Source organism: Mustelus asterias, unplaced genomic scaffold (assembly GCF_964213995.1).
Source record: "Mustelus asterias unplaced genomic scaffold, sMusAst1.hap1.1 HAP1_SCAFFOLD_583, whole genome shotgun sequence".
NCBI lineage: Eukaryota > Metazoa > Chordata > Chondrichthyes > Carcharhiniformes > Triakidae > Mustelus > Mustelus asterias.
The window spans coordinates 149,130-221,218 of NW_027590533.1; the positions used below are offsets into that span (position 1 = coordinate 149,130).

At 46.7% G+C, this 72,089-nt stretch overlaps 1 pseudogene; it reads right to left on the reverse strand.

Moving 5' to 3' along the window:
• Positions 1-17,751: 17,751 nt before the first annotated feature.
• On the reverse strand, positions 17,752-56,828 carry LOC144487076 (uncharacterized; annotated as a pseudogene).
• Positions 56,829-72,089: the final 15,261 nt, after the last annotated feature.

Sequence of the window (72,089 nt, forward strand, 5' to 3'; positions counted from 1 at the left end):
ACGGAGAACATGATCAGCTATGATCACAATGGATGGCACAATGGATCGCAATGGATCACAGGCTTTGAATTGAGGCCTAGTCACATCGGCCTTGAATTGAGGGCTTGTCACATACAACTGGAATTGAGGCCTAGTCACACAGGCCTTCAATTGAGCCTTCGTCGCACAGGCCATCAATTGAGGCCCAGTAACACACAACTTCAATTGAAGCCTCGTCATACAGGCCTTAAACTTGTCTGCAGGTTTTTTCATTGAGATCAAGTCACGCAGAACTTGAATTGAGTCCAAGTCACACTGAACTTCAATTGAGGCTTGGTCACACTGAACTTGAATTGAGAACTAGTCACACAGGCTTTGAATTGTGGCCCAGTCACACTGGCCTTGAATTGAGACCTCGTAACATAGGCCTTGTATTGAGAACTAGTCACACAGGCCTTAAATTGAGGTCCAGTCACACAGGCCTTGAATTGAGGCCTAGCCACACAGGCTTTGAATTGAGGCCTACCTCAGATGCAAAGAACAAGTCCCTCTCCCACCGCACCCCCCTCCCCCACCCCCAGTGAAACTGAACAACCCTTTCCATCCACAAAGCCCACCACCCTGTCTAAAAACACAAGTAGGACTCTAGGAGGGAGAACAAGCCTTTCCCCAGGCACAGGGACTTGAATTTCAGCTCCCTCTTCCTCCCGAGTGCTTCACAGTGAGAGAGGCAGACTGGGAATGTTACAAACAGAAACTCATTAAAAGTAGATTGAAGCGCTACCCTGTGCTCTTACACAGCACCGTGACATTACTGAGAGTAAAACACAGGCACTGTCCAATTGGCCCATTAAACCGTGTCCCATGTCAGAACTTGATCGAAATGTCCTCTCTGCAGCTCTGCCTTACCCTGTTCCTATCAATATCCCACCCTCCTTTCCCTCAATCTTTTATGTTTAAAATGTGGACACTGTTGTAGTGTGAGGAATATGGGGCGGGGATAAGGAGGCACAGAGCATGAATGCACAGCAAGATCCCCCCCCCCCCCCACACACACACACACACACACACAGTCTGAACATGTGTGTTCAGACACATGTTCAGGTACAACGTGGTATTTAAGTGTGGATTTCGGTAAAGCGAGTGGGCAATGAGGGACACACCTCTCCCTCTCTCCCTCCTCCCCTCTTCCTTCAGTTGTAGACAGCGTGTGGTTGGCAACAACTATCCCTGCACTAATAGAAAATGTGGTGCATCTTAATCTATGAAATGAAAGGTTGGGGGAGAGGATGGGAGGGAATGACAGAGTGGGAGAGGCATGCAGAGCCTCTCATTATGGTAGCAGAACTGGCTGAAGAATATCTCTATTGCAATAGGGATGGAATGCAGCCAAAATGATGGTAGCAGAGCAGGGCGGAGGATTGCCGCTAATCAAACAAAGCATGGAAGGTGTCAGCACTGTGCTGGCAGAGCATGGGTCAGAGCGCGATGTGTTTTCAAAGAGTAGGGATGGGACCTGTCACTGTGGCAACATGTTGATGAGTATCTGTATTGGGGCACGTTTGGAATGATGTTAATCTCTTAGTAACACAATACAAATTGTGCTGCCATTGTGGTGAAACGTGCAGCCGTGGGATATCTCTTTAGTTGTAGCGATGTGGTGTGGCAGTTTTCAGCTAGAATTGGAGGATCTGCTTATGTTGGTATGCGTTAACAATATTTCAGAGTCTATGTTAGATTTTGTGTCTATTAGATTCAGGGCTCCCATTAGTTTCAGGGTCTTTGTCAGTATAAAGGTATCTTTCAGTTGCAGCAACATTAAATGCAGTATTTCCGAAGCGCCCCCATTGCAGACCCCTCCCCCTTCGATCACTGCAAATAACAAACACTTTTAGAACAGAACAATTGCATCTAATGGGAACTCTCTGCTTGGACATTGTCATGTGATTATACATTAAAGCAATGTAAATGCCACGCAGCTTACAGCTTCAGTGATGTCATTGGGGGGTGAAGATAAGCTGTGGCAGTCAGGTGATCAGGTTTGTTTCCTTTGGGCTTTCAGCTACATTTTTGGAAGCAGTTTATCAGCAAGCTAAGAAGCAGACTGCTTTTCTCCTTTTTTTTTCTTTGTTTGGTTCTGCCTTAAAGGATCTGTGTTTTGGGAAAATAGATTCGATTACAACCTCTTCTGACTTTCTTCACAAGGAAAACGTGGCAAATAGGAACAGGAGGAGACCATTCAGCCCATCGAGCCTGCACCGACAACAGTCCCACCCTATCTCTGTAACACCTCACACTTACCCTGCTAATCCCCCCGAAACTAGGGTCAATTTGTCATGGCCAATTCACCTAACCCTCTCATCTTTTGACTGTGGGAGGGAACCGGAGCACCCGGAGGAAAGCATGACCAGCCATGATCACAATTGATGGCACAATGGATCACGATTTATCACAGGCTTTGAATTAAGGCCGAGTCACATCGGCCTTGAAGTGAGGACTTGTCATATACAACTGGAATTGAGGCCTAGTCACTCAGGCCTTGAATTGAGGCTTAGTAACGCAGGCCTTGAATTGAGGCCGAGTAACACACAACTTCAATTGAAGCCTCGTCATACAGGCCTTAAACTGAGGTCTAATCCGCAGGTCTTGTATTGAGGTCTAGTCACACAGAACTTGAATTGAGGCCTAGTCACACAGAAATTGAATTAAGAAGAAGTCACACAGGCCTTGAATTGAGGCCTAGTCACACTGGCCTTGAATTGAGGCCTAGTCACACAGACTTTGAATTGAGGCCCAGTCAGAAAGGCTGCATTATACCTCAGGTACAAAGAACAAGTCCCTCTCCCACCGCCCCCCCAATCCCCACCCCACCTCACCCACCCGCAGTGAAACTGACCAATCCTTTCCATCCACAAATCCCACCACCCTGTCTAAAAACACAAGCAGAACTCTGCCTTTGCCCAGGCTCAGGAATGTGAATTTCAGCTCCCTCTCCCTCCCGAGTGCTTAACAGTGAGAGAGGCAGACTGAGAATGTTATAAAGACAAACTCAGTAAAAGTAGATTGAAGTGCTGCCCTGGGCTCTCACACAACACCGTGACATTACTGAGAGTAAAACACAGGCACTGTCCAATTAGCCAATCGCAACCTTTTTTATTCCAGGCCCTTGTAAGAACTCGATCGAACTGTCCTCTCGACAGCTCTGTCTTACCCTGTTCCGATCTATATCCCACCCTAATTTCCCTCAGTCTTTTATGTTTCAAATGTGGACACTGTTGTAGTGTGAGGAATATGGGGCGGGGATAAAGAGGCACAAAGCATGAACACACAGCAAGATCCCACACACACACAGTCTGAACGTGTCCAGATACAACTTGATTTTAAGTGTGGATTTCGGTAAAGCGAGTGGGCAATGAAGGACCACACCACTCCCTCTCTCTCCCTCCCTCCACCCCTCTTCCTTCCACCCCTCCCCAGTTAAAATAATGACAAGTCACTCCAGCTTTGGTGCTGTCTCTACATTTGATACGAACAGGGAACCTTCCACTTCTAGCACAGTCACTCCTCTCTGTTGCTGTCTCTCTGATTCCCTCTCTTTATTACCTCCACCATCTCTGTCCCTATCCACCCCCCTCCTCTCTCTCTCTCTCTCCTGCACTTGATGATCTATCTCTGTTCTCTCTCTCTCTGCCTGTTTATCTCCCCCTATCTCTGTACGTACCCATCGCCCTCCTCTCTCTCTCTCTCTCGCCTGCTCTGGATAATCTCTCTCTCTCGCCTGCTCTGGATACTCTCTCTCTCTCTCTCTGACGATGAATCTGGATTGAAATGCTCTCTGAAAGGTGTCTCTCTGACCATTTTAAATCATGTCACCCTGTGACCACTGTTTGTGTTGATCACTGATTCACATCGAGAAATGAGGCTGGGGGCAGTGGTGGGAGACGGGAGCAATCACAGTCAGTTGTCAGTACACTGAACTTGGGGAGCGGAACCACAGTCTCCCAGCAGGATAGGCTGCAGGGAAAATACACACAGCAAGATCCCACAAGCAAAGTGCTCTGTTACCCTCCCGTCCCCCCGCCCCTCACTGTTACCCTCCATTTTCAATTTCTCTCTCTGATAACACACAATCAAAGGAGAACGATGGGAGACAGAGAGAGACAGAGAGAGAGAGAGCAGGAAAACCCACAATCACATCCTGGATTAAATGAATTATTTTGTTTTTAACCATCGAGTTCTCGCACTTCAGCACTGACACTGTTCGGGAATGAAGCAAATACAAAAGGACATTCTGAGGGCCCTCTGAGATTAGGCCTTGAATTGAGGCCTAGTCACAGACGCTGCATGAAAACTCGGGGACAAAGAACAGTTTTCTCCCCCCTCCCCCAGTGAACCAGAACAATCCTCTCCAGCCCCGAATATGCCCCAAACACAACTGGAAGGAGTGAGAAGGAAAAGGGAGCCAGTGATCCCCAGACCCTACCCCTTCCACCCTTCCCCCACCCTGCACCTTCCACCCTCCCCCCACCCTGCCCCTTCCACCCTCCACCCACCCTGCCCCTTCCACCCTCCCCCACCCTGCCGCTTCCACCCTCCCCCCACCCTGCCCCTTCCACCCTCCCCCCACCCTGCCCCTTCCACCCTCCCCCCATCCTGCCCCTTCCAACCCCCCCCCCCCCCACCATTAAAACAACAAATCACATTGGGATTTTCTCTGATATTTATACAAGATTCAACACAGAAACAAATGGGTGGAGCAGCGGGGAAGGACTGCAGGAAAGTGAGTGAAAAATGGACCCACATCTTTCTCCCTCGCCCTGTCTCCTTCCTGTTCACTCCCCTTCCCTCTCTCCCATTCTATCTCCCTCTCCCTCTCCTAACCTCTCCCTCCTCCTCCAACTCATTCTCTCCCCTCACTCTCTCTCAAAACCCTTCAATCTCTCTCCCTTCACTCGCTCCACCTCACACTCTCCCCCCCCCACAATGGCTCTCCCTCACCTTCACACTCTCTCCCCCTCACACACTCTCCCCCTCTCCCACCCTCACTCTCTCTATCACCCCTCAATCTGTGCCCTTCACACTCTCTCACTCCCCTCACTCTCTCACTCCCTTCAATGTGCCCTTCACTCCCCCTCACTCTCTCACTCCCCCTCACTCACTGTCCACCTACTCTCCCCACTCTCCCTCACCCCCTCCCACTCTCCCTCCCCCTTCTCTCACTCTCCCTCCCCCTCCCTCACTCTCCCTCCCCCTCCCTCACTCTTCTTCCCCCTCCCTCACCCTCCCCCCCACTCTCCCTCACCCCCTCCCACTCTCCCTCCCCCTCTCTCACTCTCCCTCCCCCTCTGTCAATCTCCCTCCCTCACTCTCCCTCCCCCTCCCTCCCCCTCCCTCCCTCGCCCTCCCCCCTCCCTCACTCTCCCTCCCCCCTCCCTCACTCTCCCTCCCCTTCCTCACTCTCCCTCCCCCCTCCCTCACTCTCCCTCCCCCTCCCTCACTCTCCCTCGCCCCTCCCTCACTCTCCCTCCCCCCTCCCTCACTCTCCCTCCCCCTCCCTCACTCTCCCTCCCCCTCCCTCACTCTCCGTCCCCCCTCCCTCACTCTCCCTCCCCCTCCCTCACTCTCCCTCCCCCTCCCTCACTCTCCCTCCCCCCTCCCTCACTCTCCCTCCCCCCTCCCTCACTCTCCCTCCCTCACTCTCCCTCCCCCCTCCCTCACTCTCTCTTCATCTACTTCCGCTCCCCTCACTCTCTGTCCGTCACTCTTTCCCCGACACTCTCTCTCCCCCTCGCTCTCTCCTCGACTATCTTTCACCGTCACTATCTTCCCTCATTCGCACTCCCCATTCACCCTCACTCGTGTGGTGATATAAACAGGGCCTAGGATTAAGGCTGATAAAATTGGATAGACGAAATTAAAGAATTGGGCATATTAAAATCAAACACAGTCAAACCTCAGGCAGGCCAATTGTACAAATACACAAATGTGTCTGGGCCTTACCATCAACCCCCCATCAAAGGTCATTACAATCTATCGAGACTTAGCAGGAGATCATGGCACCTCATTGAAATGCATCGGTCTATTGTTAGAAGCCCAGATTGGGCCAGACTTTCTGTCACCAAGAGTTCCTGTAGAAACCTTATCTGATAACACGTTATACGTCAGCAAAAACATGGAGATGGACACCTGGGGGGCGGACCCTGGTGTCCTGTCAGGCAGACATCAAGAAACCCACTGGGTATTGGAACCCCCTCCTGGAACCTCATTGGCCGGAAGCCAGAGAAGTTTCTGGAAAGGCAAGCAGGCTGGGGATAAAGGGACACACTTGGAGACACAAAGGAGTGAAGACTCGATGAGGGAGACAGCTGTGACCATTCCGGAAGACTGACCAGAGAAGGAAGGAAGGAAGAAGCGGCCATCGAGACTCACCTTCATGACGACGAACCAGAGGGACTCAGAGAATCGGACCTGCAGTTCAACCAAACCATCTTTACGGGTAGTATACTTGAATCTGCTGGGTTATCCTCTTGTTTTATGTGGGTAACTTCAGGGTTAATAGTGTTATTATTAACAAACTTGTTGAACCTTTACTTGTGTTTGTCCTTTGTCCATCTGGCAAATAAGGACACCGGGGTAAAACCATAGAGGAAGCAAACTGGTCAAAAGTATCTAAGAATTAACAGGTACAACAATGGCACCCCAGATGGGACTTCGATAAGAAGTGATGCGTTGCTCCGAGGTCGAACCTTCAACCCGGTATTCTCCAACACTCCGTCTGAGCCTGAATTAAGAGGGCAGATGCCCCACGTGACGGCCAGTCTTAAGTGAGTCAAGGACTAATACAGATTCAACCAGCAAATTGGGCCATAAACCCGGTGTCTGTAACACAAGGTGGACAAACTGTGTAGTTAGAACTGGAACAGTCTGGGGAATTTGGGTAAATTCTATGGGAGGGAATTTAGTGAAAACCGGACCCCTACCCCGAGCCCTTACCTATACTCAAGTGACGAATCCCAAAAGGAAATAATCATGGCCAGTCATGCTGCATGGGAGGACCTCTGGGATTGGGGTTCAAATGTCCAAATCCACCCATGGGTCCGCATTCTGTCACAACTGGCCGTAATAGGAATCCTACTTATGATAGTGTACCAAACCATCCTCACATTTAAGTGTGCCCGATGGAAGACCGCGCACATACAACAATTGGAAGCGGAGGTAAACACACGAGAGGAAAGGAACCAAATCAATATGATACACATGAGCCAATTGCAGGCTCAATGTGATAAAGCCTACCTAAAGGCACAGCGCGCTGTCCGTGAGAGAGAGGCTGCGCTCCAACAGGTAGAGGAAGTTAAACGTAAATGCAGCGACCTACAGGCTGCAATAAAAGTTTTGCACCAAGCAGGAAAAGTAAATACAGCCCGCACAACAGACCACTCCAAATGCCTGCATGAGATGGAAGATTTCAAAGCACAACTAGCCATAAAAAGGGGTCTAATGTGTGCATACACCATGGAAACAGGGGATAGTGACCCAGGGGTATAGTGGGGGGATTTTGAAGAGAATGCCTGCCATCATGCAACAGCTAGCGTCACTGGAGACCCCCACCTTCCTTCCCGGTAGTGGAACCAATGGCACCACCTAATCCAGCCCCCATCTGGGGAAACTCAGTCTCAGCTCCGAGTCCTTTTACCACCCCAACAAGCCACAATAACCCACACTCTGTACCCGAGTGCACCGCTGTAACTACATAGTCGGCTGGAACCCTCTCACGATACCTCCAGAACACACACCCATACAACTACTGCTGAACGGCCGAAGTAAAGATGGGACGGTTAGTCAAAACCGTATTGCACGGTGGACACTCATGTTACAGGGTCGAGACATTGCGGTCAAACACACCCGGGTTCCCACATTCCTGGCAGACAACCTAACCTATGGTGGGGAGCCCCATGAATGCCAGGTTCCGGCAATAAAAGACCGCAAGGGGCCATTATTGCCAAACAAAAGGGGGGAGGAGCCAGGGGAATCAGCCAAACCCAGGGTCAGTACAGTTTTAAAAAATTTGTAGATGGGTCATCCATGGTGGAAGAGGGAAACAGGAGGACAGGATCTGGGAAATACGTGGAAGATCAAGAAGACAAGCCCCTGAGGGAGATAGCCTTAAAACGTCCAGCACACATGAGTGCACAAGCTGCAGAGCTGGCAGCGATAGCATACGTAGTCAGCCATCCTGAGCTGTTCCCCACACCCGCACACATACACTCCGATAGTATGTATGTCTGCAACAGTTTAACAGAATTCATGCCTCTATTGGAAGCAAGGGGATTCATATCAGCAGATGGGAAACCTCTACCATCAGCCCCACTGTTAAGATTTATTTTCCAGGCTGCCCAAGACCGGGAGTATGGTATAATTAAAGTAAAGGCCCACCACCGCACCTCCCCACTTGGGAACATAAGGGCGGATGAATTAGCAAAACAGGGTGCTGGAGAGGGGGAACTTTGGCAACCAATAGTTACAGAGCGAATTGAAGCTGCGACTGTTAGCCGGACCAAGGTTGAAGACCTAAAACAAGCCCAGAGCAGTGACCAGGACCTGAAACAAATTCAGGAAGGGGCAAACCCCGCCTCCTTTGAAAAATGGCGAGACGCAATATTGGTACAGGATGGGCTTGTCCTTAAGGACGGCCTTTATGTGGTCCCAACCAGGGACCGTAACCAAATCATTTTCCAAACCCACCATGTCCAGGGCCATCAAGGGGCAGGAACCACAAGTGAGCGAATCAAAGGATTGTGTTGGTGGCCAAACCTAGAACAGGATGTGCGGTATTACGGTGATAATTGTATCATCTGTGCACAGAACAATCCTGATAAATATGCCCACAAAGAGGAACTGAGGCATACTCGCCCTGTAGAAGGTCCCTGCACAAATCTCCAGATTGACTATATTGGTCCCCTACTGCCCGGAGTGGGAGGTTACAAATACATCCTGGTCATCGTAGACACTTTTAGTAAATGGGTGGAAGCTTTTCCAACCCGCACTAACACAACCAAGGTCACGACTGACATCCCAGTGCAGCACATATTCACTAGGTGGGGTCTTCCCCGCAGCATCGACTCGGACCAGGGCACGCACTTCAGTGCCCAGGTAATGCAACGCGTAATGGGATTGTTGGGGATAAAGCAACAATTCCACATTGCTTTCCACCCCCAATCTAGCGGTGTAGTAGAGAGGATGAACCGTACCCTCAAAGATATGATCCGTAAGACCATTCAGCAGAACAACCACTCCTGGAACAAAGTCCTTCCCTTCATATTAATAATAGTGCGCAATTCCGTATCTAGTTCCACCGGATTCTCCCCCCATGTCCTGATGACTGGGCGACCTATGTCCATCTTGCAAATAAGGACACCGGGGTAAAACCTTAGAGTAAGCAAACTGGTCAAATGTATCTGAGATTTAACAGGTACAATCCTTTTCTTCACCGATTCCCGCCTCACTCTCTCTCATCTCATGCTCTTTCGCCGGCACACTCTCCCATCTCTTGCTCTCTCCCCTCACTCTTTCTCCATTCACTCTCATCCCCCTCAGTCTCCCTTCACTCTCTGTCTCCCTCATTCTCTCTTCATCCACTCTCACCCTCCCACCCTCTCCCCTCACTCACCCTTCACCCTCCCTAACCTCACTCTCTCCCCTCACACTATCACCCGTTCAATCTCACCCCCTCATTCAATCCCCCCTCACTCTCTCCCCTTCACTATTCCACTCACTCTATCCCCCCCCCCACTATTTCCCCTTCACTCTCCCCCTCACTCTCTCTCCCCTCAACCTCTCTTCCTCCCACTCTCCCTCCCAAAGCTCTCCCCCTCACTCTTCCACTCACCCTCTCTCTTCCTCAGTACCTCCCCCTCATGCCCTCGCACACTCCCCCCTCACTGTCTCCTTCCCACTTAATTCCCCCTCGCCCTCTTTACCCCTTACTCCCTCCCCTTCATTCTCAACCCTCAATTCCTTCCCCTTCACTCTCTCCCCCTCAATTCCTTCCCCTTCGCTCTCTCCCCCTCAGTCTCTGCCCTCACACTCTCCCCTTTACTTTCCCTCCCTTAGCCTCTCTCCCCCACACTCTCTCCCCTCACACATTCCCCTCATTCTGTCCCCTCACTTTCTCCTCCTCAATCCCTTACTCTTCACTCTCTCCCCCTCAGTCTCTGCCCTCACACTCTCCCGCCTCACACTCTTTACTTTCCATCCCTTAGTTTCTCTTCCCCTCACTTTCCCCCTCATTCTCTTCCCCCTCACTGTCTTCCCCCAGTCTCTCCCCTCACACTATCCCGCCTCAGACACTCCCCTTTACTCTCTGTCCCATCAGCCTCTCTCCCCTTATTCTATCTCCCTGTCTCTCGCTTCCCCTCACTTTCTCCTTCTCAATCTCTCTCTCCTCCTCTCTCATTTCTCCTCACCTTCTCTCACTTCCCATCACCCACACCTCCTCAATCTATCTCCCCTCACTCTGTCTCCACTCACTCGCCCTCCGCTCTCCCCACTTGCTCTGTCCATCACTCTCTCCCCTCCCTATCTCTCCCTCACTCTCTCTCCACTCGCACTTCACCTACTCTCCCCCACTACCTCTCTCCTCACTCTATCTACCCTCACATCCTCCCCCTCACAATCACTCCCCTCACCCTCTCTACCCCCTCACAATCACTCCCCTCACCCTCTCTACCCCTCACAATATCTCCATCTCACTATTCCCCTGAATATCTTTCCCCCCTCTCTCTCCCCTACACCCTCCCACTCTCCATCTTCCCCTCACCCTCTCACCCCTCAATCGACCTCTCATTCTCTTCTCCCTCGTCCCCTCACTCCCTCCCCCACTTTCTTCCCCCTCAATTATCCCTCACTCCCGCCCCTTGACTCTCCCCTCACTATCTCCACTCAACCTCTCTCCACCTTACTTTCTTCCGCTCACTCACCCCCCCTCACTCTCTTCCCTTGAGTCTCCTCTCACTCACACTTCACCCTTTCTCCACCTCACTCCTTCCCCCTCACTCTCTCATCCCTCACTTTAGAACCATAGAAAATTACAGCTCAGAAACAGGCCTTTTGGCCCTTCTTGTCTGTGCCGAACCATTTTTGCCTAGTCCCACTGACCTGCACTTGGACCATATCCCTCCACACGCCTCTCATCCATGAACCCGTCCAAGTTTTTCTTAAATGTTAAAAGATGCATTTACCACTTTATCCGGCAGCTCATTCCACACTCCCACCACTCTCTGCGTGAAGAAGCCCCCCCTAATATTTCCTTTAAACTTTTCTCCTTTCACCCTGAGCCCATGCCCTCTTGTTCTTTCTCCCCAACCTCAGCGGAAAAAGCCTGCTTGCATTCACTCTATCTATACCCATCAAAATCATATACACCTCGATCAAATCTCCCCTCAATCTTGTACGCTCCAGGGAATAAAGTCCCAACCTATTCAACCTCTCTCTGTAACTCAACTTCTCAAGTCCCGGCAACATCCTTGTACACCTTCTCTGCACTCTTTCAACCTTATTTACATCCGTCCTGTAATTAAGTGACCAAAACTGTACACAATACTCCAAATTCGGCCTCACCAATGCCTTATATAACCTTACCATAACACTCTAACTTTTATACTGGATACTCCGATTTATAAAGGCCAATGTACCAAAGGCACTCTTTACGACCCTATCCACCTGTGACGTCACTTTTAGGGAATTCTGTACCTGTATTCCCAGATTCCTCTGTTCAACTGCACTCTTGAGAGTCCTACCATTTACCCTATACGTTCTTCTTTGTTTTGTCCTTCCAAAGTGCAATATCTCACACTTGTCTGCGTTAAATTCCATTTGCCATTTTTCAGCCCATTTTTCTAGTTGGTCCAAATGCCTCTGCAAGCTCTGAAAACCTTCCTCACTGTCCACTACACCTCCAATCTTTGTATCATCAGCAAACTTGCTGATCCAATTTACCACATTATCATCCAGATCATTGATATAGATGACAAACAACAATGGACCCAACACCGATCCCTGCGGCACACCACTAGTCACAGGCCTCCACTCAGAGAAGCAATCCTCCACAACCACTCTCCGGCTTCTTCCATTGAGCCAGTGTCTAATCCAATGTACTACCTCCCCATGTATACCTAGCGACTGAACCTTCCTAACTAACCTCCCATGAGGGACCTTGTCAAAGGCCTTGCTGAAATCCAGGAGGACAACATCCACCGCCTTCCCTTCATCCACTTTCCTGGTAACCTCCTCGAAAAACTCTAATAGATTGGTCAAACATGACCTTCCACGCACAAAGCCATGTTGACTCTCCCTAATAAGTCCCTGTCTATCCAAATATTTGTAGATCCTTTCCCTTATCACACCTTCCAATAACTTGCCCACCACCGACGTCAAACTTACTGGCCTATAATTTTCCGGATTTCTTTTGGAACCTTTGTTAAACAACGGAACAACATGAGCCACCCTCCAATCATCCGGTACCTCCCCCGTGAATACTGACATTTTAAATATGTCTGCCTCTTGCCCCTCACTCCCTCCCTCCTCCTCATTCTCTCCCCCTTCATTCTCTTCCCCCTCATTCTCTGCCCTCGCACTCTCCTGCCTCTCCTTCCCCTTTACTTTCCCTCCCTTAGTCTCTCCCCCCTCAGACTTTTCCATCATGGTATCCCGCCTCCGACACTCCTTTACCTTCCCTCCCCCCAGTCTCTCTCTTGCTCGCGCTTCCTCCCCTCACTCTTTTCCCGTCACTCTCTCTCACTTCCCCTCACTCTCTCTTCTTCAATCTATCTCCCCGTCACTCTGTCTCCCATCTCTTTTTTCCCTCACTCGCCCTCTGCTCTCCACATGCAGGAACACACTCCCTTACTCTCAGCCTGCTCCTGTCGAACAATGAGGCTGAAACCTCCAAGCTAAGCACTTTTTAAACCTTCCCAGGCTTTTCCTGGGCCTACTTCCTGTTTTGCAAAAAAACCCTCCGATTTTTAACACAAATTTAACTGAAAAATAAATAAATAAATCACATGCAGGAACAAACTCCCTTACTCTCAGCCTGCACCTATGGAACAATGAGGACTTCAATGCCAGGAGCATCCGGAATAAGGTGGGCGAGCTTGCAGCATGGGTTGGTACCTGGGATTTCGCTGTTGTGGCCATCTCGGAGACATGGATAGAGCAGGGACAGGAATGGTTGTTGCAGGTTACGGGGTTTAGATATTTCAGTCAGTGCAGGGAAGGTGGTAAAAGAGGGGGAGGGGTGGCATTGTTAGTCAAGGACAGTATTACGGTGGCAGAAAGGACGTTTGATGAGGACTCGTCTACTGAGGTAGTTTGGGCTGAGGTGAGAAACAGGAAAGGAGAGGTCAGCCTGTTGGGAGTTTTTTATAGACCTCCGAAAAGTTCCAGAGATGTCGAGGAAAAGATTGCAAAGATGATTCTGGATAGGAGCGAAAGTAACAGGGTAGTTGTACTGGGGGACTTTAACTTTACAAATATTGACTGGAAAAGCGATCGTTCGAGTCCTTTAGAGGGGTCGGTTTTTGTCCAGTGTGTGCAGGAAGGCTTCCTGACGCAGTATGTAGATAGACCGACATGAGGCAAGGCCACATTGGATTTGGTACTGGGTAATGAACCAGGCCAGGTGTTAGATTTGGAGGTAGGTGAGCACTTTGGTGACAGTGGCCACAATTCGATTACGTTTACTTTAGCAATGGAAAAGGATAGGTATATACCAAAGGACAAGAGTTATAGCTGGTGGAAAGGAAATCATGATGCAATTAGGCGAGATTTAGGTGGCATAGGTTGGGGAAGGAAACTGCAGGGGATGGGCACAATTGTAATGTGGAACTTGTTCAAGGAACACCTACTACACGTCCTTGATAAATATGTACCTGTCAGGCAGGGAGGAAGCAGACGTGTGAGGGAACCGTGGTTTACTAAGGAGGTTGAATCTCTTGTGAAGAGGAAGAAGGAGACTTATGTTAAGATGAGACATGAAGGCTCAGTTAGGGCGCTTGCGAGTTACAAGTTAGCCAGCGAGGACCTAAGGAAAGAGTTAAGATGAGCCAGGAGGGGACATGAGAAGTCTTTGGCGGGTAGGATCAAGGAAAACCTTAAAGATTTATATAGGTATGTCAGGAGTAAAAGAATGACTAGGGTAAGATTCGGGCCAGTCAAGGACAGGAGTGGGTAGTTGTGCGTGGAGTCTGAAGAGATAGGAGAGGCACTAAATGAATATGTTTCGTCGGTATTCACACTGGAGAGGGACAGTGTTGTTGAGGGGAATACGGGGATGCAGGCTGTTGGACTGGATGGGATTGATGTTCATAAGGAGGTGTCAGCAATTCTTGAAAGGGTAAAAATAGATAAGTCCCTGTGCCGGATGGGATTTATCCTAGGATTCTCTGGGAGGCTAGAGAGGAGATTGCAGAGCCTTTGACTTTGATCTTTGTGCCGTCATTGTCTCGAGGAACAATGCCAGAAGACTGGAGGATAGCAAATGTTGTCCCCTTGTTCAAGAAGGGGAGTAGGGACAACCCTGGTAATTATAGACCGGTGAGCCTTACTTCTGTTGTGGGCAAAGTATTGGAAAGGATTATAAGAGATAGGATTTATAATCACCTGGAAAGGAATAATTTGATTAGGGATAGTCTGCACGGTTTTGTGAAGGGTAGGTCGTGCCTCACAAACCTTATTGAGTTCTTTGAGAAGGTGACCAAAGAGGTGGAGGAGGGTAAAGCGGTTGATGTGGTGGATATGGATTTCAGCAAAGCGTTTGATAAGGTACCCCATGGTAAGCTTTTGCAGAAAATACGGACACATGGGATTGAGGGTGATTTAGTGGTTTGGATCAGGAATTGGCTCGCTGTAAGAAAACAAAGGGTGGTGGTTGATGGGAAATATTCATCCTGGAGTTCAGTTACTAGTGGTGTACCGCAAGGCTGTGTTTTGGGGCCACTGCTGTTTGCCATTTTTATTAATGACTTGGATGAGGGCGTGGAAGGATGGATTAGTAAATTTGCGGATGACACACTAAAGTCAGTGGAGTTGTAGACAGTGCGGAGGGAAGTGGCAGGTTACAGAGGGACATAGATAAGCTGCAGAGCTGGTCTGAGAGGTGGCGAATGGAGTTTAATGCGGAAACGTGTGAGGTGATTCACTTTGGAAGGAGTAACAGGAATACAGAGTACTGGGCTAATGGTAAGATACTTGGTAGTGTGGATGAACAGAGGGATCTGGGTGTCCATGTGCATAGATCCCTGAAACTTGGCACCCAAGTTGATAGGGTTGTTAAGGCGTACGGTGTGTTAGCTTTTATTGGTAGAGGGATTGAGTTTCGGAGCCAGGAGTTCATGCTGCAACTGTGCAAAACTCTGGTGCGGCCGCACAGTTCTGGTCGCCGCATTATAGGAAAGATGTGGAAGTGTTGGAAAGGGTGCAGAGGAGATTTACCAGGATGTTGCCTGGTATGGTGGGAAAATCGTATGAGGAAAGGCTGAGGGGCTTGAGGTTGTTTTCGTTAGAGAGAAGAAGGTTAAGAGGTGACTTAACAGAGGCATACAAGATGATCAGAGGATTAGATAGGGTGGATAGTGAGAGCCTTTTTCCACGGATGGTGTTGGCTAGCACGAGGGGACATAGCTTTAAATTGAGGGGTGAGAGATATAGGACAGATGTTAGAGGTAGGTTCTTTACTCAGAGAGTAGTAAGGGCGTGAAATGCCCTGCCTGCAGCAGTGGTGGACTCGTCAATGTTGAGAGCTTTCAAGTGGTTATTGGATAAACATATGGATGATATTGGAATAGTGTAGATTAGAGGGGCATTAGATTGGTACCACTGGTCGGCGCAACATCGAGGGCCGAAGGGCCTGTACTGCGCTGTAATGTTCTATGATGTCGGTTTCAGAGGAAATGTTATCACTGTTGTCCAACTTAAATCATTTGGTTATGGGGTGCTGAGAATTCATTAACCGCTGTAATGCATGGGTTTGTGATGTGTGCTTCTGTGGGTGTATGGCTGCGTGTTGTGTGTATTTAAGAGAGATTCTGTGTTTCGCTCTGTAAGTCTCTCTGTGTGTCAGTACGTGGGTAAGAGTATGGAAGTGTCTGGGTTGTGTGTGTTTGTGAGAGTGTGTATCTGTGCCCGTGAGCATGTGTGTGAGTTTGTCAGTGTGTGAATGAGTCTGGGGGTGTCAGTTTGTGTCTGTGTGTATCTGTGTGTGTGTCTGGAGGGATGTGTGTAGGATGCACAGATGTGTGTGTGTGTGGATGATTGTGTGTCTGTATGTCTGTTTCCATGATTGTGGGTCTCTGTGTGTTGCTCTGTGTGTCTCTCTGTGTGAGCGTGTGTGTGAGATTGTGCTTGTGATTGTGTGTTTTTATGTGGGAATGTCAGTACCTCTGTGTGATTGAGATTATAAATCAGAAACGCATTCCACCTTTGGATTGGAATCACTTTAATCAATCTGTGCATTCGGGATTTTAACAGTTCCACAAATAATTGCAGTAACATTTACCGTGTGTGTGTGTTGTGGGTTAAGGAATGGACACCCTGCTTCACCAGAGTCAACACTGAAACTGTCCCAGCTAAATATGTGGGAACTTTTGTTGAGGTTGATAATTGGCAGGGTAAACGGGGGGCGAGAGTGGAATGAGAGCATTTGGATTCCAATGGAGCTGCTCTCTGTATCACCGAAACCTGTGGAATTGTAAAGCAAGAGCTGCAAAAGGGGAATAGTTTGTTTGGAAATTATTTTCTGATCGAACACGGACAAAATGTGATGAAAGGTTGTAATTGTGTCTCAAAATGTTTGTATTTCCAATTTTCAAAGAACCAGTCTGTGAGATTGAGACAATTATCTTGGAAACATTAAAAGAACCGTTAGCAAGATCCCCTGTGGAAGATTAAACACTGACAATGTCTGACACAGGAATTACAGAGTGCAGCAGAGTTTACCCACCCCCATTCTGAATGGGATTAGTGTCTGATAACTGCACCAAATGTACACATTACAGTCTGAGATCATCCCCAACTACAATCTCCAGACAATATCTCCCATAGGGAATGAGGGAACAGAGTTCATGTACAGTGTCTGGTGATAAAAGGGTGAATTCACCAGCCAGGGTTCCTGCTGCAAACTCCAATCCCTCTCAATATTGTTCAATATTCACACTGCAGTAACCGGTTCCCAGGTGCAGACATGGGACATACTGAACTTGTCTGAGGCTCACAGACAGCAGCGCCTGCAGTAGCTGTGAGCCACCAGCAGATGGTGGCATTGTGTCACTTTAATCACCAGATAGTGAAAGAGGTTTTGAGGAGAGGCTGGTGGAGTCTTTAATTCATTCACAGACAGAGAGGAAACTGTGACAAGATTGACCAATCTGCCCTCTGCTGGGTACTGTCAGAATCACACACACTGTTCTCTCTCTGGAGAATTATCTCTGCTGCTCCCTTTTGAAAGGAGGTTGAAGACTCTGTTGCTGAGAACACTGACAACACATTGCTGCTTAAACAATGGTTTGCAGCAATCTTTCCTTCAATGTGGAGACTAAAACTACAACAGTTTTCCAGCTGGGAAACCAGGTAAGCAGGGAAATCACTGCCAGGCTGGAGGGGCTGATGGAATAGGGAGGGAGAGGGGCAGGAATGAAGGGTTTGGAAGGAGCTGTCGAAGATCTTCACAATTCAGGATTTCACTGTAACCGGTGGAGCAGCAATGTTTATAGATTGAAATGTTCACAGTAGCACTTTCAGTCCCGGTCTGGATCCCTCCAGCGGCTCCAGCTGGCTCTCTCCACGACTGATCCAATTTTTCTGCAGCCTGAAACAGAATAAAGATGAAACAGGAAATAAACAGATTGAACAACAGAGTAAATAACAGGAGACTGGAGTTAATGGGACAAATCTTCTGCTCTCTGGATCGCCAGAGACCAGACACACATCCGAAGATGAGCATCGGGACCCTGTGGATGTCCTGACACACTGATCAACCTGGGAATTGTCCCAGAGGTATTAACTACTATTGGGGAACTCCCCTGCTGCAGTTAGAGTCAGATACTTGGGACAGATCCACAAAATCTACCTGGATAGTTACTCAGGTAATGTTAGACAGCTCACCACCTGGGCTAATACCTGAATAGCACAACCGAGTCCCCCAATCACTTCCTACTGATCCCCATCCGACACCTCCCACAATCTGACTAGACCCACTCATAGAGTCACAGAGGTTTACAGCATGGAAACAGGCCCTTTGGCCCAACTTGTCCACGCCACACTTTAAAAAAAAAACCCTAATCTAATCCCAATTACCCGCATTTGGCCCATATCCCTCTTTACCCATCGTACCCTTGTAACTATCTAACTGCTTTTTAAAAGATAAAATTGTACCCGCCTCTACTACTACCTCTGGCAGCTTGTTCCAGACACTCATCACCCTCTGTGAGAACAAATTGCCCCTCTGGACCCTTTTGTATCTCTGTCCTCTCAACTTAAACCGATGCCCTCTAGTTTTAGACTCCCCTAACTTTGGGAAAATATATTGACTATCTAGCTGATCTAAGCCCCTCATTATTTTATAGACATCTATAAGGTCACCCCTCAGCCGACCAACGCTCCAAGAAAATAAGTCCCAGTCTATTAGCCTCTCCTTATAACTCAATCCATCAAGTCCCAGTAGCATCCTAGTGAACCTTTTCTGCACTCTTTCTAGTTTAATAATATCCTTTCTATAATAGAGTGACGAGAATTGCACACAGCATTCCAAGTGTGGCCTTACCAATGTCTTGTACAACTTTAACAAGATGTCCCAACTCCTGTATTCAATGTTCTGACCGATGAAACCAAGCATGCCGAATGCCTTCTGTCCACCTGTGACTCCACTTTCAAGGAGCTATAAACATATACCCCTCGATCTTTTTATTCTGCAACTCTCCCCAACGCCCTGCCATCAACTGAGTAAGTCCTGCCCTTGCTCAATCTACCAAAATGCATCACCTCGCATTTGTCTAAATTAAACTCCATCTGCCATTCATCAGCCAACTGGCCCAATTGATCAAGATCCCGCTGCAATTGGAGATAACCTTCCTCACTGTCCACCATGCCACCAATCGTAGTGTCATCTGCAAACTTACGAACCATGCCTCCTATATTCTCATCCAAACCATGAATATAAATGACAAATAACAGTGGGCCCAGCACTGATCCCTGAGGCACAACGCTGGTCACAGGCCTCCAGTTTGAAAAACAACTCTCGACAACCACCCTCTGGCTTCTGTCAAGGAGCAAATTTTGTCTCCATTTCGATACCTCACCCTGGAACGCGTGAAATTTAACTTTATGCAACAAACTACCATGCGGTACCTTGTCAAAGGCCTTGCTAAAGTCCATGTCGACAGCATCAACTGCACTGCCCTCATCTATCTTCTTGGTTACCCCTTCAAAAAACTCAATCAAATTTGTGAGACATGATTTTCCACTCACAAAGCCATGCTGACTGTCCCTAATCAGTCCTTGCATCTCTAAATGCCTGTGGATCCTGTCCTTCAAAATACCTTCCAACAATTTACCCACCACAGATGTGACGCTCACTGGCCTGCAGTTTCCAGACTTTTCCCTGCAGCCCTTTTTAAACAAAGGCACAACATTTGCTACTCTCAGTCTTCAGGCAGTTCACCCATGACTACCGATGATTCAAATGTCTCTGCGAGGGGACCCACAATTTCCTCCCTAGCCTCCCACAACGTCCTGGGATATACCTCATCAGATCCCGGAGATTTATCTACCTTGATGCGCGTTAAGACTTCCAGCACCTCCTTCTCTGTAATATGTACACTCCTCAAGACATCAATAGTTATTTCCCCAAGTTCCCTAACATCCAAGCTTTTCTCAACAGCAAATACTGATGAGAAATATTCATTTAGGATCTCACCCATCTCTTGTGGATCCACACATAGATGACCTTGTTGATCCTTAAGAGGTCCTACTCTCTCCCTTGTTATTCTTTTGCCCTTTATGTATTTGTAGAAGCTCTTTGGATTCTCCTTTGCCTTATCTGCCAAAACAATTTCGTGTCCCCTTTTTGTCCTCCTGATTTCTCTCTGAACTCTACTCCTACACCCCCTATACTCTTCAAGAGATTCACTTGATCCCAGCTGCCAATGCACATCATGTGCCTCATTCTTCTTCTTGACCAGGGCCTCAATATCCCGAGTCATCCAGGGTTCCCGACTTCTGCCAGCCTTGCCCTTCACTCTGAGAGGAATGTGTTTATACTGAACCCTGGTTAATGCACTTTTGAAAGTCTGCCACTTACCAGACGTCCCTCTTCATTCCCACAGACTCCCCCAATTAACTTTTGAAAGTTCCTGCCTGATACCATCAAAATTGGCCTTGTCCCAGTTTAGAATATTAACTTTTGGGACAGACCTATCATTCTCCATAGATATCTTAAAACTAATAGAATTATGGTCACTGCTCCCAATGTGATCCCTCACTCACACTTCTGTCACCTGCCCTTCCTTATTTCCCAAGAGCTGGTCAAGTTTTCGCCCCTCTCTAGTCGGGCCATCCACATACTGAATGAGAAATTCCTCCTGAATACACAACAAATTTCTCTCCATCCAACCCTCTAATACTATGGCTGTCCCAGTTAACGTTGGGAAATTTAAAATCTCCGACTATTTCCGCCCTATTTTTCTTGGAGCTATCTGTCATCTCCTTAAATATTTGCTCCTCAATTTCCCGCTGACTATTTGGGGGCCTATAGTACAACCCTATCAAAGTGATTTCCCCCTTCTTATTTCTCAGTTCTACCCATATAGACTCAGTGGCCGAATCCTCGGATATATCCCCTCTCAGTACGGCCGTGATGCTTTCCCGAATCAAAAGTGCAACTCCCCCTCCTCTCTTATCTCCTGTTCTATCTTTCCAATAGCATCTGTACCCTGGAACATTAAGCTGCAAGTCCTGTCCCTCCCTTAGCCATGTTTCAGTAATTGCTATAATATCCCAGTCCCACGTACCCATCCATGCCCTGAGTTCATCTGCCTTGCCCGTCAGGCCTCTTGCATTGAAATAAATGCAGTTTAATCTGGACTTCCCTTGCTCTCTGTCTTGCTTCTGTCTGATGTGTCTGGTACGTGGATTACTGACACTGCCTTTACTAATTAATGTGCTCTCTTTAACTTCCGTGCTGTCCACAAAGTTCTCTTTTGTCTCCCTACTGCTTTGGATCCCACCCCTCTGCCAAACTAGTTTAAACGCTCCCGAGCTGCTCGAGCAAATCTCCTCGCCAGGATGTTAGTCCCCCTCCAGTTCAAATGTAACCCATCCCTCTTGAACAGATCAGCCCTTTCCCAGAAAAGATCCCAATGATCCAAAAATCTAAATCCCTGCCCCCTGCACCAGCTCTCAATCCAGTCATTCATCTGCCTAATCCTCCTATTCCGATTCTCACTAGCACGTGACACCGGTAGGAGTCCTGAAATTACTACCTTCGAGGTCCGACACGGTAGCCTTCTGTCTAACTCTCTGTATTCACATTTCAGGACCTCATCCCTTTTCCTACCTATGTCGTTGGTACCAATATGTACAACGACCTCTGGCTGCTCACCCTCCCCCTTAAGAATGTCCTGCAATCGCTCAGAGACGTCCTTGACGCTGGCACCAGGGAAGCAACACACCATCTTGGAATCTCGAGTGCGGCCACAGAAACGCCTGTCTGTGCCTCTAACTAGCGAGTCCCCTATTACTACTGCTCGCTTTCTCTTTGCCCGACCCTGTCCCACAGCAGAACCAGCTGTGGTGTCACAGGCCTGGCTACTGCTGGTATCTCCCCCTGACAGGCTATCACTCCCGTAAATCATCTCTCCCTCCCCTCCAGCCCGACTACCTCCCACTAGCCCTTGAACAAATCTGACTAAACCTCCCAACTTGGCCTCATCCGTCCCAACCTCTCCTGACCTGACACAGAAACATAGAAGATAGGAGCAGGAGGAGACCATTTTGCCCTTTAAGCCTATTCCACCATCCATCACAATCATGGCTGATCGTCCAACTCAATAGCCTAATCCTGCTTTCTCCCCATAACCTTTGATTCTGTTCGCCCCAAGTGCTATATGCAGCCTCCTCTTGAATACATTCTTGACTATATCTCTGACTTAAACTGATTACTCAAGAAGCAACCCCAACCCACTACTCTCCAAAGCTATAAACCAACCCCAACCGCCGACCACGCAACCACATCTGACTAGACACCCAGCAACATTACCAACTCCCAGCCACCATCCAAACTGCTGATTAACCCTCCAAGCCAACACAATACAACTCGACCACTCTCCCGACACCCAGAACTAATCCTTGAACCTCTCCTCAGCTCCCTGACGAACAATTCATCCAGCGACACACCAACCCATTCACTCCCACAATCAACTAACACTTATGGAGCTCCCCGGGGTCACTGTGCTGTAAATAGGGTGTGTGCTCTCTCTTCCCCGACTCTGCTCTGATGGAGCTCCCTGGGGTCACTGTGCTGTAAATAGGGTGTGTGCTCTCTCTTCCCTGACTCTGCTCTGCTGTGATGGAGCTCCCCGGGGTCACTGTGCTGTAAATAGGGTATGTGCTCTCTCTTCCTCGACTCTAGTCTGCTCTGATGGAGCTCCCCGAGATCACTGTGCTGTAAACAGGGTGTGTGCTCTCTCTTCCCCGACTCTGCTCTGATGGAGCTCCCCCGGGTCACTGTGCTGTAAATAGGGTGTGTGCTCTCTCTTCCTCGACTCTAGTCTGCTCTGATGGAGCTCCCCGAGGTCACTGTGCTGTAAATGGGGTGTGTGCTGTCTCTTCCCCGACTCTGCTCTGATGGAGCTCCCCGGGGTCACTGTGCTGTAATCAGGGTGTGTGCTCGCTCTTCCCCGACTCTACTCTGATGGAGCTCTCCGAGGTCACTGTGCTGTAAACAGGGTGTGTGCTCTCTCTTCCTCGACTCTGCTCTGATGGAGCTCCCCGGGGTCACTGTGCTGTACTCAGGGTGTGTGCTCTCTCTTCCCCGACTCTACTCTGATGGAGCTCCCCGGGGTCACTGTGCTGTAAATAGGGTGTGTGCTCTCTCTTCCCCGACTCTTGTCTGCTCTGATGGAGCTCCCGGTGTCGCAGTGCTGAAGATTCTGGGAGAAATATGAAGCAGTTTCAGGTTGGGGGAATTTTCACACATACCGGCAATCTGCTTACCATTGCTGCTGCTTGGAAGATTCAGGCCCATTTATATTTTAAATCCATTTATATTTTAATTGTTATACTAAAAATTAACACAAACACTCACCAGATCTCCTCCAGACTCCTGCAGGTCAGTATGAGGCGGCGGAGAGCAGGGACAGATTGATCTGTGAAGGAGTTTAATCCCAGGAACAGAATCCTCAGTGACTGGTTTGTACAGAGAGCAGAGGCGAGATCCTCAGCACAAGAATCTGTGAGAGCGTTATTAGCCAGACTGGAGACCAGAGAGAGGAATAACAGGAATCAGGCTCAATCCCCAGTGTTTTAAATAATACTGTTAATAACAATAATAATGTATTGTATCAGACATTCCAAAAACACAACCTGCATTTCTGTAGAATGAGGAAATACTCAATGCTGCAAATGAAATATAAATAAACTGGAAATGCTCAGCAGGTTAGCTAAATATATGTGAAGAGAGAAACAGGGGTAACGTTTTACTCTTATGTGAGGAATAAAAGAATGACCAGGGTGAGGTTAGGGCCGGTCAAGGACAGTAGTGGGAACTTGTGTATGGAGTCAGTAGAGATAGGCGAGGTGATGAATGAATACTTTTCTTCAGTGTTCACCAAGGAGAGGGGCCATGTTTTTGAGGAAGAGAAGGTGTTACAGGCGAATAGGCTGGAGGAAATTGATGTTCGGAGGGAGGATGTCTTGGCAGTTTTGAATAAACTGAAGGTCGATAAGTCCCCTGGGCCTGATGAAATGTATCCTAGGATTCTTTGGGAGGCAAGGGATGAGATTGCAGAGCCTTTGGCGTTGATCTTTGGGTCCTCGCTGTCCACGGGGATGGTGCCAGAGGACTGGAGAATGGCGAATGTTGTTCCTCTGTTTAAGAAAGGGAACAGAAATGACCCTGGTAATTATAGACCGGTTAGTCTTACTTCGGTGGTTGGTAAATTGATGGAAAGGGTCCTTAGGGATGGGATTTACGACCATTTAGAAAGATGCGGATTAATCCGAGATAGTCAGCACGGATTCGTGAAGGGCAAGTCGTGCCTCACAAATTTGATAGAATTTTTTGAGGAGGTAACTAAGTGTGTTGATGAAGGTAGGGCAGTTGATGTCATATACATGGATTTTAGTAAGGCGTTTGATAAGGTCCCCCATGGTCGGCTTATGATGAAAGTGAGGAGGTGTGGGAGAGAGGGAAAGTTGGTCGATTGGATAGGTAACTGGCTGTCTGACCGAAGACAGAGGGTGGTGGTCGATGGAAAATTTTCGGATTGGAGGCAGGTTGCTAGCGGTGTGCCGCAGGGATCAGTGCTTGGTCCTCTGCTCTTTGTGATTTTTATTAATGACTTAGAGGAGGGGGCTGAAGGGTGGATCAGTAAATTTGCTGATGACACCAAGATTGGTGGAGTAGTGGTATGGTGGAGGGCTGTTGTCGGCTGCAAAGAGACATAGATAGGATGCAAAGCTGGGCTGAAAAATGGCAAATGGAGTTTAACCCTGATAAATGTGAGGTGATTCATTTTGGTAGGACAAATTTAAATGTGGATTACAGGGTCAAAGGTAGGGTTCTGAAGACTGTGGAGGAACAGAGAGATCTTGGGGTCCATATCCACAGATCTCTAAAGGTTGCCAGTCAAGTGGATAGAGCTGTGAAGAAGGCCTATAGTGTGTTAGCTTTTATTAACAGGGGGTTGGAGTTTAAGAGCCGTGGGGTTATGCTGCAACTGTACAGGACCTTGGTGAGACCACATTTGGAATATTGTGTGCAGTTCTGGTCACCTCACTATAGGAAGGATGTGGAAGCGCTGGAAGGAGTGCAGAGGAGATTTACCAGGATGCTGCCTGGTTTGGAGGGTAGGTCATATGAGGAAAGGTTGAGGGAGCTAGGGCTCTTCTCTCTGGAGCGGAGGAGGCTGAGGGGAGACTTAATAGAGGTGTATAAAATGATGAAGGGGATAGATAGAGTGAACGTTCAAAGACTATTTCCTCGGGTGGATGGAGTTATTACAAGGGGGCATAACTATAGGGTTCGTGGTGGGAGATACAGGACGGATATCAGAGGTAGGTTCTTTACGCAGAGAGTGGTTGGGGTGTGGAATGGACTGTCTGCAGTGATAGTGGAGTCAGACACTTTAGAAACATTTAAGCGGTTATTGGATAGGCACATGGAGCACACCAGGATGATAGGGAGTGGGATAGCTTGATCTTGGTTTCAGATAAAGCTCGGCACAACATCGTGGGCCGAAGGGCCTGTTCTGTGCTGTACTGTTCTATGTTCTATGTTCCATTGGAACTGGGAACGGGCAGTGAATTGACAGGTTTGAAGTGACAGCGGTGGGTGGCTGGGGAAGAAACAAAGAAAGGACAAACTGGAATTACAGGAGTGATTAAATGATAAAAGTGATGATGGGACAGGACCATAATCACAGGATCCCCGTGTCCTTACTCGGAGTGGCTCGGGAGGGACATGGGATGGTCAGTGGTTTGGGAATGCAGTTTGTGGTGAGGTTGAAGAGAATGGCTGTGATTTTACCAGAAGCTCTGAAGTCCCAACATGGGGATTGGAAATGGGTGGTGTGTCCGTGTGGGCAGGACAGGCAGAGTTATGAAGGTGATATTGTCAGAGGCGGACAATTAACGGCTGGCAGGCAGGGGGAGGTGCCCACTGAGGCAGCCTCGGCAGGGGGCAGTCCCGATTCAGGGAATGCTGGCACCACCTCCAAAGGCAGCAGGACTTTCAAACACAGCAGCCCTGGAGGGAGCAGCTAGGGAGCTCTGCTTATTGAATGAAGGACTGAAATGTCAGAAAGCAGAGCCGGGAGGAGCCCCTCCCTGGAGGGGCTCCTCCCGGCTGCTCAAGCTCAGAGTGAGGTCCTGTTCCCTCAGGATGGGAGGAGATTATCCCATCGGTACAAGCCAGTCTGGATGGAGATTGCTGGGAGGTGAGCAGGTTTCAGAGACGTGGTTACAGAGTGGAAAAGGATCAATGTCCTGATGTGTTCTGCCACGGTCAGTGCAGCACAGCCTGATATGTGAATAAGGATGTTGGGGAAATTGTGGAAAGAACATCTCCACCCAGACACTGGCAATGCAAAGGACTTGCAGAATGTCATTGGCTGTCCTGTCTGGAGACAATACACATCTCTGTAACCTGTGCTTAATGCTCCCTTCTCTCACATTATCTGTCTCTTTAAGACCTGGTTGGCTGTAGGGATTCGCATTCTAATCAGTATTCTGGAACTTGATTTTGTGTGTCTGTGTCCCGTTTGAGAGCAGATTTCCACTCCATCTGACGACGGAGCAGCGCTCTGAAAGCTAATGGTATTTGCGACCAAATAAACCTGTTGGACTTTAACCTGGTGTTAAAACTCTTACAATGCAAATGCAGCAGCATTGACTGTCAGAGACATGTCCGTTAGGCTGACACCAGCATAGGCTCGAGCAGGGCTGACCAACATATTCACGGAGGCAAACACACGTCAATGTTTTTCTCACTCAAGCGGCCGATGAGTAAATTTCAGAATGATAAAGTTTGGCACAGCAGAAATTTCAATTACAAACTAAACTGAGATATGAAAAGAAACAACTTGCTGAGCACAATAATGAGTAATAATTAAAGATGATTATTAGAGTTTAATCCTCATCAATCACAAATTGTTTCTCTCCCACATTTGCTGCAGATCGGCTCAAAGAGCTATCAGCAGCAAACATGGGAAAGAAACGGCATGTGATTGGAGCAGCTCCATGCAGATTCTTCCAGTCAAACTGAACGGTGTGACTGAGATTCTGGAAACTCGCTCCGGGGGCCGCATTGAGGGGCTTCGAGGGTCACATTCACCCCTTGGTCCACACGTTGGACAACCCTGGGCTACTGCATATGTTTGACGAGTGAGTAACAATTTATGTGTTGGAAAGAGAGCAAACATCATCTAGGGAATGAGTGAAGAAGAGTGGAAACATCCAGGTCTTGCCATCCTTACGCCAATGGAAGATGAAGTGCTGGATCAGGAAGGCCTGGGGGCAGAGTGGGTAATTACTGCTGGTGAGATGGGTTGAGTGGGTGGCCTAATGAATGGGCACAGGAGAGCCTCTGGTGAGGACAAAACATAGAGCCTGTGTATCCATCACTGGTCATAGATAGCAGTCTGAAGGACGTATTGGGATGGGAACAAAATACCTCGGAGCAGCAGAAGGTCCTTCAGCCCCTCGAGCATACTCCATCACAGCTGATCTAATTATAGTCTCAACTCTTTTCCCCGTAACCCTTGATTCGCTTCTCAATCCAAAATCATTCTTAACTCAGCCTTGAATATATTCAATGACTCTGCCGCCACTGGACTCCAGGGAACAGAATTCCACTGACCAGCCACCATCTAAAAAAATGAATTTCTCCTAATCTCAGTCTTAAGGGACTGACAATTACATTTTAAAATCTGTCCCCTTGTTCTGGTCTCTCTTACAAGAAACAGCCTCTCAGCAACCACCCTGTCTCATCCCCTCAATGCGATCACCTTTTAATCTTCTGAACATTCATAGATATTGCTCCAATCTGCTCTAATTTCCCTCGTAAAATAAACCTGTCCATCCCAGGAATCAGCCGAGTGAACTTTCTCTGAACTGGTTCCAATACAATTCTGTCCTTTTTTAAGTAAAGAGCTCAACACTGTACACATTACTCCAGTTGTGGAGCCTCCCTGAGCCTCTCCACATCCCCTTGAAACATCTTTGCATCCTCCTCACAATTCAGATTTTCACCTAGTTTTCCATTATTCGCAAATTTGGAAATATTATATTTGATCCCCACATCAATATCATTCATGTAGATTCTGAATAGCTGAGACCCAAACACTGATCCCTGCCGTACTCCACTAGTTAGAGGCTGTCAACCCAAAAGAACCCCATGTATTCCAACTCCTTGTTTCTGTCCATTAATCAGTTCTCAATCCATGCTGGTATATTCCTCCCAATCCCACGTGCTCCAATTTTATTTAATAACCTCTTGTGTGTGAATCATGGAACTCTAGAATCCCTAGTGTAGGAATCGTCATTCGGCCCATCGAGACACACTGACAGAGTAACTTACCACGGTCCGCTCCCCATAAACTCACAAATTTACTAGGGCTAATCCACCTAACCTACATATCTTGGGACACTAAGGGCAATTTTACCATGGCCAATCCATCTACCATCCATATCTTTGGAGTGTGGGAGGAAACCGGCGCACCCAGAGGAAACACACGCAGACACGGGGAGAATGTAGGAACTCCACACAGTCACCCAAGGCAGGAATTGAACCCGGGCCCCTGGCTGTGACGCAACAATGTTAACCACTGTGTCACCGTGCCAGCCTTTCATAAATCCATGTTGGCACTGTCTAATGCTGCCATTAATTTCGAAGTGTTCTGTTATCACTTCCTTTATTATGGATTATTATAGGATTTCCATACCATCAATGTACGACTAATAGATCTGCAGTTGCCCGGTTTCCCGTAACCCCACATATTTACTCTGTTAATCCCCCAAACCGACACATCTTGGACACTAACGGGCAATTTAGCATGGCCAATCCACCTAACCTACACAGTTTTTTTTGGACTATGGGAGGAAACAGGAGCAGCTGGAGGAAACCCACACAGACACGGGGAGAACGTGAAAACTCCACAGACAGTCGTCCAAAGCAGGAATGAATCCGGGAATCTGACGCTGTGCGGCAGCCGTGCCAACCCCGGTGCCACATCTTAGCTTAATCTAATACAGTCCTTGAATTAGCAACGGCTGGAACACTTCTGCTGCTCTTCTCCAAATGGAAGGAATCTATTTTTGTTGGAAACGCCACACATTTGCACATCACCATGTCTAAAACAGCTTGTTGTGTGATTGGCACTGGAACGTGCTTCTCCAAGAAATTGCTTGAATACATTCTGTGAACGGATCTTCTATTCAACTTTTGACAATCCGAGCGATTTATACAGTAAATGGAAGAAGCCATAGGAGCATTGACCTACAGAGGGATCTGTGTGTACAAGTCTATAGATCCCTGAAAGTGGCAACACAGGTGGATGAGGTGGTCAAGAAGGCAGACATCATGCTTGTCTTCATCGACCGGGGCAGCGAGTATAAAAGTTGTCAAGTTATGTTACAGCTGTATGAAACTTCAGTTCGCCACATTTGAATATTGCTTGCAGTTCCGTTCGCGACACGACCAGAATGATGTGGATGCTTTGGAGAGGGTGCAAGGAAGTTTTACCAGAATGTTGCCTGGTCAAGTACGGTTAAGTTATGAGGAGACGTTGTACAGACACGGATTGTTTCACTACAAAAAGGGAGGCTGAGGGGTGACCTGATGGAGGTGTCCACAATTATGAGAAGCATCAATATGGTGGATAGTCAGAGACTTTTCTCCAGGGTGGAATGATCAACTACAAGAGGGCACAGGATGAAGATGAGAGGAGCAAAGTTTGGAGGGAGGTGTGTGGGGTAAGTTTTCACCCAGAGAGTGGTGGGTGCCTGGAAGGCACTGCCAATGGAGGTGGCAGAAGCAGGCACGTTTCCAATGTCCAAGGTGCATCTTGGTAGACACATGAACAAGAGACAACAGAGGAATAGAAACCGCAAATTGGCAGTAAGTTCTGGGTCTGAATAAGCGTTAGGAGGCGCCACAGGCTTGGTGGGCTGAAGGGCCTGTTACTGTGCTGTGCGGTTCTTTGTTCTTCTTTGTATATGAAGATTAAAATCACCCGTGGTTATTGCAATATGTTTTTGCAAGGCCCCATTATTTTTCCTGTGTATTGTGTCAGAGATTGTGACTGTTGTTAGGAGCCTATAAATGATTCCCACAAGTGACCTTTTAACTTTGTTAAATCTTATCTCTATCCAAACTGATTCTGCATCTTGAACGAAGTTCAGCTCTTGCTGCTGTACTGACATCTGTTACTAACAGTGAGACTCCACCCCCATGTCCTGTCCTCCATTAACTGTTATCTATTCACTCTCCCCCTTTTCACAGATCAATGGATGCTGTGTCCCGGGACAGCTGTGCACATATGAGGAGGAGGAGAGAACCTCAGAGGGTGAACCATAACATTATTCCCCCACTCCCTCAACATAAGGATTTGTGGGACTGACATCTCATTGCTCAGGGATCAGAGAGAGAAGCAACAGGAGTCAGAGGAAAAGCAGTTTTCCTTATTCATAACTGACGCCAATAGTATTGGGCAGAGTTTATTATACAAATACCAGTGGTGATATTATATTATTGAATATTCAGTAATTATAAACACAATCTCACACAGTCTGCTACTTACTCCAGTTTCTGTATTTTACATTCCGCATTCCTCAGAGCCACAAACAGCTGTTTCACTCCGGAATCTCCCAGTTTATTGCCACTCAGATACAGATCTATCAGTGAGCGGTTTGTACTGAGAGCAGAGGCCAGGTCCTCAGCACAAGAATCTGTGAGACCATTAAAATTCAGACTGGAGATGAGAGAGAAAAAAATAACAGGAATCAGGATAAATCCACAGTGTTTTTAAGAATAAGAGCATTAACAATAATAATGTACAAAGCGGGACATTCAAGAAACACAACTTCAGTTGATACAGAAGGCATAATTCTATTGATGCTGTAAATCTGAAACATGAATAAAATATGTTGGAGAATCTGATCAGGTCAGGCAATATCTGTGAAGATAGAAACAGATTGAGTTTCAGTTCAATTAGCTAAACATAGAAATTGGAAATAGCAGTGAATTAAATTGTTTTAAGTGACAGGGAGCTGGGGATGGGCGGGTGACAAGGAAAGAACAAAATGGAAGTGCCGGAGTGATTAAATGACAAAAAGGATGATGGTGAAAGGGAAGAGCACAGGATTCCCATGTCCTTACCCTGAGTCAGAGGGAGGGACATGGGATGGTCAGTGGCTCAGGAACGGAGTGTGTGGTGGGGTTGAAGATGATGTGAGAGAAACCTTTTTCATGATGCCAGTGGCACGGGTCTGGAATGTACAGTCTGGAAGTGTGGTTGGGGCAGGCTGATTCGAGGCATAACAAAGGGCAGTCGATGAACAATCGAATGAAACAATGTGCAAAGATACGAGGAGAAGGCAGTAGAATGAGACAAATTCCTAATCCTCGTTTGGTGAGCCGGTGCAGACACATTTTACTCGTGGTGCTCCGCAATAATTCTGTGAAGATAATGGTTTGAAATGTATCGACATTTTAACTGGAAGCTGGTGATGTTGCAGTGTCAACAGGGTTAGGTAATTTAGCCAGTGTCCACAAAGGGCCATTGGTATCTCTCTCAGGTAGAATCAGAGAATTGTTTTTTTATATACTTTTCCAATTCAATCAAATCAAATCCAATTCAGAGTCTCAACAAGTTGAGACATTTCCGATCCAGGCTGACAAGACAGGGCAGGCGACCAAACCACCCTGTCCTGGGCCCGATCTACATGAGCCAAGCTGATTGGAGAAGGGGGAGGTTCCTCCTCCAAGACTTGGGCTCATTTGCATCCTAACCAAAAGGCCGAGATGCCGCTTTTAAAAATTGCTTCATATGAAACATATGAAGCCTCAGCGTAACCTAATGACCTCAACCAAGTGCAGCATCCTCTCCATGCTACACTTGATCTTAGCCAAAAGGCAGAGAAGCGATATTACAGAGCAGAAGGAGACCATTCGGCCCATGCTCTCTGCACTGGCTCTCTGAATGAGCAATTTACTAAGTGTCATTCCCCCAAATTCTCCCCGTAACCCTGCACAATCTTCCTTTTCAGATCATAATCCAATTCCCTTTGGAAACTTTCAACTGAACGTGTCTCCACCACACTCCCAGACAGTGAACTCCAACCCTTAACCACTCGCTGCAGGGGAAGTCCGGGTTCAGGCAATGCTGGCACGGGCAGCACTTTAATAGGCAGCAGCCCTGGAGAGACCAGTGAGGAATACCTGGTTAAGAACACAGGGCTGGAATGGGAGGAGAAAGGTTAAACTCAATTCAATGATGCACTTGGCAACACTTGGTACTCTTCCCCAAGGCTACGTGAGTTTGGAGCAAATTTCTGTTCTCTCAGGACTGGACAGTATCTGCCACATCAATCCAAGTATATCGGGATGGAGATTACTGGAGAACTGAGTAGGCGTGGGTTCTATGGTTGCAGTGAGGCAAAAGGATGAATAACTTGCCAAGTTCTGACAAGGTGGTGAAGCATTTTATAGCATATAATCTGAGGCATATGGGGTCGAATGAGAATGAAAGTGAAATGGTAGAAAGGTCATCCCCACACAGACACAGGCAATGCCCAGAAAGCAGCATCGACTGTCAGAGACATGTCAGCCTCTCTCTGCAGGGTTCTAGTTAGTCAGATAACTCCACCACTGTGAGAATGGGATGGTCACAGGCAAGAGGCTTTCCCTGTGTAGACATGATGGTCAGGCAGGTTGTCACCAGCGTAGGCTTGTGTCTTTGATGGGAGAGTAACAATGGAACTTTATGTGCCTGTAGAAGAGAGCACGAAACATCAGGGAATGAAGTAAAAATGATGACAGCGTCCAGATCTTGTAATCCTTACACGTAGAAGTAGCAGCGCTGGAGCTGGGAGAATAGCAGATAGTGTGGGAAATCGCTGATTGTGATACTGGTTGTGGACCTGAGAGTGTGTGTTCGAATGGATGGACACAGGAGACTCTCTGGTGCCTGCAACACATAGAGCTTGTGTGCTCATCACCGGTCACATGGAACCGGCTGAAGGACGTGTTGGAATGTACATTTTGTTACAAACTATGTCTTGAAGAAATATACCGAATATTGAAGGATATTGAATTCGATGATCAGCCATGAACAAAATGAATGGTGGAGCAGACTCGAAGGGCCGAATGGCCAACTCCTGCTTCCACTTTCTATTTTAATCATGTCTCTCTGCAGGTTATGTTGTCAGCACCGTGCTATCTGTAGCCGGTTTCCTTTGTTGTTACTGAAGCAGTATAATTGACATCATGTTGATTTTAATCTGAACAAATGCAGTGTTCTGTTGTTTCAGTGTTTCCCCTGGGATGGCAGAGTAGAGCTTGATTGCGGGTGATTGACAGGTTATGTCATGTGACTGAGGGACAGTTATTTTTCACAGAACATTCTAGTTTCAATTCTGCTTTCAGAAGCTGCTTGAAGTGAAGACAAACAGCAGTGTTGTTTCCCTCTCTGAAGTTGGAGTTTTTGCTGTTTCAGTGTTGCTGTGTTGGAAGCTGTCAGAGACTGGGGTTACCTCTCTGCGGTTGGGCTGTTCGCAGGCGACATCCTTCTCTGAAAACAATTGTCTGTTGGGTCTCTGGAAGTGGTAAAAAGCTGGAAATCGGCAACACGTGAGCTTACCTGTTTTTGTGCTAACTAACGTTGGAGAAGGCTGTATGTCTGTGGGTATTGCTTTATATTGGAACAACAGAGATAGCTAGCTGTTAAGAGTTACACTGTGTCATGTTTAAGTCTTGCAATTGGTAAAGGTTATGCTAATTCTTGTTGTTATATTCTAACTGCATTCTTAAATAAACTGTGTTTGATAAAAGCATCCTAGTGGGTCACTTCATTCATACCTGGAGTGAAACACCTCATGGTCATCAATGCCAAAATCAAATGTAAAACCAAGAGTCCAGGCGAACTTCACAAAACACCTTGGAGTTTCTGGTCTGCGTCTTAACAATTGCCTCCATTCACTCTTTACTCTTCCTCACAAATCAAGGGCTGTGTGACTGGGTGACGTGTGGCCCCCCTGTAAGCATGTGAAAGGGTCCTCATAGAGTCACCATCACATTATTCCCCTACACCCAGGGCACAAAAATCAGTGTGATTGACATTCCACCGCATTGGGATCAGAGAGAGAGAAATCACAGGAATCAGTGGAAATTCAGGTTCTGGTTCATAACTTCCAACCCCTGCGCCTTTATAGAGTTTTTCAGCACAGAAAGAGGCCCTTCGGCCCATCGTGCCTGTGTCAGCCATCAAGCAGCAATCTATTCTAATCAATTTCCACCACTTGCTCCATAGCCTTGTCTGCTGCGGCATTTCAAGTGCTTGTCTGAATGCTTTTTAAATGTTGCGAGTGTTCCTGACTCCACCACCCTTTCAGGCAGTGAGATCCAGATTCCCACCACCCTCTGGGTGAAATAACTTTTCCACAGAACCATAGAATCCCCATTGTGCAGAAGGTGCCCAATCGCCTCATCGACTCTGCACTGACTGTCCGAAAAAGCCAGGCCCACACAACTGCTTATCACTGGACATTTACCATGGCAAATCCACCTAACCTACACATCTTTGGACTGTGGGAGGAAACCAGAGTACCTGACGGAAACATGCACACATGGGGGGGATCATGCAAGCTCCACACAGGCAGTCACCCGAGGCCAGAATTAAACAAAGGTCCCTGACGTTGTGAGGCAGCAATGCTAACCACTGTGCCATCTTCAATTCTCCTCTGAAGCTCCTGCCCAACGCCTTAAATCTATGCCCCTGGTTATTGTCTCTTAAAACAAAGGGGAAAGGCTTATTTCTATAATTTGATACAACTCCACATGATCGTTCCCCCAGCCTTCCCTGTCTGAAAAAAAATAACAGGAGCATTGACATACAGATGGATCTGTGCGTACTTGTCCACTGATCCCTGAAAGTGAATAACATAGTCAACAATGCATGCAGCATGCTTGCTTCATTGGCCAGGGAATCGAGTATAAAAGTTGGCAAGTTATATTACAGCTGTATTAAACATTAGTTAGGCCCAATATGGAATATTGCGTGCAGTTCTGATCGCCAGACAACCAGAAGGATGTGGCTGCTTTGGAGAAGGTGCAAAGAAGGTTTACAAGGATGTTGCCTGGTCTGGTTAAGGTATGAAGAGAAGTTGAAGATCACTGGAAAGACGGAGGCTGAGGGGCGACCTGATAGAGGCAGATATATGGTTGATAGTTGGAGTCTTTTCCCCAGGGTGGAAAGATCAGGTGTAAGACAGGACAGTTTGAAGGCAAGAGGGGGAAAGTTTAGAGGAGACGTGCGGGGCAAGTTCTCACATAGAGAGTGGTGGGTGCCTCGAATGCGCAGCCAGTGAAGTTGACGGAAGGAGGCACGTTCCCAATATTCAAGGTTTATCTTGATAGAAACATGAACGGGAGATGAACAGAGGAATAGAAACTGCGTATGAGCATTAAGTACTTGGTTTGAATAAGAATGAGGAGTCGCCGCAGGCTTGGTGGGCCAAAGGGCCTGTTACTGTGCTGCATGGCTCTTTGTTCTTCTTTGTACATGAATGTTAAAATCACCCGTGATTATTGCAGTTTGTTTTTACAAGACCCCATTAATATTCCTGTGTCCTGTGTCGAAGATTCTGAATATTGTTAGGAGCCTATAAATGATTCCCACAAGTGATCTTTTAACTTTGTTAAATCTTATCTCTACCCAAACTGATTCTGCATCTTGATCATTTGAATCAAGTTCACCTCTCGCTACTGTACTGACATCTGTTACTAACAGCGAGAGTCCACCACCATGTCCTGTCCTCCATTTACTGTCATCCACTCACTCTCTCCCTTTTCACAAATCAATGGATGCCGTGTCCCGGGAGAGCCGTGCACATCTGAGGAGGAGGACAACCTCAGAGGGTGAACCATAACATTATTCCCCCAAACTCTCAACATAAGGATTTGTGGGACTGACATCCCATTGCTCAGAGATCAGAGAGAGAAGCAACAGGAGTCAGAGTAAAGGCAGTTTTCCTTATTCATAACTGACGCCAATAGAAATGGGCAGTGTTTTTTATACAAATACCAGTGGTGAAATTATATTGTTGAATATTCAGTTATTATAAACACAATCTCTCACAGTCTGCTCCTTACTCCAGTTCCTGTATTTTACAGTCCGGATTCCTCAGAGCCACAGACAGCAGTTTCACTACGGAATCTCCCAGTTTATTTTCATCCAGATTCAGATCGATCAGTGAGCGGTTTGTACTGAGAGAAGAGGCCAGGCCCTCGGCACAAGAATCAGTGAGATTGTTACCATGGAGACTGGAGATCAGAGAGAGAAAAATAACAGAAATCAGGGTAAATCCACAGTGTTTTTAAGAATAAGATCATTAACAATAATAATGTACAGCGCGGGACATTCGAGAAACACTACTTCAGTTGATGCAGAAGGCAAAATTTTATTGATGCTGTAAATCTGAAATGTGAATAAAATATGCTGGAAACTCTCATCAGGTCAGGCAATATCTGTGAAGAGAGAAACAGATTTAGTTTCAGTTCAATTCGGGAAACTTAGAAATTGGAAATAGCGGTGAATTAAATTGTTTTAAGTGACAGGGAGCTGGGGATGGGCGGGTGACAAGGAAAGAACAAATTGGAAGTGCCGGAGTGATTAAATGACAAAAAGGATGATGGTGAAAGGGAAGAGCACAGGATTCCCATGAAGTCACAGGGAGGGACATGGGATGGTCAGTGGCTCAGGAATGGAGTGTGTGGTGGGGTTGAAAATGATGTGAGAGAAGCCTTTCTCACATTGCCAGTGGTTCGGGTCTGGAATTACAGCCGGGAGGTGTCGTGGAGGTCGGCTGAATCCAAGCAGTCAAAAAGGAATTAGATGATTATTTGAATATAAAGAATGAGCTAGGATACGAGAAAAACGCTGGAGAATGACACAAATTCCTAATGCTAATTTGGTGAGCTGGTGCAGAGACGATGCGCCAAATGGCCTCATTGTGCACCGTAAGAATTCTGTGAAGATAATGGTTGGAAATGTATCGATATTTCAACTGGAAGTTGGTGATGTTGCAGTGTGGACAGTGTTAGTAGCCATAGTCCTCAATAAAATGTTAATACTGATAGGCAAAGGGATCTGGGTGTGCAGGTCCACAGATCACTGAAAGTGGCAATGCAGGTGGAGAAGGTAGTCAAGAAGGCATACGGCATGCTTGCCTTCATCGGCCGGGGCATTGAGTTAAAAAGTTGGCAAATCATGTTGCAGCTTTATAGAACCTTCGTTCAGCCGCACTGAGAATATAGTGTTCAATTCTGGTCACCACACTACCAGAAGGATGTGGAGGCTTTGGAGAGGGTACAGAAAAGATTTACCAGGATGTTGCCTGGTATGGAGGGCATTAGCTATGAGGAGAGGTTGGAGAAACTTGGTTTGTTCTCACTGGAGCGACGGAGGTTGAGGGGAGACCTGATATATGTCTACAAGATTATGAGAGGCATGGACAGGGTGGATAGTCGGAAGCTTTTTCACAGGTTGGAAGAGTCAATTACGAGGGGGCATAGGTTTAAGGTGCGAGGGGCAAGCTTTAAAGGAGATGTACAAGGCAGATTTTTACACAGAGTAGTGGGCGCCTGGAACTCGTTGCCGGGGGAGGTAGTAGAAGCGGATATGGTGGTGACGTTTAAGGGGCGTCTTGACAAGTACATGAATAGGATGGGAATAGAGGGATATGGTCCCCGGAAGGGGAGGGGGTATTTGTTAAGTCAGGCAGCATGGTCGGTGCAGTCTTGGAGGGCCGAAGGGCCTGTTCCTGTCCTGTAATTTTCTTTGTATTTCTCTCCAATTTGTTACATGTAGCTTCAGTGATACAACTTAATAAACGTGCGGCAATGGGAGGAGATGGGATTCCATGAACCCCACAGCCGGTAAGAGGACCAAACCCTCAAATTTAGCATCATCCTACATCACACTCTAAACACCAAACCAAATGAACGAACCAACTCCACATATAACCAAACAGGCACATTAATATCTGACATGTTCGGGGAATCCGTCCACTCAGGCAGCACAGGCAGAATCAGTGAATTGTTGCAGAGCAGGAGGAGGCCATTCGGCCTATTGTGTGTGCACTGACTCTCCGAATGAGCAACACACTCCGTGTCACCCCCTACCTTCCCCCAAAACCCTGTGCATTCCAGAGCTTAACCACTGGCTGTAGGGGAAGACCCCATTCAGGCAAATCTGGCACCAGATTTAAAGGCAGCCAGCAGCACTTTTAAAGGCTCTGATGGGAGCAGTGAGGGAGCCCTGGTTAATGAACAAAGGGCTGAAATGGCAGAAGGCAGATTAAACCCAATTCGCTGACACTTCCCTCGGAATTCTCAAGGCTATTTCGGTTTGGAGGGAGGTTCTGTTCCCTCAGGAGTGGAGGAGGAGTCATGTAACATCAACCCAAGCAAGTCTGGATAGAAACTGCCGAGGGCCAGAGCAGGCAGCACGTGGCTGCAGTGAGGCAAAAGGATCAATAACCTGATACGTTCTGACAAGGTGAGTGTTAAACTTACAGGCTGATATGTGAATAAGGATGAAAGAGAAATTGTGGAATGAACATCTCCACCCAGACACTGGCAATGTCCAGACAGCAGCATCAATCTTCAGGAACATGTCAGCCTCTCTGTGAAGGGTTCCGGTCAGTCAGAGATGACTGCTGCACTGCCGACCCTGAGTGACCATCCTGGTGGTCCCATCATGGTCAGTCTGGCAGCATCATAGGCTTGTGTGCGTCTTTGATGGGTGAGTATCAATGGAAATGTTTGTGCTTGTAGAAGAGGGCACACAATGTCAGAGAAGGAGCCAAGAGTGACAGTGTCTGGATTGAGTCATCCTTCTGTCAATGAAAGATGGAGTGCTGGAGCTGGGAGACCTGGAGGCTGGGTGGGCAATCGCTGATGGTGAGATGGGTTGTGGATCCAGAGAGAGTGACCGAGTGAATGGATGGGCACAGAAGAGACTCTGCTGCTGAGTCCATAACTTGGAGCTTGTGTGTTCATCATTGGTCACATGGAGCTCTGGGTTAGGAACAGTCAGATGTTTAACAGCATCAGGTTAAAGTCCAACAGGTTTATTTGGTAGCAAATGCCACTAGCTTTCGGAGCGCTGCCCCTTCGTCAGGTGGAGTGTAGAAATGCTCACAAACAGGGCATACAGAGACACAAACTCAATTTACAGAATAATGATTGGAATGCAGTCTTTACAGATAATCAAGTCTTAAACGTACAAACAGTGTGAATGGAGGAAGCATTAAGCACAGGTTAAAGAGATGTGTATTGTCTCCAGACAGGACAGCCAGTGAGAATTTGCAAGCCCAGACAAGCTGTGGGAGTTACAAATAGTGTGACATGAACCCAAGATCCCGGTTGAGGCCGTCCTCATGTGTGCGGAACTTGGCTATAAGAACATAAGAAATAGGAGCAGCAGTAGGCCATCTTGCCCCTCGAGCCTGCCCCGCCATTCAATAAGATCATGGCTGGTCTGATAGTGGTTTAGTTCCACTTACCCACCCGCTCTCCATAACCCTTAATTACCTTATTGATCAGAAATCTATCTACCTGTGACTTAAACATATTTAACGAGGTCGCCTACACTGCTTCAATGGGCAGAGAATTCCAGAGATTCACTACCCTCCAAGAGAAGAGGTTCCTCCTCAACTCTGTCCTAAACTGACTCCCCCTTATTTTGAGGCTGTGTCCTCTAGTTCTTGTTTCCTTTCTAAGTGGAAAGAATCTATCTGCCCCTACCCTGTCCAGCCCCTTCATTATCTTATATGTCTCTATAAGATCTCCCCTCAGCCTTCTAAACTCCAACAAGTACAGGCCCAATCTACTCAATTCTCATCATAAGCCAACCCCCTCATCTCCGGTATCAACCTGGTGAACCTTCGCTATACTCCCTCCAAGGCCAATACATCCTTCCGCAAATAAGGGGACCAAAATTGCACACAGTACTCCAGTTGCGGCCTCACCAGTACCTTGTACAATTGCAGCAAGACCTCCCTGCTTTTATACTCCATCCCTTCGCGATAAAGGCCAACATTCCATTTGCCTTCTTGGTCACCTGCTGCACCTGCAGACTGAGTTTTTGCGATTCATGCACAAGGTTCTGTTCTCTCAGTTTCTGCTCAGCGACTCTGCACTGTCGTGTCTTGTGAAGGCCGCCTTGGAGAACACTTAAGCGAATATCAGAGGCCAAATATCCGTGACCGCTGAAGTGCTCCCCAACAGGAAGAGAACACTCTTGCGATTGTTGAGCGGTGTTCAGTCATCCGTTGTCGTAGTGTCTGCACGGTTTCCCCAGTGTACCATGCCTCGGGACATTGGTACATTGGGGAAACCAAAGGGGAAACTTTAAACTAGGACTTTAACCTGGTGTTGTAAAACTTCTTACTGTGTTTAGCCCAGTCCAACGCCGGCATCTCCACATTAGGAAGAGTCTCCAGGACATGCTGAAATGTGCATTACCCTCTAACATTCTTCACTCTCTCACACAAAACAACAGCTGCGGTGAGCGGGAGACGGGCGTGCAGCTGTGAAGATGAGCAGGGTACGTCAGAGGATGAACTGTCATATTATTCCCCATGTCCTCCACCAGAGCAGATACTGTCTCACACGAGGAGCAAAGCGGTTACAATCTGGCAGCACAGGGGAGCACACACAAACCCGAGCAGCTGATGGAGGCAGGAATAGCTGAGTTCACTCACACTCTCGAGGGGACAGGTCATTGTCAGCTTCAGGGAGATGAAATGTGACTGGAGTCTTTAACAATGCAGCAGATACTGGAGCTGCAGCGTAAGGTATTTTAACATCCGGTGGAGTTTCCAAAGGCTGTGTGTATCCATACACAAAGGATGGAGGAGTCAATCCAGGCCAGCAGTGTTACCATATCTCAGGTATGAGCACAAATAGCATCCTCCACAGAGAGATTGGTGACCTTCATTGAGAGTCACATCCAGCCTATCACCCACAGGAAATACACATGAACCTGCATGTTCTCACCACCTCCATGAGCTCTGTGGAATACGGGTTGCAGGAGGGGTGGGAAAATGTGGCTGGAGTCACTGTCAGGACTTTCCAGCTGAGCAGGGAGGGTCCAGGTTGCCCTGAATGGATAGAGGAGCGGCTGCCTGCAGCATTTGGGAGCTCCTTTCAGGATGCCCCTGGTGTGGGCAGTGGGTCCTCTTCTGATCCGACTGTGACACCAGCACCTCACGAAGCTATGATGACAGAGACAACTCCAGCATCTGTGCAAAGGACCCGCAGTTGGCCGGATTCTTCAAGGACTCAGGAAATCCGAGGTCAAAGGCCACGGTCATCGAAATTCTCAAAGGAGAGGGGAATGATGCTGCCTGCAGCTCAGCGGAAAGTGCGGGGATGGGGGTGGTTGTCATGGTGGGGTTGATCCTTGGGTTTCACAGGGTTATACTTTGTTGTTACTGGTCACTTTGTTATAAAACCATAGAACCCCTACAGTGCAGAAAGAGGCCATTCGGCCCATCGAGGCTGCACCGACAACAATCCCACCCAGGCCCTATCCCCATGTATGTATTTTCAGTAAATTCAGAGATGGAGCACCACTAAAAACAATCCCTCACCATATGACTGGGTCTTTAACAGTTCACTGGGAATGGGAGATGGGAAATACAGCACTGAATGAGGTCAATACAATTCCACTGCCTTTGTTTCATGTAGTGACGGTTCCAGGCAAATTATAAAACATTCACAGAAACAGCAACAGTGCTGGAGATGGTGAAGATTTATTACACTGAATGGTTGTGTGCGTTAAGGTTCATGGAAAGCATGCCTGTATCACTGAATCTCCGTCCTCCCTGACACATATCCCATGTCCCTGGCCTGTGGTCCATGGGGTTCCTCTTCATGAAGCATCTGGTCAACATTGTATTGCATCATACTTTGGTCAAAGCTTCTCCACTCTAACTCCAGGTTGTATGGAACACACCACAACACCAGGACATTTGAGACCCTCGCTGAGTATATTGAATAGTTCCACCAGATCTATCTTTAGAATTCCTCTGGCCTGTGCAATGGTCACACAATTTGTCCTGTCACAGCTGTTTTTTCTCTCTTCTGTGAATGTGTTTGGGTTACACACAGGCACAATTACCCACCCCTACAGTGGGTAGCGCTTGTCTTTATTAATTCTTTCATGGGATGATGGTATCACTGGCAATGCAAAGACTTGCAGCCCATCCCCAATTGCCCTTGAGAAGGAGGTGGTGAGCCATCTTCTTAAATTCTGCAGAGCATCTGGTACAACACCACGAGGAGGCGACATCCGGGATTATGATCCCGCATCAGTGGTGGAAAAGCAATATATTCCAAGTCAGAATGGTGTGTGGTTTGGAAAGAAATCTGAAGCTGGTTGATGTTCCATCCTTCTGATCTCCTTGCCCATCTCGGTGATGGAGAGTGCCTGTTTGGATGATGCTGTCTCAGAAACCTTGGTGAGCTGCTACATTCCACCTTGTATGTGGTAAAATACTGCCACTGTGCGTCAGTGGAAGAGACAGTCAATGTTTAGTTTGGTGAATGGCCAGCTGATCCAGTGGGCTCCTTTTCCTCAGTGTTTTTGAAGCTGCAGTCAATCCAGCAAGATGAGCGGATTCCATCACACTGCTGACTTGTGCCTTGGAGATGGTGGGAAAAATTTCGGAGACAGGAGGCGAGTTCCTCATCTCCGAATTCCCAGACTGTGATCTACCCTTGGAGCCATAGTGTTTACAGTTCAGTGTCTGTTCAATGGTCCCAGTGTGCCCCCACCACTCAGGATGTTGATGGTCGAGGATTCAGCAATGGTGCTGCCATTCAATGTAAAGGGAATATGGTTAGATTCCCGTCTGTTGGAGATGGTCCTTGCCTGGCATTTGTGTAGTGAAACATTACTTGCCATTTATCAGGTTAAGCCTGAACGTTCTTCAGACCTTAAGACGCCAGCTGTGTCGAAGAGTCATCCAGATTCGAAGGGTTAGCTGTTCTCTCTCCACAGAAGCGGTCAGACATGCGGAGCCTTTCCAGCATTTTCTGTTTTGTTCAGGTCTTGCTGTTTATGGACATGGACTGCTTCAGTCTCTGAGGAATTGTTACAGTACTGAGCATTGTGCAATCATTCGTGAGCATCCTCACTTCTGACATTATAATGGAAGGCAGGACATTGATAAAGCAATTGAAGGTGGTTGGGATTTGGACATCACCCTGAGGAATTCCTGCAGTGACGTTCATGAGGCACTGGAAGGATGACATTTTTCTGATGATCAAGAGCAGACTGATGGAGCAGCAATTCATCAGATTGGATTTGCCCTGTTTTTTACCACATTGTCCAGTAGATCGAGTGTTGTCGCTGTACTGGAACAGCTTGGCTAGGGGATTGGCTAGTTATGGAGCACAAGTCTTCAGTGCAATTGCTGGGGTACTGCCAGGCTGACAGATTTTGCAGTATGCAGTGCCTTCAGTCATTTCTTTACCTCACATGCAGTGAATCAAATTGTCATCTGTAATGTTGGGGACCTCAGGAGGAGGCTGAGATTAATCATTCTACTCAGCACTTCTGGCTGAAGATGGCACTGATGCTCTGGGTTCCCTCATCAGTAATGATGGAATTCTTGTGGCATGTTTATAGAATCATAGAATTCCCACAGTGTAGAAGGAGGCCCTTTGGCCCATCGAGTCTTCACCAATTCTTTGAAAGAATATCATATCCAGGCCCTATCTCTGTAACTCCACATATATGGCTCACTCAGCCCCCTAACCTACACACCCTGAGACACCAAGGGACAACTTAGTATAGCCAATCAACTGAACCTGCACATCTTTGGACTGTGGGAGAAAATTGGAGTACCCAGAGGAAACCCACACAGACACTGGGAGAACGTGCAAACTCTACACATAAAGTCACCCAAGGCCGGAATTGAACCCTGGTCCCTGGCGCTGTGAGGCAGCAGTGCTAACCACTGTGCCACCTTGTCGCCTAATGTAACCGGCATGTCCAACATTTTGTGGCATGTCTAACACTATTTATGACTGGATATGGCAAGACAGCAGATCTCTGATTTGATCCATTGGTTTTGGTGTGATTGAGCTCGGTCTATCATATGCTGCGTCTTCTCTGTGGTCTGGTGGCCGTGTGCTGGAGCTTCATATCTCATCTTCAGATAAACCCAAGTCTCATTTGGTAGTATATGCAAAGAAAATTAGTCGTAGTAACACAGTACTGGTTGCTGGGGAAAGCCACTGTCAGCTTCCTATAAATGAAAAGGTACAGTTCACCTCTCCTGCCTGTTTCCTGTCACTAAGATAACTTCATATCCAGGCTGCCTTTGCCTCTTGTATTTCATGGTCTCCAACTTTGCTCCCAAGCTTATTTTGTGTCTACTAATAGCGGATACTGTTTCTAATAACACTAATACAGATTAATGTTCAGCAGGAAAAAGAGCTGGATCTATTTTTGTGTCAGAAACTTAGCATGAGTGGTGAACTGATTCAAGTTACGATATTAAATCTCATGCAAGTTGATCTTTCTCTGCACCCCAGCTGTGACTGTGACACTGCATTCTGGACTCTTTCCTTACCTTCCCTATGTACGGTATGCTTTGGCACTAATAAATGTGACAACAAAAAATCAAATATCAAATCCTTTCTGTTGAATGGAAAAGGCAATCGTCAGCATTGAAACAATTGAACAATTAACTCCCACTGGTTTGCCGACTGGGGGAAACCACTTTTACACCTCTCAAAATGTATATTTTGTTTAATTGTCCATGGGATATGGGTGTCGCTGGCTAGACCAGCATTTATTTCCCCCTGCTAATGGCTCCTAGAGGAGATTATGACCATATCCTGTGAACAAGCAAGTCATTTTTAAACATGTCCCACATTCTGGTCTCATTTCCTGATCATCAGAATTACCCTCCTGAATCTCACTGACCCTGCGAAGTTTCCAAAAATTCAAATCTTAGAATCCCTACAGCACAGAAAGAGGCCATGTGGCCGATCGAGTCTGCACCGACCACAATCCCACCCAGGCCCTACCCCCATATCCCTGCATATTTACCCCCTAATCCCTCTAACCTACGCATCCCAGGACACCAAGGGCAATTTTAGCTTGACCAATCAACCTAACCCGCACGTCTTTGGACTGTGGGAGGAAACCGGACCACCCGGAGGAAACCCACGCAGACACGAGGAGAATGTGCAAACTCCACACAGACAATGACCCAAGCCGGGAATCGAACACAGGTCCCTGGAGCTGTGAAGCAGCAGTGCTAACCACTGTGCTACAGTGCCGCCAGCAGAAAAATAATTTCTGCTGTTACATAAATCCAGGATTTAATGAGAATTGTACATTTTACTGAGAGTTAAATGATAAAGCTGTGAGAGTGGATCCCTCGGGATTCCCTGTGCTTCTTCACTACTGACATGATAACATCTGCATAATATCGCAGGGCGAGTTAAAGTTTGAAACTGTGCTAACTGTTTCTTTAAGGTCCATCCCCTAGATTTGATACAACCAGGAAAGATTATTCTCCCATTTGAAAGCTGAAATGTTTCTGTTTAATTAGTTTATAGGGGAGTCTCCCGCTACATTCCACAGTAAACAGGCTCCACATTTTCTGCAGGTATGGCTAGTGTTCTGTCTCCGGGAATTACCGGGAGTTCCCTCTTCCCGGTAGATCCTCACATAGGAAAAGGGTATCCGAAAATCCTGTTTCATATCACTGACAGTTTGACTGGAGATTTTCCAGCAGCAGGTTTCCTCATTCAGGAAATTCAGGTTTCCTTGGCTCAGATGTAAGCTCTGCAGTCCTGCCACATTTAGTTGTGAATGATAGTGGATGATGAAACAACAGAAGGAGGAGGCTCCACAAATATCCCAGCCTCATGATGGAGGAGACTCGCACATCAGTGCAAAAGATATGGCTCAAATATTAGTAACTAACTTCAGTGGCTGAACCATCCAGAGGGCCACAACATCACTGATATCAGCACATTCCATTCACTCCACATGATGTCAAGAAATACCTAAAGATAATGGATACTGCAAAGACCACAGATCTTGACAATATTCGAGTAACTGTACTGAAGATTACTGCTCCAGAAGTTGCTCTGTTCCTCGCCAAGCTGTTCCAGTTGAGCTACAACACTGATGTTTACCCAAAATAGTGGGAAATTGTCCAGATATGACCGCAAACAAAAAGGAGAGGACAAATCCAATCTGTCCATTTACCACCCCATCAGTCTACTCTCGATCATCAGCACAGTAATGGAAGGCTAACAAGACTAACAAGTGACACTTAATTAGCAATGACCTGCTATCTGACTTGAAGCTTGTGCTTACTCAGGGACACTCAGCCCCCTACCTCATTACAGCCTTGGTGCAAACACGGAAAACAGAGCTGAACTCAGGATGAGAGAGGAAGCGTGTCTGCCTTTGACATCAAGGCACCATATGGCTACATGTAGCAAAAATGGGCCAGAGGAAAACTGAAGTGAATAGAAATGAGAAATGGGCAGCACGGGAGCATAGTGGTTAGCACTGCTACTTCACAGCTCCAGGGACCTGGGTTCGATTCCCGGCTCGGGTCACTGTCTGTCCGGAGTTTGCACATTCTCCTTGTGTCTGCGTGGGTTTCCTCCGGGTACTCCGGTTTCCTCCCACAGTCCAAAGATGTGCGGGTTAGTTTGATTGGCTATGCTAAAAAAATTGCCCCTTAGTGTCCCGAAATGCGTAGATTAGAGGGATTAGTGGGTAAATATGTAAGGATATGGAGTTGGGCCTGGGTGGGATTGTGGTCAGTGCAGACTCGATGGGCCGAGTGGCCTCTTTCTGCACTGTAGGGTTCCTATGATTTATTTCTATGAAAACTATCTGCCAAATAGAGTAATAGAAGGACAAGGGCAGCAGATGGATGGAAACATCATCGCCTGGAAGTTCCCTTCCAAAATAAACACCATCCTGACTTGGAAATATAGCATCGTTCCTTCACAGTGACTGGGTCAAAATCCTGGAACTCTCTTTCTCACAGCACTGTGGTTGCACCTACACCACAGGAGTGCCGAAATGCAATTGCAGATATATAATTGTGAGCATAGTTGCTTTCCAAGCAGTTGATACAGGTTTAATTCCCAGCTATCTCAGTTTATTGGAGTGGGTGACGAGAGGGTCATCTCATCTCCAGGAAATCACAGTAGGAATTTCTCAGGGGAGTGCCCTCGGCCCAACCATCTTCAGCTGCTTCATCAATTACACTTCCTCCATCATCAGGTCAGAAGTGGAGATGTTTGCTGATGTCTGCACAACGTTCAGCACCATCCTCAACTCCGCAAGACAGTGATGAAGGACCTGTCCATATTTAGCAAGGCTTGAACAAGGGAAGGTCTGAGAACTCCCAGGCGGTGACTATTTCCACCAAGAGAGAATACATTCATTTCCCTTCACATTCAATGGGATTATCATCCCCATGAATCCCCAACTGTCAACACCTTGGGTGTTACCATTGATCAGAAACAGATTAGCCAGATCAATACTGTGGCTGTAACAGAAGGTTAAAGGCCAGGATTTCTGCACAGAGTAACTCACCTCCTGACTTCCCAAAACATTTCCACCATCGACAAGACACGTCAGGAATTTGATTGAATACCATCCACTTGTCTGCATGAGCGCAGCTCAAGATTCAGGAAGCTCGCCACCATCCAGGATAACTCTGCTTGTTGACTGGTTCTCCACCCATCACCTTCAACATTCATTCCATCCACCACAGAGGTACAGAGCTGGCAGTGTGTACCATCTACAAGATGCAGTGCAACAACTCCCAATGGCTCGTTACACAGCACTTTCCAATCTTGTGATTTCTATCCCGAGAAGGACAAGCAGATAAATGGAAACATCTCCACCTGGAATTTCCCTTCAAGTTACACATCATCCTGACTTGGAAATATATCGCTGTTCCTTCACAGTGACTGGGTCAAAGTCCTGGGATTCTCTTTTTCACAGCACAGTGGGTGCACCTACACCACAGGAGTCCCTAAATGCAATGATGGTGATATAATAGCGAGCATAGTTGCTTTCCAAGCAGTTGATACAGGTTTAATTCCCAGCTATCTCAGTTTGTTGGAGTGGATGAAGAGAAGGCCAGGAGTTAGTAACCACAATCGAAAAGAGTGGGTCAATCCAATTTAGTCAAGTCTGCAGCTCCAGCCTGGAGCAGTAGTGTTAAACTTAGCTGAGGGTCGGAGGGTCAGTTGATCATTCAGCTACTCTGAGCCGGCCCACGCTGAGTTCAAAAGGGAAATGGTCAATCTAATAGCGACACAGAGGAAACTAAATTCATTGGTTGGTTAAAAACATGGCGTTTTCGACTGGCTTTATGTTGCTGTGAATTGGAGGAAGCAACAGAAAGGGTCAATGATGGTTCTGCTGTTGATGTGGTGTACATGGATATTCAAAAAGCATCTGATGCAGTGACACAACAGACTTGAGGCATAAGCTCATAAAATAAATGGGAAAGTAGCAACGTGGATTCAAAATTGGATGAACAAAGAGTAATGGATATTTTTAAGGCTGGAGGATGTCGGTAATGGAGAACCCTAGCGGTTGGTATTGGGATGCTTGCTTTTCCCTGATATAGATGAATGATCTGGGTGTTTGGGCGGGACGGTACCACAGTGGTTAGCACTGCTGCTTCACGGCTCCAGGGACCTGGGTTCGTTTCCCGGCTTGGGTCACTGTGTGGAGTTTGCACATTCTCCTCGTGTCTGCGTGGGTTTCCTCCGGGTGCTCCGGTTTCCTCCCAGTCTAAAGATGTGCAGGTTAGGTTGATTGGCCATGCTAAAATTGCTCGTTAGTGTCCGGAGATGTGTAGGTTTGAGGGATTAGAGGGTAAAATATGTAGGGATATGGGGGTAGGGCCTGAGGTGGGATTGTGGTCAGTGCAGACTCGATGGGCCGAATGGCCTCTTCCTGCACTGTCGGGTTTCTATGGTTTGCTGTCTCGAGGAAAATTTCAAAGTTTGAGGCATTGTAAACTGTGAGAAGAGCTTGGGACTGATAAACAGACCATGGTGGAGTGTACAGACAGGTGGCAGATTAAGTTCAATGCAGAGACGGGTGAGGTGATACTTTCAGGAAACATGCACATGAGGAAGCAATATAAAATAATCGGTAGAATTGTTAACGTATTGCAGGATCAGAGGGACTGAACATACATGTGCATCGATCATTGCCGTTGGCAGGGCAAGTGTAGGTAGCAATTAATAAAGAATACAGCATCTTGGGCTTACTGTTATATAATAATTTGTGTTTGTGGGCATTACACAGTAATTCATGAGTTTAAGTTTAATTTGTGTTGCTGTGCTTGTGAGCTCAGAAAGGGCCAAAACTTTAATTTCACTTCATGTTAAACAAAGCTACCCGCCTGCGGGTTTTTGGTTTCAATTTAAACTGTCCCTACATTTTAATTTAAGGTTTACGACGTTGTAAGAGTTATGGAGGTTTAAAAGAATGGTTCCTTCTATTCAGAGGCCCACAATGAATGATAGAAGCACTGAGTTTCAGTTACAACCAGTTAATCCAAGAAGCAAGACGGAGTTCACAGAGGCTGCCAGTAGAGGCAGCGCAATGCAGGGATTCAGAAAGCAACCCGAACTGATGATGTCACCAGTGATCACGTGACTTATAAAGGGACATTGTCCCAATATAACACACACCGACTGTAATACATAACAGAGGGAGAGCTCAGTAAAATAATCCTGACCATAATTAAACACAAACTGTAAGCTGTACCGAACAAGAGAAACTAATTTCTGTATAGCATCATACAGAATCAGATGGTTTCTGTTGGGAGACGGAATGATCCTTTTTCAGATTTTGGAGGGAGGCCTTTACAGCTCTAATCATTTAAAATTCATCCCAATAATGTTTTTATTCATTCAAGGAATGTGGGCATCGCTGGTTATGCCAACATTTATTGCCCACGCCTATTCCACGAGAATCTGCCTTCTTGAAATGATGTAGTTTTATCAGAGAATCTAGATCTATTACAGGTTCAGACGGAGGCCAATCGGCCCATCATATCTGCATCTGCTCTCAAATGAGCATTATTACTTTGTGCCATTCTCCCACACTTTGTGACCATTGGACATTGTTTCTCTCTTGACGTCCTCGAATGAACATGCCTCTGTTTTATTAGAACAAAGGAAATGGCTTCTCAACAATGAAAATATCCGCTATGAGACCAAACAGTTACCTCAACTCCTGACACTTGTGCAGAATGGGTCCCAGCCGCTGGAACCCTTCACACAGAATGTCGCATCCCCATAGATCGAGGTGTTTTATTGTATCACAGTGTCCAATGACATGAGACAGGACCGCACAGTCAATCGGGGTCAGTCGCAATCCGCTAAATGAAAGTGTTTTCTCAGATCCCACTGTGTTCCGAGCCAGTGCTTTATTCTGAGACTCAAACAGGGAGTGGAATGTGTTCAGGAGCTTCCTCCTCCCAGTTTTAGTCTCTGCGTCTCCAATCTGCCCTTCAACCTTCTCCTTCACCCAGTCAATCACTCGGCAGGTTGTTTGATGAAGAAATGGACCCAGAAACTCCACCAGGGGTCGAGCTGACTGTGGGGAGGACAGACAAGCAACAAAACGGAGAAATATCTCAAATCGCCCATCTTCCTTGCTGTGGGCTTCACTGAGGAGTTTCCCGATCTCCCCGGGATCTGGAGTCAGGAATTGTGAGAGTGCAGCTGCAAACTCTTGGATGGTGAGGTGTGGGAATGTGTAAACCACACTCTGGGCAGAATCATCTTTCTCGAAAAGTTCCATCAGGAACCCAGACAGGAACTGGGAAGGTTGTAGATTGTACTCAATCAAATCTCCATTTCTAAACACAATCTTCTTCTTGGAGACTCCTGTGAAGGCCATCTCACCAAGCTTCAGTAACACATCACGGGGGTTTTCAATCTCTCGGCCATGGTTTTTCAGAATGTTGTAGATATAGTAGTAATATAATTGGGTGATAGTCTTGGGAGCTTGCTGCCGTTTCCTTTCTCTTTGTGTAAAGAAGGAACCCAGTGACAGACCGAGGATCCAGCAGTGGGAAGGGTCGTAACACATGGTGTACAGGATCTCGTTCTCCTCCACGTGTTTGAAAAGAGCTGCTGCCACCGTCTGATCTTCAAAAAACTTGTTGAAATATTCCTTCCGTTCATCACCAACAAATCCCAGGATTTCAGCCCGGACACTGATGTCAGCCTTTTCCAATAAATGTAATGCAATGGGGCGGCTGGTCACTAGCACTGAACATCCTGGGAGCAGCTTGTGCTGTATTAAACTGTACACAATGTCAGACACTTCACACCAGCATTCAGGATCTGTGCACATGGACTGAGGTTCTGTATGTCTCCGACTATCAGCAAAATCAATCCTGTCCCTGAATTCATCCAAACCATCGAATATAAACAGCAATCACTCTGGGTTCTTCCAGAGCTCTCCCAGAATATTCCCAAAGTAGGGATATTGATCCAATATCAGATTCTTCAGGTTTATTCTACAGTTAATAGTGTTCATTTCCCGAAATTTAAAATTGAAAACAAATTGAAAGTGTGGGTATATTTTCCCAGTGGCCCATTCATAAACAATCTTTTGTACCATTGTTGTTTTTTCCAATTCCCGGCACTCCGCTCACTGCTGCTGAATTCCCAGATATGGATTTTCTCTGGGAAAAGCTGCTCTGAAACAATTGATCAGTTCGGATTTTTTCCAGTTCTCTCCGGAGATGTTCCTCTCTCCATTCTTCATGGTCTCGGCCTCTTGCCAGCAGTTCATGTTCGACAAGTGTCCGATCTCGAACAGTAGAAATAACCGTGAGCTCAGCGTATCGATCAGCCAGCTGGAAAATCTTAACCTTCTCCTTTATGAGGATAGTGTTCACTCTCAGTGTTTCAGTTTGTACCCGGAGTCTCTCCTTGTGTTTCTGTTGGAGATCATCAATTAGAACAGAGAGAAAATGTTAGTTGCATTAAGACCCTGTCTTTGCTGATTTGAGAGATTTATTTTACAGTGTGAGTCAAGGTTTGAGTAGGATATAAAATTTAATTATTGAAAACCTCATTTGACAATGATTAATTTCCACTTAAAGTTTCAGGTCGTCACTTACTTCCAATATTTCCATCACATGTTGGGGGAGATTCTCCCGAAAAGGAATCGCGGTGTCGAATTTGTGTAAAAACTGGAGTAAATCATGCTGGACTTTTCAGCAGGAGTTTCAAAATGAATCTCCCACAATCTCTGCAGAGCAGATTGCACGAGCGTGAATCAGGTTGAAAATCAGTGGGTGGGGCCTATTGCGGCTGGAGGGGCCGGCAGCATTGCACTGAGCGGCCACTGTGCGTGCGATGATCTGTCAGTGCAGAGATCGGCGCATGCGTAGTGGCCCCACAATGCCGGCGGCCAGCACTTCTCCCCCTCCTACACAGTCCCAACGCCCCCTCCCCCCACCCCAACGGACTGACCCCGCCGTAATCTTGACACTCCCCCCAGAAGGCTGATCCCCTCTACCCACCCTGATGGCCAGCCCCAATCGCTGTCCTCCCTCCCTCCGTCACTCAGCCCGAATGCAGAGTGGAAGCGGGACTCCCCACCTCCACAGGCCTGATCCCCATTAGGTCCTGTACTCTTGGCACTGCTCAATGCCCAGTTGGCAGTGCCAAGGTGTCCTGGACATTAGCACTTTGCCCCTTTGGAAGTTCCAGGGGCCCAGGCTGGCAATGCCCAGGGTACCCCAGCCACCTCCAACCTCCTGGCTGCCTCGATGACATCCCCTTCACTCCAGCGGGGTCTGGTCGCCAGCTCCCTGCAAATGGGAAGTTGTACAAAACCCCGTTGGAGTGAACCACTCCTGACGTGAGGGGGTGGCGGGGCGAGAGGCTCGTGGGCCCGGAAATTTCAGTGCTGGGCCCGCTAATGACTTTTAAGCAGATTCAAATGTGCATTGTAATAATTTATACAGCTCCGCGCGGATCTCTGGCACGGAGCTGACGGCGCCCGAAATCCAGCTGCCGGAGACGCAGGCAGGCTATGACCCCCAGCGGGGAGCCTGCGAAACGGCTCTGCACCAGTCTCCTGGTCTGCTGCACTACCAAAGCAACACAGCCGGCCTGGGAGAATCGCCCCCATTGATTTTACAAAGGTGATGTTTTAACTCTGATGGTTAATACTTTCCTCCCTGCCCTTATTATAGACATCTCATTGGTAGATCTTGACTATATAGCAGTCCACATAGTTTGTGAACTGGTCAGAGCTCCCAATCTGCTGCAGAAATGGTAAGTGGGATATTAGACACTGCGTAGGAGCGGGAGAGACTGTAATTGTTCAGGAGTCTCACTGTTACTGTGCGTAAACTTCAGTAGGTTCTCTGTCATATTGTGTGCAATGGAAAAGCAACAGTTTTGAATATGGAAAGTTCTGCTATTCTATCAGGCTGTTACCACATTAAGTGAGTTATTGCGGAGCCGTTTGGATCAGTTGGGTCGACGCTTTATGTGGTTTATGTTATAACAACAGCCTGGAGATCGATCCCTGTTCTTTCTAAGGTGAATTCAGGACCTCACTCGTTGCCCTGCCCATGGTGGAGATATAACCTGCCTTTCGACAGAGAACCAAAAAAAAACCCTTCCCCTATAAAACACTTTTATAGTGTTTCAGTAATCACTAATTATATTTCAGGGGTTGTACACGTAGATTCAACAATTCTGCTTTGATAACAGTCGTGCCATGACAGCAACAAGAAAGAGAACATCAAGCCACTTTACGAAGTGTAATATGAAAGCAGACAGCATTCAAAGTTCATTTGAACTGTTTTCCAATAATTATGTTTAGATTAATTCTGTCTCTTGTTTCTTTATAACGCAAAAATTTCACTTTCTTAGTTCTGACACTGACTTCAAACATAACCTCTGAATTAAAGGATTGCTGAGTGGAACAGTGTGCTCTCTTTCACTGCTATTCAGAAACAACCAGTAGTTTGGCATCAAGCCCAGATATTCTCTTTTCCTCAGATTTCTGCTTCAGATCAATGTTCAATTGTGTCAACATCAGCAGTTAGTTTTATTTATCAAATATTTTCTGACGGCAAATTCTGTTCCATGAAATGGTAAAGTTCAATATTTATCATTTCATCACCCCCCCTCCCCTCCCCCCCCCCCGGACCAAGCGTTTAGCTCTACATGGGGTAAATCGGAGCGAGCAACCTACACGCTTATCAGCCTGATGTATATTGTCTGGTGGATGATGCAAGGGAAAATATAAGATATTCTTTTTGATCACTGGGAAAAGGGAGAGACGACGAGATATTCACAACTCACATTCTACAGTAAATAGATTGTGCTGCAGTTTATTGAGAAATTGAGTCGACCAGTGGATTTGGGAATCCGGTGGGCATTTTCATTCTAGACTAATACGATTCCTCACACAAGGTCACTGTGAGACAGTGTTGTTGAATAAGTGGAAATGAGAAAGTCTGGATTTGGAATTGTCATCAATGTAATGATTAAAACTGAAGTGATTAAAAGATGTGGTTCAGTTTGAAGATATGTTACAAACGAGCTTCCCTGAGAATTAGTCCGACACACATTACTCTGAACGATCCGCATTCATGAGGTGAACGAGATTGAACAAGCTCGGAGCAATAGTAGAGTATTAGGTGTACAGTAAATTTGCCAATGAAAATAATAGGATGATTAACGCCGTAGAAAACAATCATATGAAAAAATATGCATATGAGTGAGTGTAGTGAGAACACATGGGCAAACAGTGTTCCATTCAGGTAAATGTGTCTCAAATGTAGTTGTCGAGGCAATGTTGAATAGGGGCATCATTTATCGGGAATAATACAGAGACAGAGTGGGAGGGGAAAAGAGCTTGGTGTTACTGGGGGCAGCACAGTGGTTAGCAATTCTGTTTCTCAGCGCCAGGGACCCGGGTTCAATTCTGGTGCTCAGATGACTCTTTGTGGAATCTGCAGTTCTCCCCGTATCTGTGTGGGCTTCCTCCGGGTACTTCAGTTTCCTTCCACAGTCCAAAGGTGTGCAGGCTTGGTTGATTGGCCATGGACAAATGTTTGCATACATCGGGCAGTTGTTTTACTTTGCATTCTGTAAAAACATATGTTCCTTTTCGATCTGGCTTCCCGAGTCATTACATTAAGCTAGCATTTATTGTCCATCCCTAATTCTCGTGAAAATGTGCTTGTCAGCTGCCTTCTGGAGCCGCTGCAGTCCACGTGGTGCAGTTACACTCACAATACTGATCCGGAGAGAGTTACAGGGTTCTGATCCAGTGACAATGATAGGTTTAAGGTACGGGATCAGAGGAGAGCTGGCTGGATGGTTACGGAACTGGCTGGGCCAGAGAAGACAGGGGGTAGCAGTAGAGGGGTGCTTTTTTGAATGGAAGTCTGGGACTAGCGATATTCCACAGGGATCAGATCTGGGACCTTTGTTATTCATAGTACATATCAATGATTTGGAAGATAATGTAGCTGGCCTGATTAGTAAGTTCACAGAGGACACAAAAATTGGTGGAGTTGAGGATAGTGAAGAGGATTTTCAGAGGATACAGCAAAATATAGTCCTGTTGGGAGACTTGGGTGGAGAAATGGCAGATGGAGTTTAATCCGGATAAGTAAGAGATAATGCATTTTGGAAGGTCCAATGCATGCCGGAATTATACAGTAAATGGTAGAACCTTTGGAATACTGACAGGCAGAGAGATCTCGGTTTACATGTCCACCGATCACTAAAGGTGGCAAAGCAGAGGAATAAGGTAGTCAATAAAGGGTATTGCATGCTCGTCTTTATTTTTCGGGACATTGAGTATAAAAATTGACAGGTTATGCTGCAGCTGTACAGAAACTTAGGCCTCATTTAGAATATTGTGTACAATTCTGGTTGCCACACTACCAGAAGGATGTGGATGCTTTGGAGAGGGTACAGAAGAGGTTGACCAGGATGTCGACTGGTCAGGAGGGTTTTAGTTATGAGGAGAGGTTGGCTAAATTCGGTTTCTCCTCACTGGAACGACGGAGGTTGAGCGGTGGCCTGATTGAGGTTTACAAGATTATGAGTGGCATGGACAGAGTACATAGTCAGATGCTCTTTCCTAGGGTAGAAATATCAAGTACGAGGGGACATAGGTTTAAGGTGCGTGGGGAGAAGCTTAGAGCAGATGTGCGAGACAAGTTTTTTACACAGAGGGTGGTGAATGTCTGGGACGTGCTGTCTGGGGAGGTGGTAGGAACAGGTACAATAGCAGCATTTAAGGGGTAACTAGATGAATACATGAATTGGATGGGAATGGAAGGATACGGACTCCCTATGTGCATACGGTTTCAGTTTAAGCAGGCATCATGATTGACGCAGGCTTGGAGAGCCAAAGATGCCTGTTCCTGTGCTGGACTTTACTTTGTTCTTTGATTTTGAACGGACAGAGATATTTCCAAGTCGGAATGGTAAGTGACTTGCAGGAAAACATAGTGGTGTGCCCCTGTGACTGCTGCCCTTGATCTTCTGGATGGCAGCAGCCATGAGTTTGGAAAGTGCTATCTCAGCAGCCTTGCTGTGTTCGGCAGTGCATCTTGTCGATGGTAAACACTGCTGCCATTTTTCGTCGGTGCTGGAGGCGATAATTTTTGTGGGTGGGTATTAATCAAATAGTCTACTTTAAACTGGTATGTGAGGAATTCCACGCGTGTCGTTGAGCTGCACTTACCCAGGTGAGGGCAGAGAATTCCATCACACTTCTGACTTGTGCTTGTGGATGGTGGTAGGTTTTCGGGGAGTAAGAGATGACTTTCACACTGTAGAATTCTTAGCAGTTGACCTGTTCTTGTAGTCACACTATTTATATATCGAGTCCAGTTCAGTTTCTGGTTAATGGTAACCCTCAGGTTGTTGATAGTGGGGGATACAGCAAACAGTGATGCCATCGATTGTCAAGGGGTGGTGGTTGAATCCACTCTTGTTGGAGATAGTTATAGCTTGGTACGTGTGTGGTGTGAAATTTTCATGCAACCTTGTCAGATCAAACCTAGACTTTGCTGCATTTGGAGCTGAACTGCTTCAGTATCTGAGGAGTCATGAATGTTATGGAACATTGTACAGTCAACAGTGGACTGGGTTTGGCTTAATGAGCCATCTGGATTTTGCTACTCACTAATTTGATATGTTTACAGTGGGAATGATTTCTCAGGTGCAGCGAACCCTTTACATCTGGCTCAAGGCCCGACTCTTTACTGTGTACCCAGAACACAAGAACTAGGGGCAGGAATAGGCCATCTGGCCCCTCGAGCCTGCTTCGCCATTCAATAAGATCATGGTTGATCTTTTCGTGGACTCAGCTCCACTTACCCAACTGCTCATCATAACCCTTAATTCCTTCACTGTTCAAAAATGTATCTATCCTTGCCTTAAAAACATTCAATGTGGTGGCCTCAACTGCTTCATTCGGCAGGGAATTCCACAGATTCACAACCCTTTGGTTGAAGAAGTTGCTCCTCAACTCAGTCCTAAATCTGCTCCCTCTTATTTTGAGGCCATGCCCGAGTTCTAGTTTCACCTGCCAGTGGAAGCAGCTTCCCTGCTTCTATCTTATCTATTTCCTTCATAATATTATATGTTTCTATAAGATCTCCCCTCAATCTTCTGAATTCCAATAAGTATCTTCACAGTCCACTCAGTCTCTCCTCAAAAGCCAACCCCCTCAACTCCGGAATCAATCTAGTGAATCTCCTCTGCCCCCCCCCCACCCCCCCCCCCCCCCAGTGCCAGTATATCCTTTCTCAAGTAAGGAAACCAAATCTGTGCACAGTACATGAGAACATAAGAAATAGGAGCAGGAGTAGGCCATCGAGCCCCTTGAGCCTGCCCCGCCATTCAATAAGATCATGGCTGATCTGAAGTGGAACAGTTCCACTTCCCCGCCTGATCCCCGTAACCCCTAATTCCCTTACCGATCACGAATCCATCTATCCGTGATTTAAACATATTCAACGAGGTAGCCTCCACCACTTCAGTGGGCAGAGAATTCCAGAGATTCACCACCCTCTGAGAGAAGAAGTTCCTCCTCAACTCTGTCCGAAACTGACCCCCCTTTATTTCGAGGCTGTGCCCTCTAGTTCTAGCTTCCTTTCTAAGTGGAAAGAATCTCTCCATCTCTACCCTATCCAGCCCCTTCATTATCTTATAGGTCTCTATAAGATCCCCCCTCAGCCTTCTAAATTCCAACGAGTACAAACCCAATCTGCTCAGTTTCTCCTCATAATCAACACCCCTCATCTCTGGTATCATCCTGGTGAACGTTCTCTGCACTCCCTCCAAGGCCAATATATCCTTCCGCAAGTAATGGTACCAATACTGCACACAGTATTCCAGCTGCGGCCTCAACAATGCCCTGTACAGATGCAGCAAGACATCTCTGCTTTGATATTCTATCCCCCTTGCGATATAGGCCAACATCCCATTTGCCTTCTTGATCACCTGTTGCACCTGCAGACTGGGTTTTTGTGTCTCATGCACAAGGACCCCCAGGTCACTCTGCACAGCAGCATGTTGTAATTTTTTTTCCATTTAGATAATAATCCAATTTGCTATTATTTCCTCCAAAGTGAATAACCTCACATTTGTCAACGTTATACTCCATCTGCCAGATCCTCGCCCACTCACTCAGCCTGTCCAAATCTCTCTGCAAACCTTCTCTGCCCTCCACACGATTCACTTTTCCACTTATCTTTGTGTCGTCTGCAAACTTTGTTACTCTACACTCAGTCCCCTCCTCCAGATCATCTATATAAATGCCAAATAGTTGAGGCCCCAGTACCGATCCCTGTGGCACGCCACAAGTTACCATCTGCCAAACAGAAAGGCACCCATTTATTCCGACTCTCTGCTTCCTGACGGATAGCCAATCCCCAATCCACGCTAACACCCTACCCCCAACTCCGCGTGACCCAATCTTCTTCAGCAACCTTTTGTGAGGCACCTTATCAAACGCCTTTTGGAAATCCAAAAACACCGCATCCACCGGTTCCCCTCCGTCAACCACATTAGTCACATCTTCATAAAAATCCAACAAGTTCGTCAAGCACGACTTTCCCCTCATGAATCCATGCTGCGTCTGCTTAATCGAACCATTCTTATCCAGATGGCCTGCTATTTCTTCTTTAATGATGGATTCCAGCATTTTCCCAACTACAGAAGTTAAGCTAACCGGCCTGTAGTTACTCGCCTTTTGTCTATTTCCTTTTTTAAACAGCAGCGTAACATTAGCAGTTTTCCAATACGCCGGCACTACCCCAGAATCGAACGAATTTTGATAAATAACCACTAACGCATCCGCTATTACCTCTGACATTTCTTTCAGTACCCTGGGATGCATTCCATCCGGGCCCGGGGACTTGCCCACCTTCAGTCCCGTTAGTCTACCAAGCACTGCCTCCCTGGTAACAGGACTCCAGGTATGGCGTCACCAGCACCCTATACAGCTGCAACATAACCTCGCTGTTTTTAAACTCCATCCGTCTATCAGTGAAGGACAGAATTCCATTTGTCTTCTTAATTCCCTGCTGCACTTACAAACAAACTCGTGATTCTTGCACAATGACATCTAGGTCCCTCTGCACAGCAGCATGCTGCAATTTTTTACTATTTAAATAAAAGTCCATTTTGCTGTTACTCATACCAAAATGGATGACCTCATATTTACCAACATTGTACTCCATCTGCCAGACCCTCGTCCACTCACAGACTATCTATATCCCTTTCTAGACTTTCAGTGTCCTCCGCACACTTTGCTCTGTCACTCATCTTAGTGTCATCTGCGAAATTTGACACACTACACTTGGTCTCCAACTCCAAATCATCTATGTAAATCGTAAACAATTGCGGTCCCAACACTGATCCCTGAGGCACACCGCTAGTCACTGGTCACCAACCAGAAAAACACCCATTTACACCAACTCTTTGCTTTCTGTTAGTTAGAAAACCCAGATACGCAGGAGCTCTGTACTGAGATTCACATGGTACCGGGTTTCAGCCAGGTGTGTATAAGCCTTCAGAATTAATAGCAATTAACAACTGGGTTAGGTGAAAAGATGCAATGGTCACACATTTTTGGGATAAAAAACGACAGATCATCTGAATTGTAATTTGAAGCTATGTCTGGTCGAGCATTAATGACAAAACCGAATCATGCCCTACCCAATTTCCAGAGTCTTGAATTTTCAGTATCCCAGATTTTCACAGTCTCTTAAAAAGGCTCCAATCAGTCATTCAGATTCTCAGAAGTGAAATAGTTTATAATCTCCATTTCCTCTCTTACCTTTCAGGTTAGTGGGTAATTCAGATAAACCATGTGCGATGTTGATATAATCAAACGAATCAGCACCTGTTTAAATAAATGAACTTCCATGAAACCAGCTCAGTGTAATATTACAGTGATATCGACAGTGTTTAAATGGGAAATTGAATTCACTGTGATTTTACCGTACCAACCTCCTGTGTTTCTTTCAGTATTTTATCCAGCTTTGGGACTCCGTGACGCATTCTCACAAAGGATTCCCACATCACCCTTCGAGCCTGAGATCCTTTTTCTATCGCCAGATTGAGGAGAAGTTTGGAACTGTCCGCCCGTTTTCCCTTATCCACGAGCTCAGTGACTTTCTATGAAGAATAGTGATGAAGAATAATGAGACGCAGAGTGAAAGATAAACACTGAGAATGAGAAGGAAAGGATCTGCTCAGTGATGGGATTTCCCAGTTGTTTTCAGCTCAGAAATCAGTCATTGGACCAGATCCTGATCCATAATAAACACGGACTGAAAATTCTCTTGAAATCTCGTTCCAATCATTAACAATAAACAAATGTGAATCAACTGAAAAAGAAATCAAAAACAAATTTCAACTAGTGTGAGGAATCGCTGAGAATCTGCAATATTTTCATGTGATTAGTTGTCGGTCCTTCAGTGTCCAACATGATGGGGCGGCATGGTAGCACAGTGGTTAGCACTGCTGCTTCACAGCTCCAGGGACCTGGATTCGGTTCTCGGCTCGGGTCACTGCCTGTGTGGAGTTTGCACATTCTTCCGGTGTCTGCGTGGGTTTCCTCCGGGTGCTCCGGTTTCCTCCCACAGTCTAAAGATGTGCGGGTTAGGTTGATTGGCTATGCTAAAATTGCCCCTTAGTGTCCTCAGATGCGTAGGTTAAAGGGATTAGCAGGTAAATGTTTAGGGATATGGGGGGGCCTGGGTGGGATTATGGTCGGTGCAGACTCGATGGGCCAGATGGCCTCTTTCTGCACTGTGGGGTTTCTCTGAATCTATGACATTCGATGACTGATTGACAACATGATGCACTTTTTCCACACAAATCCTGATGAGATGTGGCTGTGTTTTTTTCTCCCCGAAAGGGTAGTGCGTCTTTGAAACGCTCTTTCTGAAACGGCGGAAGGAACGGAGAGGTGGATGGCGTCTTGGTCAGCAAGAAGTTATGGGTATCGTGGATCGGCAGTCTGCAGATTGGAGGCTACAATCAAATCAGACATGATGTTATTAAAGAGCGGGGCAGACTCGAGGGGCTGAACGGCCTACTCCTCGCCGCACAGTGGCACAGTGGTTACCATTGCTGTCTCACAGGTTTGATCCCGGCCTTGGGTGACTGGCTGTGTGGAGTTGGCACATTCTTCCCATGTCTGTGTGGGTTTCCTGCAGGTGCTACTGTTTCCATTGTCTAAATTTGGGCCTGGGTAAGTTGCTCTTTCAAAGAGTTGGTGCAGAATGATGGGCCTCCTTATGGACTGTAGGGATTCCTGCTCTCCATGTGTAAGAAAACTGAACAGCAGCGAATCAGAACTCAAATGGCAGGGAAATAATGAGTCTGATCCTTAAGTTATTTAAATGGAAGCAAAGTTAAAATTAAATTTGACTGACAAATTGCCATTGACTAATCCAAATACCAACTGCTAATTTAGGTCAGGAGAATGAGCCATTGACAATGGTGAAAAATCTAATGTAATCTTTAGCGCTCAGTAACTCAAATTCCAGAAACAAAACATTTTTCGTTTTCAAATTACTAGTATGAAATCTCGGTGAAGAGGAAAGGGGAGTTAGATAGGATTTGAGAGATATTAACACAGTTACAAATGGGGTGTGAAGGAGGGGCTGCGCAAGATGTCAGAGTCATGCGAATGGAGAATTTCAGACTTGGAGTTTACAGGAATGGTTCAAACTCATTGACTCATAAACTAGAAGAATGGGAATTTTAAATTGAAGACATCTGAGGACTGGGGCCATTGTGAGCACAAAGTGATATCTGGAGTCTGACGGGGAACACAGTAAAGGCAGCAGAATCTGAGCAGCTGAAGATAAAGGACAATGTGGGAGGCCCAACAGGAGAACATTGGAACAGACAAATCTGGGGGTAACGAAAATATAGATTTGGATTCAGCAGGAGCTGTGCTGAGGTGGGAGTAGAAATTTGTAGTGTTACATTCAGAGAATAAGGATATTTCTGCACTGACAATTATGCAGGAAATGGAGTTCAGCTTGATTCTGAACACTGAAGTCACAGATAGTCTGGCTAGGTCTCAGTCAGCGGCTGGGAATGGAATACAATCATGTGGTGAGGAGATGGAGTTTGTGTCGGGGGTAGCAGACAATGGAGTTATTTTTTCAATGTTTAAGAGAGGGAGTAAATTACTTTCCCAGTGCACAGGGGCAGAAAATCACAAAGTGAATGAATTCAATTATGTTATATTCCCCCGTGAAGACTGACTTTCCACAATGAAAAAAATAGGGACAGCATTCTTTTTAACACTATTCCAGCTTCTATTCTGTAAGATTCTGAGACTACAAGGGTCTACAATTGATACGAGTCAGTGTCAGTTGCAGTAAACTAAGCGTGGTGGTGGATGATGAGGACAATATTGAGTCAAAGTGAGGTAATCCAGCTCATTCCTAAAATCATTGCTGAGACCACATTTAGAATATTGTATCCAGTTGTGATTCCCTCAGTGCAACAAAATTATTGCAGCTTCTGAAAACAACTGGAATGGTTGAGATGATTGTGTGGTTGGACGAGGACCCATTGTGGAAAGTGGATCTGTCTTCACTGAAAACAAGTGTCAGAGGCAATATGATTACGGATTTCCATTGACTCCAGTTTTGCCGGAAGGTTTTTGATGCTAATTGAGTTAAAATGCTGTCTTGATGTGAATGACAGACCCTTTCACCTCCCCCCTGTATTTCTTTTAGCCATGTCTAAACCAAAGGAGCTCTGCAGCAGAGTGGTCCTGGCAGAACGCAAACTAAGTATCTGTGAGCAGGTTATTGCTGAGCAAGGACCACTGCAAGAACTGTTGATGATCCCTTCCATCATTTTGATGACTGTGAATAGATTAATAGAATGGTAATTCCTGGAGTGGGTCTGTTCTGTTTATCATGGACAGGCTGTTGCTGGCAATATTTCCATATTGTCGGGTAGATGCCAGTGTTGTAGCTGCACTGAACAGCTTGGCTCACAGTGCAGCCTGTGCTGGAGCACAAAGCTTCAGTATCACAGCCAGGATGTTGTCAGTGTTCCTGCACACCAAGCACTAAGTTATTCCTTTAGATCATTTGGAGGGAATTGAATTGTTTTTTCTGTGATGATGGGGATCCCATGAAGAGGCTGAAATGAATAACTCAGTAACATGTCTGACTGAATATTATTGCGAATGCTTCAGCCGTGTCTTTGGCACTCATGAGCTGGACTCTGATGTTTTTGATGTGGAACTTTGCGAAATCCCCTCCACATGTTTGCTGTCTAATTATCCAACATCATATGCCTGGCATGGCAGGATAGAAAAGCTTTATGCTGTGTCAGTTGTGGCTCAACTTGACTGTCTATCTATAGCATGGTGAGGGGTTGTAGATGCACCAGGTTGGCACATCATTTTTATGTATCCCTGCTGCTGTTCCTGCAATGCTCTCTGTAGTAATTCAGAAAAAGACAGTTTCCTCTCACCAGAAACCCTTCAATGGGACTAACAAGATGAGTTGCATCCGTTGGAGTAAACAAGTCTGTAAACTTGGGACCTGCAATAACAGTGCGGCTTAAAGCAAAAGGTTTTAAATTCCAATCGCTATCTTCCCATTGGGCAAGGTTCCCTTTGCTCAATAAGTGACTTTGTACTCCGCAAAGCCCCTGGACAGATCTATCAACGATCTCCCGTGTCCTTCATAACACTCGCCCCACCCCTCCCCCCACCTAGAATCCGTTTCTCCCCTACAACCCCCACCATGAGGAGATACTTTCTGTCACTTAGCGTTTGGACTGCTGTGCATTGAAGGCAGCCCTGGATCAGGCAGTGAAGTGAATTGATAAGGCTGCAGGATAGGCATGTAAAAAGGAAAGATAGGAAAGGTAGGATTCGAGAGCCGTGGATAACCAGGGAAATTGAGGATTTGATTAAAATGAAAAGGGAGGCGGACGTTAAGTCCAGGCAACTGAAAACAGATAGAGCTCTGGAGGAATACAGAGAGAGTAGGAAAGAACTCAAACGGGGAGTTAGAAGGGCAAAAAGAGGTCACGAGATGTTCCTGGCAGGCAGGATTAAGGAGAAACCGAAGGCATTCTATTCATACGTTAGGAACAAAAGAGTTGTCAGGGAGAAAATCGGACCTCTCAGGGACAAAGAAGGGGAATTATGCTGAGAACCCAAGGGAATAGGGGAGATCCTAAATGAATACTTTGCATCGGTATTCACGAAGGAGAGGGGCGTGTTAACCGGGAGTGTCTCGGAGGGAGGTGTTGACCCATTAGAGAAAATCTCCATTACAAGAGAGGAAGTGTTAGGTTTTTTAGGGAACATTAAAACTGACAAAGCCCCAGGGCCTGATGGCATCTATCCTCAACTGCTCAGGGAGACGAGAGATGAAATTGCTGGGCCTCTGACAGAAATCTTTGTCGCTTCTTTGGACACGGGTGAGGTCCCTAAGGATTGGAGGATAGCGAATGTGGTCCCGTTGTTTAAGAAGGGTAGCAGGGATAACCCAGGAAATTATAGGCCGGTGAGCTTGACGTCCGTGGTAGGGAAGTTGTTGGAGAGGATTCTTAGAGACAGGATGTATGTGCATTTAGAACGGAACAATCTCAATAGTGACAGACAGCATGGTTTTGTAAGAGGGAGGTCGTGCCTTACAAATTTGGTGGAGTTTTTTGAGGAAGTGACAAAAACGGTTGATGAAGGAAGGGCCGTGGATGTCGTCTATATGGATTTCAGTAAGGCATTTGACAAAGTCCCACATGGCAGGTTGGTTAAGAAGGTTAAGGCTCATGGTATACAAGGAGAAGTGGCTAGATGGGTGGAGAACTGGCTTGGCCATAGGAGACAGAGGGTAGTGGTCGAAGGGTCTTTTTCCGGCTGGAGGTCTGTGACCAGTGGTGTTCCGCAGGGCTCTGTACTGGGACCTCTGCAATTTGTGATATATATAAATGATTTGGAAGAAGGTGTAACTGGTGTAATCAGCAAGTTTGCGGATGACACGAAGATGGCTGGACTTGCGGACAGCGAAGAGCATTGTCGGGCAATACAGCAGGATATAGATAGGCTGGAAAATTGGGCGGAGAGCTGGCAGAAGGAGCTTAATCCAGATCAATGCGAAGTGATGCATTTTGGAAGAAATAATATAGGGAGGAGTTATACAATAAATGGCAGAGTCATCAGGAGTCTAGAAACACAGAGGGACCTAGGTGTGCAAGTCCACAAATCCTTGAAGGTGGCAACACAGGTGGAGAAGTTGGTGAAGAAGGCATATGGTATGCTTGCGTTTAGAGGACGGGGTATAGACTATAAAAGCTGGAGTCTGATGATGCAGCTGTATAGAACGCTGGTTAGGCCACATTTGGAGTACTGCGTCCAGTTCTGGTCGCCGCACTACCAGAAGGACGTGGAGGCGTTCGAAAGAGTGCAGAGAATGTTTACCAGGATGTTGCCTGGTATGGAGGGTCTTAGCTATGAGGAGAGATTGGGTAAACTGGGGTTGTTCTCCCTGGAAAGACGGAGAATGAGGGGAGATCTAATAGAGGTGTACAAGATTATGAAGGGTACAGATCGGCAGAACAGTGGGAAGTTTTTTCCCAGGTCGGAGGTGACGATCACGAGGGGTCACGGGCTCAAGGTGAGAGGGGCGAAGTATAACTCAGATATCAGAGGGACGTTTAATACACAGAGGGTGGTGGGGGCCTGGAATGTGCTGCCAAGTAGGGTGGTGGAGGCAGGCACGCCGATATCGTTTAAGACTTACCAGGATAGTCACATGAGCAGCCTGGGAATGGAGGGATACAAACGATTGGTCTAGTTGGAACAAGGAGCGGCACAGGCTTGGAGGGCCGAAGGGCCCGTTTCCTGTGCTGTACTGTTCTTTGTTCTCTTTGAATAGGGATCTCTGTTTCGAGGGAGCATCGTAGGCTCACTGATGCGGTCTCCTCCTTTGGTTTTTTTGTAGCCTGGACACCCGCTTCCTCAGCTTTCATCTCAGAGTCCATGCCTTCTTTATCTGGAGAGGCTAATGCGGACTCAGCTTCGCGTTGAGGGCCATCATTGGAAGCGGCTGTCTCCATGGGAAGTGGGACCTGTTCAGAAGTGGACAACCTGCGTCTGAGATGCTCCAGCTGTTTCTTTAAGGCTTTAAGCTGAAGATACAGGTCCCGTTTTCTCCATAACAAACACAGGGTCCTAGCTGGGACCATTGCTGAAGTTGATTGTGTGAATCAGGTGACCTGTTTCACATGTTATTTCTGTCCTTGTAGAATCTTGATTTTTCTTCGGATTTTCTCGTTGGGTCCCCACCCTCCCTGCCAGGTTTGGAAACAGTAGTCTCTGTCTTGTATGAAGCTGCCATCCCAGTAACAGTTCCAGAGAGGCAACTCCATTTGTTATATGTGGTGCGGTCCTATAGTCAAACAAATATCATGCCAGTTTGCTCTCCATGGTTGCCATCAGTTGTTTTGCTCATGCCATTTCTGAAGGTTTGCACCGCCTGTTCCGCCAATCTGTTTGACGACGGGCTGGTAGGTGCTGGGTCGGGTGATTTGGACACAGAGCCAACATTCTGAAAATCACTGCAGGTAATGGCCATAACACTATTGGAAACCAGGGCTTCTGCTGCCCCATGCGTACAACAGATTTATCGCAATTTATTGATCGCAGCCTGGGATAAGTCGTGGAACTCATGCATTGCATCTTCAACCATTCGAAGTGTGTATGTACCATGATTAAAAACATGGAACCCATAAAGAGCCCTGCAAAGTCCACATGTACTTGTACCCATGGCCTGCCACATTATTCCTATGGGTGCAGAGAGACTGAGGGAGGAAGCTTTTGATTTTCTTAGCACAAGTCACACTGCTTATCCAAGTCCGTAGTGACTGAGTCGAGGCCGGGCCAGCAGACGTAACTCCTGGCCAGCATTTTCAGCTCTGATACTCCAAGGTGGCCATTATGTCGTTCCACTATTATTGGATGTCATCCTGGGGGCGGAACGACGCTCGAGACCCTCAATGATCCCATCCTCAACACTGCTAGTCTTTCTTAGCTATGTAAGGTTGCATGTCTTCGCAGGGTCATCATTGGAATCCTCCATGTAGGATCAAATACTGCAGATTGATCTTTCTATGTCCAGGCTCTAATCTGCCTTGCGGAGACTGACAAACTCTCCAAATGATTTAGTGTCATCACGACCTGATGCAATGCTGGTAAAGGAGATAGGCTTGTGGGCAATGTGAGGCGACTCAGTGTATTGGCAATCTGGATTCCAGACTGGTGCTCTGCACGATATTTGTAGGCAGCCAGTAAAAAGGCCCAATGCTGTATCTGGATGGAGACAATAACGGGATGCCCTGTCCTGGTTGAAACGTCCCAATATGAATTTGTGGTTGGTAATGATTGTGAAACGTCTACCGTAGACATACTGATGGAATTTTTCCACACCAAACACATCGCCAACCCTTCTTCCTCAATCTGAGAATACCTTCACTCTACATCCAGAAAGGTCCTGGATGCACGCACGGTGGGCTTCTCCGTCCCATCTTTCGAGTGCTGTAAAAGCACCGGCCCAGGCCTGTACAGGGAAACGTTGTGTGTCAGCACAAGTTATTTGTCGGCATCAAAATGGGCCAATAAGTTAGATTATAATAGCTAACATTTGACTTTGGCGAAAGCCTCTGCCTGTGGAGCTTCCCAGGACCATCTCTGTATTTTCAAAGCAAGGCGTGCAAGGGGGCCAGCATGGAAGGCAAATTCAGGATAATTTTTCCATAATAAGTAACCAATCCCAGAAAATATTTCAACCCCTGTGGAGTTCTTTGGAGTTGGTGCCTCCTTGATTGTTTTGATCCTATCCTCCACTGGGTCTAACCCGTTGCCATCTATCTGGTAGCCTAAGTAGGTTACTTCAGCTGCTTGGAAGATGCATTTCACCCTCATCAAGCACACGCCTGTTTTTGAAAAACTCTGCAAGACCTTTTTTAATGTATGTTAGGTGTCCCTGTTACGAAGCTACTTGGGTTGCCCTTGAAGAATGTTCTCCATGACTCATTGGAAAATGGCACGCTGATGTAATCGAAGGGCAAGCGAGTTTACTTCTATTGTCCCGTGTTCGCATTTATCACATATTTCTAGGAGGACTCATCCAATACAAGCCGAAGATAGACGTGGCACATGTCCAAATTGGTGAACATCTGGCCAACTGTTGAGTTAGCAGAGAGATCTTTGATTCTGAACAGGAGTGCCTATCGAGTTTGAAAAACCAGCTGACTGTTTATAATCCCGATGACAAACTGATTTGCTGTACTTAAAAAACAGCCAAATAAGGCCTGTGCAAATTGCCCTCGTTCAGTTTCCAACTTCTCCAGCATGGAGTAAGGAACTGGTCTTGCCCTGGGTTTAGCATCGGGGTCGATGTAGATCTTGACCTTGGCCCCTTTTATGTTTTTCAAGACTTTCTTGGAACCTTCCAGGGCATCGACTGGACTTTTTACAGTCACCCAACGCCTTCCCTAAAGATCTCCAACCGCATCAGCCGGGTCTTCTGGAGCCAATCTCGTCCCATGAAACTTGATCCTTTTGTGTGAGGCGAGTTGTTTGCTGCCTTGAAGTCACTGAGACCACGGTGGTGATTTTTACTTGTAAAGATTCCCGTTTGCAGGTGGCTAGCCTGGCCTTTGTGTCTTCCAAACTTAGGAGTTGGATGCCAGGTTGGAGGTGTTTGTGTGTCTGTTCTCCTAGAACAGAGACCAGCTAAGGATGTACCAAATGCCCATTATGGGTATCCATTATGATGTCCATCAGTGTAGGGAAATTATTGGAGTGGATTCTTCGAGACAGGATTTATTCCCACTTGGAAATTTGAGAGGGGCAACATGGTTTTATGAAGCGGAGGTCGTGTCTCACTAACTTCATCAAGTTTTTCGAGGAAGTGACGAAGATGATTGGTGAGGGTAGGGCAGTGGATGTTGTCTACATGGACTTCAGTAAGGCCTTTGACAAGGTCCCGCATGGCAGACTGGTACAGAAGGTGAAGTCGCATGGGATCAGAGGTGAGCTGGCAAGGTGGATACAAAACTGGCTCAGAGAGTAGCAGTAGAAGGGCGCGTTTCTGAATGGAGGGCTGTGACAAGTGGCGTTCCTCAAGGATCAGTGCTGGGACCATTGCTGTTATATATATTACAATGATTTGGAGGAAAATGTAACTGATTTGATTAGTAAGTTTGCGGACGATACAAAGGTTGGTGGATTTGCAGATAGCGATGAGGACCATCAGAGGATACAGCAGGATATAGATCGGTTGGAGACTTGGGTGGAGAGGTGGCAGAATTTAAATCGGGACAAATGTGAGGTAATGCATTTTGGAGTTCTAATACAGAAAGAAAATATACAGTAAATGGCAGAACCCTTAAGAGTATTGATAGACAAAGGGATCTGAGTGTACAGGTGCACAGGTCACTGAAAGTGGCAATGCAGGTGGAGAAGGTAGTCAAGAAGGCATACAGCATACTTGCCTTCATCGGCCGGAGCACTGAGTTTAAAAATTGGCAAGCCATGTTGCAGCTTTATCGAACCTTAGTTAGGCTGTACTTGGAATATAGTGTTCAATTCTGGTCGCCACACTACCAGAAGGATGTGGAGGCTTTGGAGAGGTTACAGAAAAGATTTACCAGGATGTTGCCTGGTATGGAGGGCATTAGCTATGAGGAGAGGTTGGAGAAACTTGGTTTGTTCTCACTGGAACGACAGAGGTTGAGGGGAGACCTAATAGAAGTCGACAAGATTATGAGGGGCATGGACAGAGTGGATAGTCAGAAGTTTTTTCCCCCAGGGTGGAAGAGTCAATTACGAGGGGGCACAGGTTTGAGGTGCGAGGGGCAAGGTTTAAAGGAAATGTACGAGGCAGATTTTTTACACAGAGGGTGGTGGGTGCCTGGAACTCGCTGCTGGGGGACGTAGTGGAAGCAGATACGATAGTGACTTTAAGCATCTTGACAAATACATGAATAGGATGGGAATGGAGGGATATAGTCCCTGGAAGGGTAGGGGGTTTCAGTTATGTCATGCAACATCATTGGTGCAGGCTTGATGGGCTGAAGGGCCTGTTCCTGTTTCTTTGGGGTTAGCCATTTACCAGTAATTCTGCAATTATGAGGGCAGCCTTTGTTGTGGTGATGTGATTCCGTTGTATATCCTTGACTCTGGAAGAAGGAAAAGCAGCATGGTACGGTCGGTATTGGCCATGGTTTCTTCACTGGGCAGCACGCATTTTGCCTATTCCTAAAATTTCACCTTGGCTGTGCCCTTTGGCAATATTTGTAATAATTTATTGTCTGGCATCCGCAACTCTCTGACCTATGTTCCCTAACACTCTTCGGGTCATTATTGCCTTTCGTTGACTGTTTCATGGTTTTTTAAAGCTCTGATCTCGCAAAGGGTCCTTTAAGACCTGGTTTACACAAGCACTCTCTATTGAAGACTGTTTACACAATGACACTCTCCCCAGTTGGATAACTTTGCTGCCCGACGACCCTTGTAGCTCCTGAGCACCTCGTCTGCATTCTTCTGACATTAGGTTATTGGAACTATTTGTTTTAAATCCAGACTGAGTTATGCCAATAGCTTCTTTTGGGTAGTTACGTTATTTAGGCTGCAGACAAATCTATATCGCCACAATTCATCCAGAGGCAGCCTGACTTCACAAATGTTCTGCTAATTTTCGTAATCCAGACAAAAATTGGGTGACAGGTTCCCTACAGGTTTCTTGGCCACGTTGAAGTGGTATCTCTGGAGTATAACAGAGGGATTCGGGCCACAGATGTTTTCCCCAGGTCTACGAGTTCATCAAAAGTTTAAGTCATGCGGCAAGGTCAAACTTTTAAAATCATACTGAATGTCAGGGCCTCGCATGCTGTCAACAATATTACATTTGTTTTCAATCTCCTTCCATGTTGCTAACATGAAAGTAGAACATAGAACATTACAGCGCAGTACAGGCCCTTCGGCCCTCGATGTTGCGCTGACCAGTGGAACCAATCTAAAGCCGCTCTAATCTACACTATTCAAATATCATCCATATGTATATCCAATAACCATTTGAACCCTCTTAATGTTGACGAGTCCACTACTGCTGCAGGCAGGGCATTCCATGCCCTTACTACTCTCGGAGTTAAGAACCTACCTCGAACATCTGTCCTATATCTCTCACCCCTCAATTTAAAGCCATGTCCCCTCGAGCTAGCCAACACCATCCGAGGAAAAAGGCTCTCACTATCCACCCTATCTAATCCTCTGATCATCTTGTATGCCTCTGTTAAGTCACCTGTTAACCTTCTTCTCTCTCACGAAAACAACCTCAAGCCCCTCAGCCTTTCCTCATACGATTTTCCCACCATACCAGGCAACATCCTGGTAAATCTCCTCTGCACCCTTTCCAACACTTCCACATCCTTCCTATTATGCGGCGACCAGAACTGT